At 43.3% G+C, this 72,089-nt stretch overlaps 1 protein-coding gene across 1 annotated transcript; it reads left to right on the top strand.

The window, feature by feature from the left end:
• The first annotated feature begins 20,264 nt into the window (after positions 1–20,264).
• Positions 20,265–47,270, top strand: LOC122547620 (procathepsin L-like). Its single transcript, XM_087976618.1, has 7 exons — positions 20,265–20,460; positions 21,358–21,480; positions 25,395–25,574; positions 33,444–33,662; positions 42,239–42,404; positions 44,628–44,730; positions 47,141–47,270. The coding sequence occupies exons 1-7, from the start codon at positions 20,329–20,331 to the stop codon at positions 47,238–47,240; spliced, it is 1,023 nt and encodes a 340-aa protein (XP_087832744.1). The 5' UTR covers positions 20,265–20,328; the 3' UTR covers positions 47,241–47,270.
• Positions 47,271–72,089: the final 24,819 nt, after the last annotated feature.

The raw sequence follows: 72,089 nt of genomic DNA, 5'->3' as shown, positions 1-72,089 counted from the left end.
ACAGCAAGATCCCAGGGATTGTCTCTCTCACCAACATCAAACATTAAACATGTCAGCCGGAAGTTGATTTTCAGGCCAGACGTTTTTGAAACCTTTCCAAAACGAGGAGTTGGCTGATGAGAAATCTCACTGCGTGCAAAGATGGCATGATGACAATTGATGCACAGCAAGATCCCATATTGAGCAATGTAGCAGTAGCTAAATCATGATTCCTTTCTACTCTGCAATGCTGGTCAAGTGTTAATTATTTGCTGTAATGCCAGAAACTAAAATTACTGCTGTTTCACAATCTCAAATAGCTCTCATGGAGCTGCGGCTTGCTCAGGTCTTAGATCATAGAACACAGAGAAGAAGAGAACTAAGAACAACGCAGCACAGCGACAGGCCCTTCGGCCCTCCAAGCCTGTGACAAGTCATTTTGTACTTATTTTCTACAACTGTCTTCACTTACAGGATTCCTGCTCCTCTCTTCCCTTCCTATTCATGTATTCGTCCAGGTGTTTCTTGAAAGCTGCTGTCGTGTCTGTTTCCACCACTTCCTCTGGCAGCACATTGGAGGCACTCAGCAGCCTTTCTGTGACAAACCTGTCACTCACAGCTCTTTTAAACTTCTCCCTTCATCCGTCAATCGCACCTTGAACCTGTGGCCCCTGTACCCCTTCAACCCTGGGAAAAAAAGCCTCATACTGTCCACTCTGTCCACGTCAGTAACAATCTTATAAACCTCGATCAGCTCCCTCAACCTCCTGCATTCTGTTCAGAACAGCCCCAGTCTATCCAACCTTTCTTCACAGCTAAACTTCCCAATACAAGACAACATCCGGGTAAACATTTTCTGTACCCTCTCCAAAGCATCCCCATCCTTCTGGTGACCAGAACTGCACACTGTATCACAAGTGTGGCCTTGTTAAAGTTCTATGATGCTCCAGCATAACTCATCTATCCATATCCTCAATGCCCCTTCCAGTGAAGGCAAGCATGCCATAGGCCTTTTTCACTCCCTTAAAAGCCTGAGCTGCCACCTTCAATGATCTGTAAACCTGCACACCCACAGCGCTCTGCATGTTAATACTCCTAAGGGTTCTACCATTAACGAATAAATCTACACTTGACCTTTGAAAATGGATCACCTCCCTTTTGTTGGGCGGCACGATGGCACAGTGGTTAGCACTGCTGCCTCACAGCGCCAGAGACCTGGGTTCAATTCTCGCCTCAGGCGACTGACTGTGTGGAGTTTGCACATTCTCCCCGTACTACATTGTTCGTAGTGTTAGTTAAGGGGTAAATTTAGGAGTATTGGTGGGTCGCGCTTCGGCGTGGCGGTGTGGACTTGTTGGGTCAAATGGCCTGTTTCCACACTGCAAGTAATCTCAACTCCAACTGCTGTATCCTCTGACAATCTTCCTCACGATCTGCAATTCCACCAAATATTTGTATAATATGCAAACCTATTAAATAACCAACCATGTTTTCCTCCAAATCGACCATAAACAGCAGAGCTCCCAGCACTGATCCCTGCAGAACACCAATAATCACAAGTCTCCATTCCTTAAACCATTCATTTACTGCCCCCTCTGTCTTCCTACTACTCCAGTTCTGTATACATCTTGCCATCCCATCCCTGATAACAAGCTTTTGTACCAGTCTGTCATGAGGAGGACTGAAGTCAATATCGTCCACTTTTGTCTCACTAACCATCTTTGTCATGTCCTCAATAAACTGAATTCATTAGCCTGGGCCAGGAGAAGGCTTTTGACAGAATATCACACACACCTCCATGTGGGACCTACTCTCCAAAATTGGCTTTGGGGAGGGAGTCTGCAATTGGATCCGACTGCACCACAACAACATCGTTCGCGCAGTCTCAATAAACGGGTGGGATCTGGAAGCTTCCCCGTCAGATCCAGAGTTAGGCAGGGCTTGTTTGTGTGTTGTATAGAGCCCTTTGCTGAGTCCATCAGGATGGATGTGACCCTGACAAGGGAGACTATTCCAGGTAGTATAGGCCTGCAGGTCAACGCCTCCCTGTACACGGATTTTGACGCCGTTTTCTGCTGGGACCCGCTGTCAGTGCACAGACTCATGAGCATCTGGGATCAGTTCCAACTGGCTTTGGGAACCAAGGGAAATTGAGGCAAGAGTGAGGCCATGTTCTATGGGAACTAGGCTGACTGATCCTTCATTCCCTAAACTGTCAGGACAGATTACCTGAAGGTGCTGGCAAAATAGCTCAGAGGGGTTGGGGTGTGCATAAAATCTAGGCAGGAGTGCACGGCCAAAGTGAAGCAGACACTGGTCTTTTAGGAGCACCACTCCCGCCCCATTTATGAGTAAAAACCTGGTTACCAGTTGTGATGCACTCTCTGTTCTTGGACATGGCGCTGATCTGGCCCATCCCCAAAACTGCACTGTTTCAGTCACCCGAGGCAACTTACACTTCATCTGGCAGCCTAAGATAGACTGTGTCAGCAGGGAGTCCAAATACAAAACCGTAGGTAAGGGGCGGATGAACATACCCAACACCGCCCTCACCCTGATGTCCCCCTTTGTTTGCGGCTGCATCAAGCTGCGTGCACACAAATACCAAGTGTCACTCCGTAGTGATGGTTCTACCTGTCCCCGATTCTGGGAAGGATGGGATTGGCCTCATAGCCTTGCAACGCTCCAAATAGAGTCACAGGTTCATGGAGCTGTTCAGTGCAGAAACAGACCCTTCCGTCCAACTCACCATTAAGACCAAGTATCCTCAATTAATACAGTCCCATTTGCTTGCATTTCACCCATATCCCCCCTATCTCTAGGGAAGCTTCTTCGCTATCCACTGCACCTCCAATTTTAGTGAGATCTGCAGCTAAGGTACTGTGCCTCCTATGTTCACATCCAAATAATTTATGTAGCTGAGAAAACACAGTGGACCCAGCACCGATCCTTGTGGGACACCGCTGTTTATAAGCCTCCAGAACGATCCACTAACACCCACTAAAGAGAGAGTCGGGGGGTGAGGGTCAGGGAAAGAGAAACAGAGACAAGAACAGAGAGACAGATACAATGACACACAAAGGTGGCGGTAACAGTGCCTCAAACTCGAGAGCCCCTTGTTTCTAACTGCAGGGTAAGTTTAAATTATCATTCCAACGGTAGTCCTCTTGTTGGGGGTGGGGTGGGGGTGGAGTGGTTCGAATTGGGGAAAGTGTTCAGGAGCGTGTGAGGGCGGCTGCGTGTGAATTGGTGCAGAATCAAGTTTTGGGTTTTCGGAAGTGGTCACAACGTGGCGACGGCACAATGGATGGGGCAGGCGCCAAGCGAATGTAGTATGCGAACATACCCACAATCGCCCCCAACATGATATCCCCCCCACCCCCTTTGTGTGGGGTTGCATCAAGCTGTGCATAGACCCTCGGTACACAACACCAAGTGTCACTCAGTACTGAGATTCTACCAGTTCCCGGTGTTGTGAATGATGGGACTGGCCTCGTTGCCATGCAACGCTCCAAGTAGAATCAAGGAGTCATGGAGCTGATCAGTACCCTTCGGTCCCACTCCTCTATTAAGACCAAATATCCTCAATTAATCCAGTTTCATTTGCTCGCATTTCGCCCATTTCCTTCCAAACGCTTCCGATTGAAATATCCACCCTGGTGCCTTTTAAATGTAAGAGTACACACATCCACCAGTTCCTCTGGCAGCGCATTTCATACACACACCACCATCTGCATGAACAGTTTCCCCCTTAGATCACTCCCTAATCTTTTCCCTCTCCTTAAACCTATGCCCTCCAGTTCTGGAATCCCCCACACTGTGGAAAATTCTATAGCTCTTCACCCTCTCCATGCCCCTCTTAATTTTAAAAATTTCTGCAACGTCACCCCTCAGCCTCCGATGCTCCAGGGGAAATAGCCCCAGTCGATTCAGTCTTTCCCAACAGCTCAAACCCTCCAACACTGGCAACATCCTCATAAATCTTTTCAGAACCCTTTCAAATTTCACAGCATCGTTCCTTCATCAAGAAGACCAGGAGTGAACACAGCATTCTAAACGTGGCCTAACCAATGTCCTGTGCAGCCAAAACATGACCTTCCAACTCCAATACTCAATGTTCTGACCAACACAGGAAAGTATACCAAATGCCTTCTTCACTATCCTTTCTACCTCCAACTCCACTATCAAGGAACTATGAACCTGCACTCCAAAGTCCCTTTGTTCAGCAAGACTCCACAGGACCATTACATAAAGTGTACAAGTCCTGCCCTAATTTGCCTTCCCAAAATGCAGCACTTCACATTTATCGAAATTAAAATCCATCTGCCCCTCCTCAGCCCAGAGGCCCATCTGATCAAAATCCTGTTGTCCTCTGAGGTAAGCATCTTCGCTGTCGACTGCATCTCCAACTTTAACCATCTTCCAGTTAGGAACTATGCCTCTTATCTTCGCATCCAAGTCATTTATGTAACTGATTGAACACTGTGGACCCAGCACCGATCCTTGTGCGACACCACTGGTCATAAGCCTCCAGACAGAAAAATAACCATCCACCAACACCCTCTGTCTCCTCCCTTTGAGCCAATTCTACAGTGAAATGGCTAGTTCTCCCGATATTCCACATGATCTTACTTTGCTAAACAGTTTACCATGAGGAACCTTTTCAAGTGCCTCACTGAATTCCATGTAGATCACGTCCACTGCTCTTCTTTCATAGATTCGTGTAGATGTATAGCATGGAAACAGACCCTTCGGTCCAACGCGTCCAGGCCGACCAGATATCCCAACCCAATCTAGTCCCACCTGGCAACACCCGGCCCATATCCCTCCAAACACTTCCTAGTCATGTACTCATCCAGATGCCTTTTAAATGCTGTAATTGTACAGCATCCACCACTTACTCTGGACTCTCATTCCATACACACACCCATTCCCTCTGCGAGAAAAAGTTGTCCCTTCGGTCACTTTTATATCATTCTCCTCGCATCCTCCTGTCCCCTCTAGTTCTGGTCTCTCCCACCCCAGGGAAAAGACCGTGTCTATTTATCCTATCCATTCTCTTCATGATTATATAAAGTTCGACAACGTCACCCCCCAGCCTCTGACACTCCAGGCAAAACAGCCCCAGCCGATTCACCCTCTCCCTGAAGCTCAAATCCTCCAACCCTGGCAACATCTTTTAAATCTTTTCTGAATGCTTTCAAGTTTCAGAACATCCTTCCAATAGGAGGGAGACCAGAATTGCACATAATATTCCAAAAGCGGCCTAACCAAAGTCCTGAACAGCCGCAATATGTTCTCGCAACTCCTATACTACACGCTTTGGCCAATAAAGGAAAGCATACCAAATGCCTTCCTATCAATCATCTTCAAAAAATTTTCAAAACATCAAGTCAATGTTGACACGAATTCCCATGCACAAAACCATTTTGCCTATCCCGAATCATTCCTTGCTTTTCCAAATACATGGAAGTTCTTTCCATCAGGATTCACTCCAACAACCTTCCCACCCCTGATGTCAGACTCACTGGTCTATAGTTCCCTGGGTTTTCCTTCCCATCTTTCCCATCCATGTTAACCAAACCCCAGTCTTCCGGCACCTCACCTCTTGCTATCGATGATACGAATATCTCAGCAACTGGCCTAGAAATTACTTCCCTAGCTTCCCACGTGTGTCTGTGTCTATGTGTGCGTATATAGGAGTGTGTGTGTGTGTGTGTATAGTGCAATGGTGGACATCTGTAGTGTGCCATGAACACAAGTTCCCGGTTGAGGCCCTCCCTATGGGTACCGAACTAAGCTATCAGCCTCTGTTCGGCTGCTGCCTGTCCCGAAGTCCGGCTTGGAGGATGGTTATCCAAATGTCTGAGGTCGAATGTCCTGGACCGCTGAAGTATTCCCCATTGGGAAGGAACACTCCTGTCTGTGTAATTAAATAAACACTACTCTTTTTTTTAAAGAGGAAAATAGGGTTTTGGGTCCAATTCTACTGTCGGAATCGAGTACTTCATCTGAAGTAATACTTTTATACTGATCTCTCCACTGGAAGCCTAACCTTCCCTGACAAAATCAGCGATAATGTGCACTTTACTCAAAGACACAACCCAGCTGACATCTGTCAAGTGGACAACCTGACAGTTAAGCCTTGCCTCCCCACTGCTCCTGATAATGTCATAGTCTGTAGTTTGGTTCACTTGCATTTAAATCAAAGGTTCTAACGGTTTCATCATTTGTAAAAAAATTGAGTTTCAATCATGAGCAAAAGCTCAACAGGATCTGATCATGGAATCCATGAGAAGGTAAAGATTATTGTTAATTAAATGAAGACGAGCGTAAAGCTGATGTTGGGTGGAAGAGGTATCTTGTAGTACAGTGGTAGTGTCCCTACACATGCTCCAGAGCTGTGCATTAACATCTCAGAACAGGTTGATTTTATCAAAAAAGTTATTTTTAAAAAGAATATATATATAAAGCAGACGTTAAGCCCTGCGCCTGGTGCTTAGGAACACTTTTGTATTCAATAATTCAGGATTAACAAAATAATGCAGTAAGCGAAAACAATATGAAATTAAACTGGCGTGAGACCTAAACAAGTGTTTGAAATAGGTTTCTGGAGATAAAGCAAAAGGTAATCAGAAAAGACAGTTATGCACCGACAACTGGCAGAGGCAGGGAAAACTTGCAATTGGGACGTTGTGAAAAACTGAGAAAAAAGATGATATTTTGGGTCTATCTTCTGAGAGGAACATTCACTCCACTTCTCAATAATACAACAGAAGCAATGTCCTAGTGAAAATGAGCAGATCCATGAATTGGTCATTAGTGAACAGAAGTCGTTCTGAAAATTAATACAATCCCACCATCTGAAGATCAACTTTCGAAATACTCAGAATATTGGTTGCAGTGATCATGATCGTTCGCTGCCACTCTGGTACATATTTGTCTTTTCTAATCAGCTTTCGCTTTATCTGTAGAAAGCTTTTTCAAACACTTTCATCTCTCTCACTGGTTTAATTTCATGTTGTTTTCTCTCTTAATTCATTTTTTTTTAGTCCTACTGTCCTGAATTCAAAAAGTTGTTCTGAATCCCCAGGCCTGGGGTTTAACATCAGCATGTTTTAAAGAAACCTGTTCATTCCCACTGAACTACATGATGCCCCTCCCACCCAACGTCAGCTTTACGCACCACTTCCTTTCATTGACAACAATCTTTTCCTTCCCCTGGATTCAATGATGAAATCGTGTTGAGCTTTTGCTCATGATTGGAACTCAAATTTGTTACAAACGATGAAATATTTAAAATCTTTGATTTAAATGGATGCAAACTAAACTACAGAGTATACAGACTGACGCATTATCAGGAGCAGTGGTGAGGCAATGCTTCACTGTAAGGTTGTCCACTTGCCAGATGTCAGCTTGTTTAAGTAAATTGCACATTGCCGCTGATCTTATGAGGGAAGGGTAAGTTTCAGTGTAGAGTTCAATACAAAAGTATTTCTTCAGATGAAGTACTTGCTTCTGACAGTAAGTATTGCATGCAATACTTTTGTAGAGTGTATTTAATTAAACACACACATTGAATTGTTGGTTGCTGAATAAATGTCTCACCTTGAGGAGAGTTTGAAAACAGCCGCTGGAGTATTGGCATTAAATTGGTTTGAAGCAAAGGAACATGCAAATGACATCAAATTGTTTTTACACTTTACATTCTATCCCTGTTAAACTGGTTGGACGTGCTGTGGTTCGTTTGGCCAAGAGAATGTTTTGCAAGATGTAAATGTCTGAATGAAAAGAAGGAGTGGCCCAACAGGGACAGTGACATAAATTGACGGCTGAAGGGCAGACTCTTTAACTGGTTCAGAGAAGAGGTGATTCAGGTTGGTGATTCTTTTTTTATGCCTCTCTCTGTTTGTCTTCATTTGGTTCAATCTCTCTCTCTCTCTCCCTCTGTAACTCACTGTCTCCCACTTTCTCATCTCAGTGTCTCTCTCCTTCTGTCTCTTTCTCTCTCCCTGATTCTCCCTCTACCGCACTCTCTCTTTTTCTCTTCCACTGTCTGTGTCATTATTCTTTTCTTTCTCACTGTCTTGTTGTCTCCCTCAACAACTCTCTCGCTCAATGACTCTCCCTGTTCCTTTTTCTTGCTCGTTCCCCCCACTCATGTCTATCTCTCTCTCTTTCCCATCCCTTCCTTGTGTCTCTGTGTGTCTCCTCTGTTTCTGAATTCCTCTCTCTCTGACTTTTTCTCTCTCTATCCCTCACAGTGTCTTTGTATCTCGTCTCACTCTCTCAAACTGGCCCTCTCTCACTATCAATCTCTCTCTGTCCATCTTTCTCAATCTTTCCCTGTGTCTATCTTATAGTCTCTCTCTCTCTCTTTCGTTCTTCCTGTCTCTCTCTCTCTCACTCTCTGTCACTGTCTCTCCCTCTCTCTCTTTCTGTCACAGTACCTCTCCCTCTCTCGGTCTAACTGACTCACACTCTCATTCTGTCTGTCCTTCTTTCTCCACACTCCACTGTATCTCTCTCTCCCACTATCTCTCTCTGTCTCCCACTTTCTCTCTTTCTGTACATCTCACTGTATCTGTCAACCCCCTCTGCCTTGCTTTCTCAGTCACAGTATCTCTCTTTCACAGACATGTTGCCTCTCTTTCTCTCACTGACTTGTTCTGTTCCTCTTTCTTGCTCCCCATGTCTTTCTCACTATCTCTGTCTCTCCTCGTGCATCTCTCTGTTTATATTCTGTCTCTGACTTGCTCTTTCTCTCACTCTAACTCTCTCGATCGCTGTCCTTAATGGAATCTCTCTTTCTCCCTCTCACGTGCACACACATTCTCTGTCACTCTGTCTTTCTTTCTCTGTAACTCTCCCTTTCTCTCTCAATGTCTCCTCTTTCCTGTTTCCCATTGTCTGTCTCATTCTCCCTCTATCCCAGTCTCCTTTCTTTATACATCTCCCTACCTCTCTCACTGTCTTTCCCTCTCACTATTTCTGTCTCAGCACCTCTGTCCCTTTGAGCCTTCTTCTCCCACTGTCTCCCACTCTCTCTCTTTCAGTGTATCTCACTGTTTTCCTCACTCCCTCGCATTATCTCTTGTTCACACACACAGTAACTTTCTTTCTCACTGACTGTTTCTTTTCCTCTTTTTGATCTTCCCCCCTCCATGTCACTGTCTCCATCGATCTCTCTCTCTTTGTGTATCTCTCTGTTTCTACTGTCTCTGACTCTCCCTCATTGACTGTCTGTCCGTGTCCTTCACAGTGTCTTTCACTCGCACCATCTCTCTGTCACTTTCGATCTCTCACTGCCGTTCTCTCCCTGTCCTTCTTTCTTGTTCTTCCCCATGTATGTCTCCCTGTCTCCCTGCTGCCTCACTCTCCATCTCTTTGTCGCTCTTTCCCTCTCTGCCTCTCACTCTCTGTCGTTTTCTCTCTGTCACTGTCACCTCTGTCTGTCCTCCTTTCTCACTCTATCCCACTCTGCACGTCTGATTGTCTCTCTCTGTCTCTTACTTAGAGAGAATTGTAAGGGATAGGATTTATGCACATCTAGATAGGAATAATGTGATCAAGGATAGTCAGCATGGTTTTGTGAAGGGCAAGTCGTGCCTCACAAATCTTATTGAATTCTTTGAAAAGGTGACGAAGGAGGTTGATGAGGGGAAAGCGGTAGATGTGGTATATATGGATTTTAGTAAGGCGTTTGATAAGGTTCCCCATAGTAGGCTACTGCAGAAAATACGGAGATATGGCATTGAGGGTGAGTTGGAGGTTTGGATTAGGAATTGGCTGGATGGAAGAAGACAGAGGGTAGTAGTTGATGGCAAAGTTTCTTCATGGAGTGCCGTCACTAGCGGTGTTCCGCAAGGATCTGTTTTGGGACCATTGCTGTTTGTCATTTTTATAAATGACCTGGAAGAGGGGTTAGAAGGTTGGGTGAGCAAGTTTGCGGATGATACGAAAGTCGGAGGAGTTGTTGACAGTGAGGAAGCATGTGGCAGGTTACAGCAGGATATAGAGAAGCTGCAGAGCTGGGCAGAAAGGTGGCAGATGGAATTCAATGTAGCTAAGTGCGAGGTGATTCACTTTGGGAAGAATAACAAAAAGATGGGGTACTGGGCTAATGGTCGGATACTTGGTAGTGTGGATGAGCAGAGGGATCTTGGTGTCCATGTACACAGATCTCTGAAAGTTGCCACCCAGGTAAATAGTGCGGTGAGGAAGGCATATGGCGTACTGGCTTTTATTGGTAGAGGAATTGAGTTCCGGAGTCCTGAGGTCATGATGCAGTTGTATAAGACTCTGGTACGGCCGCATCTGGAATATTGTGTGCAGTTTTGGTTGCCATACTATAGGAAGGATGTGGAGGCATTGGAACGGGTGAAGAGGAGGTTTACCAGGATGTTGCCTGGTATGGAAGGAAAATCGTATGAGGAAAGACTGAGGCACTTGGGGCTGTTTTCACTAGAGAAAAGAAGGTTTAGGGGTGACTTGATTGAGGTGTACAAGATGATTAGGGGGTTAGATAGGGTCGACAGTATGAACCTTTTCCCGCGTATTGAGTCGGGTATTACAAGGGGGCATAGCTTTAAATTAAGGGGGGGTAGATATAGGACTGATGTTAGGGGTAGGTTCTTCACTCAGCGAGTCGTTAGTTCATGGAATGCCCTGCCAGTAACAGTGGTGGACTCTCCCTCTTTATGGGCATTTAAGAGGCCATTGGATAGGTATATGGAGGATAGTGGGTTAGTGTAGTTTAGGTGGGCTTGGATCGGCGCAACATCGAGGGCCCAAGGGCCTGTACTGCGCTGTATTCTTCTATGTTCTATGTTCTATGTACTGTCTGTGTTACTCCTTGCCTCTGTCTCTCCATCTCTCTCTCTCACACACCCACAAACTGTCTTTCTGTCTCATTTTCTCTGCGTCTCCTTCTCTCACTGTTTTTTTGTCAGCTTGTCTCTCTCTGTCTGAAACATGTAGTTGAAGTCAGAACGGTATATTTACAAATACCAGATTTCACAAGGTGACTAGGTTCCCTACAGTGTGGAAACAAGCCCTTCGGCCCAACAAGTCCACACCGACCCTTTGAAGAGTAACACACCCACATACATTTCCCACATTTACTCTGACTAATGTATCTAATTTAGTTTGGCCAATTCACATTACCTGCATATCTTAGAATTGTGAGAGGAAACCGGAGCACCCGGAGGAACGTGCAAACTCCACACAGACAGTCGCCCGAGGCTCGAATGGAACTTGGGTCCCTGGCGCTGAGGCAGCAGTGCTAACCACTGAAACACTGTTCCGTCCCCGGTCCTGCTTAATCCGATGAATTCTAATTCTTCAATAACAATATTTTTTGGATGGATGGTCAATGATATTTTCCAGCTATACTGTGGGTAGATTGGTACACACCTGCGTGATCCATACCAACAACACAGAGATAAATGCCTGCAGGTCAAGGAACAACAGCTCAGTGCTAATGTAATGGAGCCTGAAATTTGTTCATTCTTGTGTATCATTGAGGGGGTGATTATCTGAAAATTGTGTTCCAGGAGGCATAAACCTAAGCTTGATTTGCAGTTTTGGAGTATCTGTGCTCAGCGACAGTACGGTGTCTGCAGGGGAGTGCAGTTTTCGAACCTCTGAGTTCGCAGTGGAAAAACCTCAGCTTTCACACGCTGCTGTATTCACTGGCTAGAACAACCACCATTATCCATCCCTAACTATCTTTGGAATGATAATGGTGAACCGCGAATCACTGGCAGCAACTGTGGGAAGAAACCAGATTTAATGCTTTGAGACTGTTTCCCCTTCATCATAACTGACAGCAGCAGAGAATAAGGAGTATTTAGAGTGGGGGAAGGTTAGAGTTGAGCGGATAGGTGGAGATGGAGCAGAGAGAGAGAGAGAGAGAGAGAGAGAGAGAGAGAGAGAGAGAGAGAGAGAGAGAGAGAGAGCTGTGTGTGATAACATGCGCCTTTAAGAGGGATTGGTTCTGTTCTGTTTCTCTTCAAAGAGATGTGTTCTCAAGAAGAAGCAGAGTACGGAGCTTTTTTTTTGTTATGGTCTGGGCCAGAACCCCTCAAAATGTTTTTTGAAGGTAGCCGAGACTCTAACTTCTTCCCATTTTAAAGGCAGATGTAAAGTGGATATTCCCGGTGTAATGCAATTGGTCAAACCATGCGACTTTAAGTAGAACAGAAGTTAATTAAACACTACAATTGAAACACGAACTAAAGAAAGCGAAATTTAAAATAAACTAACTATGGAACACATTAACAGATCCCATACAGTAACTTCTAATTAGTAACTGTTCCAATACAACCTTTATTGTTTTCCGTGTTTTCTAACTGTGGGGTAAGAATGAAGTGTCTTTTGCTTAAATCCGAGTAGGTTGACCAATCGAACCACATCTGCAATGCAACACCTAACACTCAGGTTAGGGTCTAGGCTATGTCCTTGATACTTTTTAGAGAGTTTGGACGGTTCCATAATATATGAACTGGGCGGGCAGATAAGAAACTGAATATGTGATAATAAATGCTAAGAATAGGAGAGAATGGGCGATGGGAGAACGGGTGACCTTCCCATCAGCGCTGCTCCACCTTCCGATATGATCCTGGCTGACCCTTTATCACGAAGTCCCATACCTGTTTTTTTTTTCTCAGACCCACTGACACTTTTAGATTCTGGAAATCTACATGTTTCTTTCTTTAAAAAAAAAACACAATGAGTTTGCCTCCAGAGCCCTTTGTGGAGAACGTCTCCAGATGGTCACCATTGCCTGAGTGAAGACATTTCTCAGCATCCCAGTCGGAAATGGTGTCCCCTGTGTATCCTGAGACCCTGCCCCCTTTCTCTGGACTCCCAGGCCAGAGGAAACATCATCATTGCATCCTGAGTCCTTTCATTATTCTATATACATCAGCGAGGCATTTCACCTTCATGCATTATCCAGTGAATGCAGGCGGGCATACATCTACCAAGTTAGAAAACCACCCAACCCGACAGAACGATCCTTCCTGCAGCTAATCGCAGCAACACCCGCCCCATCTCAAACACTGACACAACGCCTCCCTGTGAGGCAACTGACCCTCTGAAGTCACAATCCTAAACCCTCAATAACCACCAAATGCTGCAGTTCCCAGGTTTTCTCGTCATTTTCAGACTGACTTTCGACCCTTGACACTCTTTAGTCTTAACCATCCCCATCGATCTCTAATCCATCAGCGATCCAATTCCTCAAACCCAGCTTCCACCTCTAGCCCTCTCTAGCCCCGCATAACATGCCACGAGAACACTTCACGCACACATTGTATATACCCCTGCTCTCTGTATCTCTGAAAATACGAGGAAGCAGAACAAGTGAGACAGAAAGGGGCATGATTAAGACTTCCACCACAGTCTTGTACAGTGATAATAAGCTCTGATTGAAAATATATTCTGCAGAATGATTGATTCAGAGATCTGTGCCTGAAATGAAGATCTTCTTCAGGACATACGAATTAACGTTATTGCCATTTCAGTCAAGTTTTGGTTTAACAGATTGTACTTTGGAATTAAAAGCACAACTTCTAAATTTGAGGACAGCTTCGAAGTATGCAACAGTAAGTAAGGTGAACTTTTTAAACAAAATGTGGAAAATGGATAAACAATTATTAAATTAAGTTCAATACACGTAATTCTGTGATTGCATGTTTTGTTGCATGGCATGGAGATCCAGCCCTTTTCAGTTCTGAAAATGTTAAACCAGACTCAAAACATTAACTCTGTTTCTCACTCCAGAGATTGCGTCAGACTTTTAGAATTTTTTCAGAATTTATTTGGGGCTGTCCTACATCGCTTAGTCCAACTACATTCTACTCTCCATTTAATAACATTCTGCTTTCCTGCTTACCCAACGAAATGGAGAATCAACCACTTTGCCATATTTTATTACACCTGCTAAATATCTGCCTCCCGCGAAATTCTCTCCGTGCCTTTGAAAGCAGTTTGTGTCCTCTTCCCAAATTATATTGCAAACAATATTGTGGGCGGCACGGTGGCACAGTGGTTAGCACTGCTGCCTGACAGCGCTGGAGACCCGGGTTCAATTGTGGGCGGTACGGTGGCACAGTGGTTAGCACTGCTGCCTGACAACGCTGGAGACCAGGGGTCAATTCCCGCCTGAGGCGACTGACTGTGTGGAGTTTGCACGTTCTCCCCGTGTCTGTGTGGGTTTTCCCCGGGTGCTCCGGTTTCCCCCCACAGTCCAAAGATGTGCAGGTCAGGTGAATTGGCCATGCTAAATGTTAGGTCAGGGGTAAGTGTAGGGGTATGGGTGGGTTGCGCTTTGGCGGGTCGGTATGGACTTGTTGGGCTGAAGGGCCTGTTTCCACACTGTAATGTAATCTAATAATCAATATATCCGTAGTTTGACTGAAAAAGGCTCTCTTCATTCATTATGTCACCGCTATAGCTCCCTATAGACTCACTATTTCCTATTATTTCGCTAGCTCTCTCTTTCCGCTGATATACAACTCCATCAGTGTGAGCTCTTGTGCCTTTCATTTCTCACAATTTTGAACATTTTTAGATACCTAAACACAATACTATCCTGCTTCCTACGAGTTCTAATCTGTAGTTATATCCTCAAAATCGTTTGAACAAATGCAATTTCCTTTCAGAAAACTATGTTGATCCACCTTGCTTATCGTGTAATATTTAAAGGTGCTGTTATTCTTTATTTTCCATATCGCATACGGTTACCTTGAAAGTCCGACATTCTCGACCTCTGCCCTTTCCTGAGGTGACCCCTATGGTTAACCATGACATACCGTCTGTGTCCACTGAGAGAGAGGAAACCTATGGTCCTCTGGCATTTTGTGACCTTACTTAATATTTGTGCTGTAATGGATTCCACCAGGGGACGCCACATGTGAGGATCTAACGGAGCTGAGAGTAGCCATTGTTATCCCATTGTTGAAGGAAGGTCACAGTGATATGTATAATAATTGCAGGCCTGTGAGCCTCACACTGGTTGTAGAGAAACGATGGGAAAAGATTCTCAGAGACAATATCTGCAGGCATTTAGAAGCAAATGGACTTCTGAGGGATGGACTCAACATATATATGTGGGGAATGTCACACTTCACGAAATTGATCGTTTTTTTTCGGGGGTGAGAAAGATAATAGACAAAGGAATAAAAGTTGATGCTGTCGACATGGACTTCAGTAAAAGCTTTGATAAGGTCCCTCAAGGCAGATTGGTACAAAAGGTAAAGTCACACTGTCTCAGGGGTGAACTGGCAAGATAGAAACAGACCTTGCTTCGTTGTAGAAGAACGAGGGTTTTTGTGGATTATTCACAATTTATTTCAAAATGGTGGGTTCTGACAAGTGGAATTCCACAGGATTCAGTGGTTTGACATCTGTCGCTTGTGATCTACATAACTGATTTGGAGGAAAACATGGCTGGGCAAATTAGTAAGTTTATGGACGACAAGGATTGGTGGTTTTGTGGACAGTGAGGATGACCTTCGGAGGAGATAGCAGGATATAAATGAGTCACTGCATGGGCAGAAAAATGGCAGGTGGAGTTGAGCTCGAAAGAAAGTCAGTTGATGCATTAAGGAAGGTCAAGTACAGATGAAAATTATATAGTGAATGGAAGAATCATTAGGAGAGTTAGTATGGAGAGAGATCTGGGTTTCTGGATCCGCAGATCATGGAAGGCAGCAGCGTAGGTAGATAGGTAATTAAAGAAATGCGTTTCGCATGCTTGGCTAAGTTGAAATTGCAGAAAATGTAATGGTGGAGAGACTATGCTTCAGCTTTACCGAACTCTCTTTCAGGCCATACTCAGCATATTGTTCACAGTTCTGTTCGCCACACTATCAGAAGGATGTCAATGCCATAGAGACTGTACAGAAAATGCTTACCATCATGTTGCCTGATATGGGGGACACTTTGGCTCTGGCGATAGGCTGTCGAGAATACTGAAATGCAAGTTAAGAGACTAGACAGGACTGAGGTTCACACGTAGGAGATGTTGCAATTCTGGAAAGTCTGAAAATAAAAACGTCCCCTGGACTGGATGGGATTATCTTCGGATTTCCTGGGAAATAAGGAGGAGATTTCAGACACTTTGGCTTTTTTCGTTATGTTGACATTGGCTACGGGAATAGTGCCAGAAGACTGAAGGATAGCAAATGTTCTCGCCTTGTTCAAAAGGTGACTAGAGACAACTCTCATAATTATAGACCGGTGAACCTGACCTTGGTTGTGAGTGAAGTGTTGGGACAGGGTATAAGCGACAGGATTTATGATCATCTGGAGAAGAATCCATTGATTAGGGATACTCAAAACGGTTTTGCGCAGGGGAGGCCCATTCCGCACAATCGTTATTGAGTTCTATAAGATGGTGACCAACGAGTTGGATGAGGTAAAAGAGATTATGCGGTGTACATGGATTTCAATAAGGCTTTTGATAAGGTTCCCCATGGTAGGTTATTCCACAAAGTAAGAAGGCATGGGATTCAGAATGATTTCGTGGTTTAGATCAGAGATTGGCTCGCTAAAAGAAGACAGAGGGAGGCGGTTGACGGGAAATGTGCATACTGGGATTCATGTAGTAATGGTGTAATGCAAGTCTCTGTTTTAGGGCCACTGCTGTTTGTTACTTTTATACATAATATGGTAGAGGGCGGACAAGCATATGATAGCAAATTTGCGGGTGACATTATGGTCGGTGGAGTTGTGGATAGTGCTCATGCATGTTACAAGGTACAGAGGGAGAAAGATAATCTGCAGAGCTGGGCTGTGGTGCCAAGTGTAGGTTAACACGTAAAAGTAACGCGCACTTTGGAGGGGGCAACAGGAATAAAGGTTACTCGGTGAATGGTAAGATTCTTGCTAGTGTAGATGAGCAGAGAGATCTCGGTGTCCATGTACAGAGATCCGTGAAAATAGCTATCCAGGTTAAGAAATTTCTTTATAAGGCATACGGCTGTGTTATCTTTTATTGGCAGATGGATTGAGTTGCGGAGCCACGCGGTAATATAGCAGCTGTACAAAACTGTGGTGTGGCCACATTTCGAATGTTGCGTACAGTTCTGCTCACAGAATTGGAAGAAAAATGTTTAAGCTTTGGAGAGGGTTCAGTCATGATTTACGTGAATGTTGCCTGGTTTTTAGATTAGATTAGATTACATTATGGATGGAAGGTATTATTAGGAAAGTTTGAGGCACTTGAGGCTGTTTTGGTCAGAGAGAAGAAGTTTGAGAGGTGACTTAATTGAGACATAAGAGATAATCAGAGAGGTAGACAGGGTGGAGACTGACAGCCTTTATTCCTCAAATGGCTAACACGACGGGACATCTTTAAATTGTGGGGCTGTAGATATAGGACGAATGATGGAGGTAGTTTTTTTTCCTGAGAGAGTAGAAAGGCTGTGGAACGCACTAATTGCAACAGCAGCTGACACGCCAGGGTTAAGGGCATTTAAATGGTCATTTGGGAAACGTACGGATGAATTTGTTATTGTGTAATTGTAGATGTGCTTTACTTTTGTTCCAGAGGTCGTTGCAACGAGGGCCGATGGGTCCGTGCTGTGCTTTAATTTTCATTATCATGGAGACTGGGTTTGCTTTTTGGGGTGATCTGTCAGATAATAGGACATGAAAGGCATGGATCGAATAGTGAGTAGGAGCCCTTTTTCCCAGGGTGGAGGAGTCAGTTAGTTTGGGAAACATGCGTAGCGGGCGTGCATTTTAAAAGAGGCAAGCATTTCACACAAAGTGATGAGTGCCGAGAGCGCTCTCTGAAAGAGTTGGTGGAAGCAGGCACAATGGCAGTATTCAAGACGTACCTGATCGAAAACAAGAATAGGAATGGAGGTTGAGGGTCATGGTTCCTCGAAGTGAAGACAATTCATTGGTGTCGGGCAATATATGTCAGCACAGGCTTGTAGGGCCGATAGGTCTGTTGCTGTGCGATAACAGTCGTTACTCTTTGTTGTATTTTAGGCAATGACATCATATTTCCTAACTTGCATAAATCTTCCAATTTTCTATTCTTCTCCTTTTTGTGAATTGCCCTATTTGCAGATTTCCATCAGTGAAAACAATTCCTGAACCGGAATGATATTGTCACTATTGTACCCATTATCACTGCAGTCACTACATTTAAAACGTTCAGATCTTATCAGTCAGATCCAAGTGAATGTCAGACTTTAATCTCATTTGCTTTCTGAGTAATTGTTCCTTCAGTGATCAAGGTAATTCCCTCCCTTTACTTCTTGATTCTGAATCTTTTTGTTTTGTTGTTTTTAGCATGAAACTAGATATTTGTTCAAACTCCCTGCTACTTTCGTCTTTTCCATTATTCATGGGCAAATCTCACCATCGAAATAATCAATATTTCAGCTAGCTTCTTCCTTTAAATAAGTATTAAAGTCCTTGCTTTCAGTTTCTTTTTTTATTTGTCACTAACATTCATATTCTTGTTCTCTTCATCAATATTTGTCATTTGTCAGTTCCTATTTTTTAATCTCCTAATCGATGTTTGCACAGACGATGATTAATTTCTTTCGACTAGACGTGAATTTGATATTTAGCCATAAATGTACATTTTTCTCTTACAATCTACACCAATGAATAGTTCCTTGATAGGAATGCCTAAATATTACCTTAACTGTATCCCACTGTTTATCCAGTCTCTTACCTCACCTTTTATTCCATCTCCCACTGAGGTAAACGCTGTCATCATCTTCTTGTGCTTGATCTTCTTTCAGTTTCAGGCACTAGCTTGATATCCAAAATTTTCTATTTTACATTGCATATGAAATTCCGGAAAGCTGTGACCACTTTTGTTGAACGAATCATTTACTGGATTATTATTGATGATCCTGTCTCGTTTCATGCATACCAGGACGAAAATAGCTTGTTCTCCAGTTGATCCGATAACGTATTCTTCGAAAAACTCTTATAATTACACCCCATGCATTCAACCACAAGGTTGTCTGTGTCAATTTGATTCATCCAATCAACGTGAAATTTAAAATTGTAATGACTTATTCGATACCTTTCTTACAAAATCCCACTATTCCTTGGTTTGTGCTCTCCATCTACGCTCTTAAGAAACGCAGGACTAAGACCCTCCAGAGACTTATTTTCCTTTCTCATCACCACACATAGTCATCCAGAAAACCATTTCTAACTATTTCACTGATATCCGATGGTTTTAAACATGAAACAATGCAGCAAAAAAACTAGCCCTTCAGACCACCATAGTTGCGCCTTCCATGATGCTTTTCTAATTTAATCTCATCTGATTTCACATGTTCTGTGACTCTCCATATCCTGCCTGTTCATGTGTCTGTCTAAATTTCTCTTAACTTCGACATTGCATCTACTTCGAGCACCTCAACTGGCAGCATTTTCCAGGCATGTGCCAGCCTCTGTGTAAAAAAAAACACAAATGCTTGCCTCTCGTTCCAACTTTCCCTTTTCACATTGAAGCTTATCAAACGAGCTGGGCAAATTCCCTCTGCCTTGTTCGTTTACTTCTTAAACATGAAGGATTCTTGAATACTCAGTTGAATGATCCCTTCCGTGACCATTTTGGAACCACTCCTCTGAAACAACTTTCATGTCATACCCATTGTTCTGTGACTTTTTACATCAACATTTTAAAAATGCTGCACACATTCAATTTCGGAATTCTATCATTAATTCTATCTTTTTACTGAGGACATACGAGTTTTTTCAATTTGATTTTTTTTCCTGTATCTTTCCATTTTGATTGCATTGGTTCAATTTCTTCCTTCCCTTTCAACTCGCGATTTACATGTCGTCTTCAGATTTTTTTTTTGCATTGTCTAAAGTGACAGAAGATAACGATATAAAATATGTCCACCTGTTCTAAAATATGTCCTGCTTCTGATCCGACAGTCATACCTTCTGAGGACTCATTGCTCAATGTAAGGTTGAATGCAATGTAATCATTACGACATGAGCTGTTGACTGATTAAACCTGTGGACCGTGAGTCAAATAACCTTCATCACAAGAAGGCAATTTATGGAAAAGTATGATTTCATTTTAACGTGTTCTTTCCAATAATTGGTTTTAAATTTAAAACGTCATTAAGTTGATCAATCCAGTGCTGGAAGATTCCAATCCACTGACGATGCCTCATGAAGGTGAATGACATTAAACTTTCAGCATTGGATGAATTGTTGGAATTTTATTGTTTGTATTATTTGTACAATTTATTTTGTTCCTTCTCAGAATAAGGAAACAGCTAACTTGAAAATTACCCACTCCCTGTCTAAGGCCCACTGGTTTTGCCTATTAGGTTGTCCATCATGAACTTCTGGCTCTTTCTGGGCAGTGTGGCGGTATCTATTCTGGCTGCAGCCTCAACAGGCACATTTGATTCGAAATTGGATGAAGACTGGAAAAATTGGAAATCACAACATGGGAACCAGTACACCAAGGTAAAAGGAGAGTCTGTAATGTTAAGCTCACTCAGAATAGGAATGGTCTGCACACATTTGGCAGAGATTGAGAATATGTAGCTGCAGTCAATGATAGGTATCTGTTGAGTGAAGTGACATTGAGAAAATATTGATCTTGAAATTCAATGGGTATTCTCCAAATTTCTAACTTCATTAGAGAACTCACCAAACAAAAAGTGAATCAGTAGCGACTTGGTGTATCTTAATTTACTACGATCCCGCTGCAGTCCTGTTGGATTTACTACAAAGACCACAAACCTGTCTCTGGAAGATTAAGATCCATTCTTGGTGTTGAAGAGATAATTGTAAGTGGGCAACTTGGAGACAGAGGGATGGGGAAGCCGTCTGATCATCCCAAGCGGCCCAATCAATGAAGCATCTCTTTGCCGACACCGATTTTACTATGCTGGCAGCTTAAGGCAGGTCTCTCACACAACAGGTTAAGAAGGTATATACATGCACAGTAATTGCCCATGTATTGGCCTCGGTTTTTTTCGCAAGGACGTGGTTTATTGAATTCCCTGCCTGCCACTGGCTTAACCTTACTTCAGACAGGGACAGGTGGAAGTACAGAGAACATATCCATTGTCAACGTCATTCATGACGGTCGATTAAACCATCCTCTTGTTCAGCTATTTTATTCTTAATTCACTTTCAGCATGAATCTCTCAGACTGGCAGCTCGACAGGTTTTGCTATGAGTGCGTTATATTGAGTGGGGTGAGGGGAACCTGATTAATAATTTTCAGATCTGGGTGGGAGGATGGACCCTGACAGCAAAATGTTATTTCAGGTTTCACAAGCGGATTTTAATGCTTCTGTATAATTTTATAAATGAAAGATGCTGCAGCCTGATTATATTAATCTCTTTATTCAGGATGAGGCGAGTTACAGGAGAATGATATGGGAGGACAATATGAGATACATCGAACAACACAACATCGAACACTCATTGGGAAAACGCACATCTAAAGTGGGAATGAACAAATTTGGAGCTCTGGTGTGTACGGGATGTGTCGTCTGGGATCTATTTGATGCTGGTCATTGTGAAATTGTGAAGCTCTATAATTGTGAAGTTATATTCAGCTACAGGAGCAGCAATTGGACATTTGGTCCAGCAAGCTGACTCACTCATTCAGTACACTCAATGACTGATCTCACTTTACTCCAAATTATTGATTCCTTCCTTCTCATTCCAGGTTTTCATAACCCGCAACTTCTCTGGAAATCAAAAACATCTCTCTCAAATTTGTATATATTCAATGACTCAAGTCTCCATTTCTCTCTGCGGAAGAGAACTCTAATGACTAACAACCCCCTGATTCGATCATTTCTGCTCACTTGCACGATCAGATACTGTACAACTAAATTGCATTAAACAACACTGGCTGGCTTGAGCTCCCTCTATGGACGGCAGTTACACTATGGATACACCGCTGTGTTGTTGAGTCTTCACAGATGCTGTCCATTATGACGTCTGGAAGCAGGAGTTGCATTCTGTACTGTGGAAGCTGCTCCCTTCGGCAACAATATTCTTCTTGAGTCTGCTGGATCTCTGGCTCCGCCCTACCTATCGCTGACTAAACTATCCCACAGCCGTTAAACTAACCTGCATTCCAAGCAAATTGAAGTACATGATCCTGCTCTCTGTATTATTGCTCCTCAGGACAGTTGGTCATTTCCCCTATTCTTGGCATCTCAAAAAAATGTGACTAATGCCATCAGCATTACACCAGCATTCCATGAATTGAAAATAAATTAATGGAATTGAATTGGATTGAATTGAACTGAGCTGAACTGAACTGAACTGAACTGAATTGAATTGAATTGAATCGAATTGAAATTAATGTGACATGTACTGAGGCACAGTGAAAAGATGTGTCTTGCGAACAATACAGGCAGATCACTGAGTTAAGTCGCATAGATAAGTAAATAATAGCGACAATGACGCCGTCAGGCCTTGGTTCTGTACTCACCTTTCCCATCAAGAAAATCATCCTCTCACCATTAGCCATGTTAATCTCCCTCGAATCTTATTTGTTTCAGTATGATCTGCACTCATTCTCCTCAACTTTGTTGTGGAGTGGGCCCAGTCTGTCAAAATGTTTCTCTTGTGATAACCCTCTTCTTCGTAGGAATAATTTTAATTAACCTGCTTCAAATTTCCTTCCAAATATTCCTCCGTAACGAGTGAAATCAATGCTCATCACAGTGCCTTCTGTGTTTGTCCAATCGCAACAAGACTTCCCCACTTTGATACAGTCTTTGCTCTGTATTAAAGACAAATATTTCTTTTGCCTCTTTAATAACTTGCTGGATCTATGTGCACACGAATGTTAATAAGTGAACAAAGAGACAAAACGTTTTTTTTTTACCACAGGAAAGCCGATATATTGTGTGCACTTCAATTTTAAAAGACATGTCATGCAGTGCCACATCAGCTGTTGCTGAACAAAATAACAACTTATGGTTTAGTGCGTAACATATTGGCATTGGTAGAGGATTTGTTCGCTAAAAAAGAAACAGAGAATGGGATGGTGGAAAGTGAAGACAGAAATAATCCTGTTTTTCTTCTGGGATGGAGGGGAACAACTGCACCAAAGATTGTCTAGCGAGTAAAGACTAATCAGGTGGGGACTTCACTGAATGGGGTTTATAAGAATGACAGGTGATCCCTTTGAAATTTATATGTTCTCACTGGGTTTGACAGGATGTGTGCACAGATAATGTTGACGCGAATTAGAGAGGCTCGGAATAGTTATCATCGAATCACAACAACAGCGTTTTGAAATCGAGATGTCGAGGAATTCCTTCTCTCTGACGCCTGAATGTCTTTGCAGGAAGATAGGATACTGAAGAAAGCGTCTGTTATGCTCCCCTATATTTGTCATGTTATTGAATACAGGTGTTGGGATGTCATGTTGCTGTTGTGAGGACATTGGTTAGGCCACTGTTGGTATATTGCGTGCAAGTCTGGTCTCAATCCATTCGGAAAGATGTTGTGAAACTTGAAAGGGTTCAGAAAAGATTTACAAGTATTTTGGCTGGACCGGAGGATTTGAGCGATAGGGAGAGGCTGAACAAGTTGAAGTTGTGTTCTCTGCAGCGGAAGAGGGTAAGGAGTGACCTTATGCAGGTTTGCAAAATTATGAGGTGCATGCATAGGATAATTAGACAAAGTAGTTCTTTTCCCTGGGATCGGGAATCCAGAACTAGAGGGCATAGGTTGAGGGCGAGAGGGAAATGATATAAAAGAGACATAAGGGGCAACTTTTTCACACAGTGGGTGGTACGTGGATGGATCAAGCTTCCAGACCATGTGGTGGAGGCTGGCAGAATTGCAACATTTGAAGGGCATTTGCAATGGGTATATGAATAGGAAGGGTTTGGAGTGATACGGTTTGGGTGCTGGCAGGTGTGACTTGATTGGGTTGGGATATCTGGTCAGCATGGACAGGTTGGACCGAAGGGTCTGTTTCCATACTGTACATCTCTATGACACTTGGCCTCTCTGTATGACTAATCTGAGAGAGATTCTTAAGCGGTAGGGGAATCAAGGGTTACAATGAAATTGTAGGAACGGGAACATGGGCAATTTTGGGTCAATCATAATGGAATGATGGAGCAGGGTGGAGGGACCACTAGTCTACTCATGTTGCTATTTCCTATGTTCTTATGGGTGAGGAAACAATTGCGCAAACTGAGTAAGACAGCCTGTCAACGGCATTGAGAGGAGTCCTTCGGTAAGGATAAACACCCCAGTGTGTGCTGACACCAATGAACATGCAGTACAGGTGGAGAGCCAGGAAAATGGAATGGAATCTTTGCAGATAGCAGGGTGTGAGGAGACGTAGTTCAACGTTACTGTGGGAGACAGTAGATGGTCTAGCCCTTAAATGGAAACATTAAAATCAAGAAAGGAAAGGAAGATTTTTAGAGATTCCAGGTGAAGTTGGGACAAGGGTGGAAATTCGAAGTAAAATTGATTACTATTTCTAATTCTGGGTGAGAGTAGGAAGCAACAATCAATGGATCAGAGACAGAACTTTGACAAGGGTCAGAGTAGGACTGGAACAAGACGTGCTCCATATCGCCTGCAAAAAGGTACGCACAAATCGGACTTTTGCAATTACCTAGGGCCCGGCTTATTACTCAGAGGATGGGACATATTCAATCCCCTTTCAAACCGACATGTACCCCTCCCTACCAATCAAAAAGCGACACCAGATGATTCAATACCCGTCTGCAATCTCAGTTTGATATGCAGACATCCACAGTTCCGGATGGTAAGTTATGTGATGATGGATAGCATCAAATCTGGTCATTTTCTAACCATTCAAACCCAGTATCTTCATGAAAATGAACAATCTGAGTTTCGCATCTAAATCTAATGGTCCAACGGCCATGAGGCCAACTCAAGGCCAACGTGTTATCTGGAAATCAGGTCAGGCAAGTGATGAAATTTGAAATCCTCCTGATTGGGAAGGTTCATCTCAAACACCAATACATCCCACCAATCTGAGGTGACTTAACCAATCCTTCCATGATGAAATTGACCTGTCAGGTTTTAATGATCAGAGACGACTATCGAACTGATTCTTGCAAAATGAAACACATGTATAAAGCTCCTGCCATTTTGGTAATTGAAAGATCGAGCAGAGATATTTGAGCTGCTCGAGGTTTCTCGCACAGCTTTATATTGGATTGGGACGAAATGGATGGCCACTTATTTGCCTGCTGCTCATTTATTCATTCAAAGATTAAACACGAGGAGCGAGTGCCCTCATTGCTTTCCCCGCACTTCATGCTAAAGTCAGCGAATATGTAGAATGTAGCTCTCTTACGTTATTGACACTTCTCCGACATTATCACCACTAAAAGTAAATAATTTCACCAATGTGTTTGAATTTTCAGACCAATGAAGAGTTCAATAAGCTCATGAATGGACTTCTCCGAATCGAAGCTGTTAACATGACTGAAATTGAAACTGATGAAAGAGATGAAAGTAGTGAATCTGAAGAAAGTCACATTCAATTGAGAACTGCAACTGTTGACTGGCGGAGAGAAGGATTAGTTACTCCAGTGAAAAACCAGGTAAAAATCAGAAAAAGCTCTCAAGTTTATTAAGTGCAGACATTAACTTCTCAACAGGATTGGGCGTTATGATCAGCTTGTAGGAATTGTTAGGAAAGGCTACGTTTCAGTAGATCATTTTTAATCTAAATTGCTTCTCCTGCTTTATTACATAGAACATAGAAGAATACAGCGCAGTACAGGCCCTTTGGCCCTCGATGTTGCGCCGATCCAAGCCCACCTAACCTATACTAACCCACTATCCTCCATATACCTATCGAATGCCCGCTTAAATGCACATAAAGAGGGAGAGTCCACCACTGCTACTGGCAGGGCATTCCATGAACTTACGACTCGCTGAGTGAAGAACCTACCCCTAACTTCAGTCCTATATCTACCCCCCCTTAATTTAAAGCTATGCCCCCTTGTAATACCCGACTCCATACGCGGGAAAAGGTTCACACTAACCCCCTAATCATCTTGTACACCTCAATCAAGTCACCCCTAAACCTTCTTTTCTCTAATGAAAACAGCCCCAACTGTCTCAGTCTTTCCTCATACGATCTTCCTTCCATACCAGGCAACATCCTGGTAAACCTCCTCTGCACCCGTTCCAGTGCCTCCACATCCTTCCTATAGTATGGCGACCAAAACTGCACACAATATTCCAGATGCGGCCGCACCAGAGTCTTATACAACTGCATCATGACCTCAGGACTCCGGAACTCAATTCCTCTACCAATAAAAGCCAGTACGCCATATGCCTTCCTCACTGCACTATTTACCTGGGTGGCAACTTTCAGAGATCTGTGTACATGGACACCAAGATCCCTCTGCTCATCCACACTACCAAGTATCCGACCATTAGCCCAGTACCCCATCTTTTTGTTATTCTTCCCAAAGTGAATCACCTCACACTTAGCTACATTGAATTCCATTTGCCACCTTTCTGCCCAGCTCTGCAGCTTCTCTATATCCTGCTGTAACCTGCCACATCCTTCCTCACTGTCAACAACTCCACCGACTTTCGTATCATCCGCAAACTTGCTCACCCAACCTTCTAACCCCTCTTCCAGGTCATTTATAAAAATGACAAACAGCAATGGTCCCAAAACAGATCCTTGCGGAACACCGCTAGTGACGGCACTCCATGAAGAAACTTTGCCATCAACTACTACCCTCTGTCTTCTTCCATCCAGCCAATTCCTAATCCAAACCTCCAACTCACCCTCAATGCCATATCTCCGTATTTTCTGCAGTAGCCTACCATGGGGAACCTTATCAAACGCCTTACTAAAATCCATATATACCACATCTACCGCTTTCCCCTCATCAACCTCCTTCGTCACCTTTTCAAAGAATTCAATAAGGTTTGTGAGGCACGACCTGCCCTTCACAAAACCATGCTGACTATCCTTGATCACATTATTCCTATCCAGATGTGCATAAATCCTATCCCTTACAATTCTCTCTAAGACTTTGCCCACAACAGAAGTGAGACTCACCGGCCTATAGTTACTAGGGTTATCCCTACTCCCCTTTTTGAACAAGGGAACCACATTTGCTATCCTCCAGTCTTCTGGCACTACTCCAGTAGACAAAGAGGACATAAAAATCAAGGCCAATGGCTCTGCAATCTCCTCCCTTGCTTCCCAGAGAATCCTAGGATAAATGGCATCAGGCCCAGGGGACTTATCTATTTTCACCTTTTCCAGGATTTCCAACACCTCTTCTCTACATACCTCAAAGCCATCCATTCTACTTATTTGTGACTCAGTATTCACATCGACGACAATGCCCTGTTCCTGAGTAAATACTGAAGAAAATTATTCATTCAGTGTCTCCCCAATCTCTTCCGCCTCCACACGCAACTTCCCACTACTATCCTTGACTGGACCTATTCCTACCCTAGTCATTCTTTTATTCCTAACATACCTATCGAAAGCCTTAGGGTTTTCCCTAATCCTACCGACTAAGGACCTTTCATGTCCCCTCCTTGCTGCTCTTAGCTCTCTCTTCAGCTCCTTCCTGGCTACCCTATAACTCTCAATCGCCCCAATTGAACCTTCACGTCTCATCTTGAGATAGGCCGCCCTCTTCCATTTAACAAGGGATTCCAATTCCTTATTAAACCACGGCTCCCTCGCACGACCCTTTCCTCCCTGCCTGACAGGTACATAATTATCAAGGACACTCAATAGTTGCTCCTTGAACAAGCTCCACATATCATTTACACTCTTGCCTTGGAGTCTACTTTTCCAAGCCACACATCCTAAGTCATGCCTCACCGCATCATAATTTCCCTGACCCCAGCTATAACTCTTGCCCTGTAGTACACACTTATCCCTCTCCATCACGAGAGTAAAAATCACCGAATTATGGTCACTATCCCCAAAGTGCTCACCTACCTCTAATTCTAACACCTGGCCTGGTTCGTTACCCAGAACCAAATCCAGTATGGCCTCACCTCTTGTTGGCCTGTCTACATATTGTGTCAGGAAACTCTCCTGCACACATTGAACAAACACTGACCCATCTAACGAACTTGAGCTATAGCTTTCCCAATCAATATCAGGAAAATTAAAGTCCCCCATAACAACCACCCTATTACTGTCACTCATCTCCTGAATCACCTTCCCTATCCTTTCTTCAATGATTCTAGGACTATTAGGAGGCCTGTAAAAGACTCCTAACAGGGTGACCTCACCTTTCCTATTCCTAACCTCAGCCCAAACTACCTCAGATGGCAAGTCCTCATCCATCGTCCTTTCCACCACTGTAATACTATCTTTGACAAGCAATGCCACACCTCCCCCTCTTTTACCCCCACCTCTGACCCTACTAAAACATTTAAATCCTGGAACCTGCAAAAGCCAATCCTGTCCCTGTTCTAGCCATGTCTCCGTAATAGCCACAACATCGAAGTCCCAGGTACCAACCCACGCTGCAAGTTCACCTACCTTATTTCGTATACTTCTTGCATTGAAGTATACACACTTCAAGCCACTTTCCTGTTGACAGACACCCTCCTTGGAAATTGATGCCATGTTCCTAACCTCCCTAGACTCCAGGCCCTGCACCCTGAAGCTACAATCTGGGTTCCCATGCCCCTGCAGAGTTAGTTTAAACCCCCCCCAAGAGCACTAGCATTTGTTGCATTTGTTTCCTGGTATTGGCTATGGTCAAGCAAGGGAGCATGGTACATGTATCAATTGTAATATTCGTGCTTTTACTCATAATATCTAGACAATTTTTACTTCAAATTCAAATTCAATGGTTAGATTAAATTGTAAAATTGAAGTCCAGCAGTACAATTCCGATGTAATAAATATAAGTTCAGATGTAAATTGGCACAACCCAACAATGGTAATGTTGCAAGCTGCAGTGCCAAGCTTCCTTGTGATACCATGCCCAGTCTTATTCAAAGAATATTCGATCATATGCTCGACACCCAAACTTTTAAAACCACATTCACAGTTGACTTCTGTTGGGCCTTGTACCTCTCTCAATCATTCTTTCCAACTGGGCAAAGCTGATCGACAGGGGATCAGGCAGCATTCGAGGACATTTTGCTGAAGTTTTTCGGATGCTGCCTGAACTGCTGTGCTCATCCAGCACCATTGATCCAGAATCTGGTTTCCAGCATCTGTAGTCATTGTTTTTACCTTAATCGACAGGAGAGCAGAGCCTGCTGGTAAGCATATGAAGTAATGTGTACAAATGGGAGTTGTAAAAGATCGGATTATACTGTGATTCACTAGGTCTCAGTGGCATTGAAAGTTTGGGAGGGGTACCACCGCGAGGCTCAGTGAGATTTCTCACTATCGTTATCATAACCATCTCATTAGCTAATTCAATGCAGCTATAATCCCGCATAACCGCTCCGAGTCTAATCTTCACACAATTTCTTCCCGAAACAATTCAATATAATCCTGATTAGCGCCCTATATCCTGGGAGCTGAGCCATCATGCAAAGGCTGCTGTGAACCCACATGAACACGAGCAAGGTAACCTTGCCCTGCTCAGATAGGAATGCTTTCGAACATGCCAGAGAATGGGACAGAAAAACAACCAACATTGCCAAAAGAATGCAATGTGTCAGAATCTCTGTGACCACCCACCTTCTCCCTCCGACTCCCTCTATCCCTGCCCCAGAACCCCCTCCTACCCAGATTCATGCTGTCACTGACGTCTTCCTCATCTTCAAAACCAACATCGCATCGGCATTGCCACTTCACTACCTCGGAATACCTTCTGCATGTATCAACACCAACAGCCATGCAAAACTTAAATCTCTCACCAATCCTTCCCTTTCTGTCATTCCAGGAGATGAGAGAACACTGGAGGACAGAAAGCTCTTGGATTGGTGGAGAGGTGTCTGACACCAGATTCCTCAACCTGTGAGGAGTGACTCCTGTTTCTCACAAGAAAACATGATACACTCACATTCCACTAAGCGAGTAAATACCACTCATCACTCCTTTGTTAGCGCTCTGTCAGTCTCATTAATTCTTCAGTGTGTCTTTGCATTGGTCCCACAAACTTCTGTCACTCGTGTTCTGTCGGTTCCGTCAGCATCTACTCTCGCTCCGCAGGGAAAGAAGACACCTCCTCGTTCTCTGAACATGAAAGTGTTGCGGCCTCAGATGAAATATCAGTAAGGCTGCGTCCAGCACACACCACCAGCTCCCTGGGAATGTGAGCTATTGAGGGTGTGGGAGCACAGTTTGGTAAGCCCCTCACTGTGTCATTTCCCACAGCACTCGGAGGGCTGCCAGCGACCCGGTGCGGACAGAAGAGACCATGTTGTCGGCAAACATCTACATGTACCAGGGAACAGCAGATGCAGCAGACAGGGATGTACACTTGAAAGACGACAGGGATGCAGATGTACTGTGGGGACCCAGATATCCCAATCAATGAATCATCTAACCTCCATGGAGAAGCAGACCCAGCACCCTCAGTGTCTGCTCGCCATGGGCACAAAGCTGAACCCCAACTCCCACTGCTCCACAGGCCTGTAGTCGAGGTGCCACTTTCTAATCACAAGTAATAGGGGCAGTGCCCTGCTGGAGGAGGAAGCACACACAGGTCTCTCCGAAGACCCAGACTCAAGATATCATAGAAGTGGCTGAGCCTCCACCTGCAAACTGCCTCCCAGTTCTGGTCAGCATTGTCAGAGCTCCCTCACCCCCGCCAGACAGAAATGCTGCAAGGCTGACTGAACAAACCACTGCAGGGCTAACAGGCAGCAACAAGGAGTCCGATCCTTCCTGCCTAACCCAGTAACCGGTATTCATTAAATCTGAGACAATGAAGGAAAGGGGGGTTAGTGGCAAGCGTGACAAACCTTGTAAGTTATTTGATCCTTTTCGATAAGTGGTATCAGCTTGACCTTCCACTTGGCTGTTTCTCGGTTGGAGAGAAGGCTTAATATAACTGCAGCACCATGATGCCGAACGACATGGTCACATAGGATCAATGTGTGTACTGACAGCCTGGTGTCGCATGTGGAAGGAAGAGGAACAAGGTTTGCAGAGGTAAGGCTGTGCTGCTGACACCGTCACACGTCATCCGACAACTTTATGGAATCCCTTCCCATCCAAGATTCATTTTATTCACCATTGCATATAATGTTATCACCCATCCTCGCTCACAACTGCAATCTCCAAGACCTCTCAGCGCACAGCCCTCAGAGGTGAAGAATTGCAAACTCTTCTTCCTGTGACAAAAGTTCCCAATCCCCGAACTGGTCACTTTGTAGCCAAAGGACTGTTGAAACCATGTCTCTGGATTGCAGACGCAAATACAACTCCCCACCTCACCCCCCCCCCCCCCACCCCGCCCCCGCACCAGACTATGGTCGATCCCTGGACTGTGGACCAGCAAAGTCCAGATGCCAAAGTTCATGGGCAAGCCCATACAACAGGAGCCTGTGCATCTTGCCCTGAGATGCGATTTGGTCTGATCGAACACCATGGTCGTTTGTAACAAATCGGAAACAGCGTTCATCCTGTCCCTCTCTGAGAGCCATGCCATGTTCCCTAGATAGCCAATGCATTTTGTGAATTTGTCAAGAGGGGAAATTGAATAATGAGACATGATTTGCTGGTAAGGAGACTTTGCATCATCACATAATCCTCTTACATGTCAATGCTTCAAGTTGTTAGTCACTGCTGTAGAAATCAGATCAGTCCTCCTGGGAATAACCCTAAGGACGCTGCTTGGCCCAAACACTGTCCCCGCCAGGCACTCAGCTCCAGTGTGGACCAGCTAGCGGGAAATTCTCCGACATCTTCAAACTCTCTCTTCTATAAGCTGAAGTCCCAACCTGCTTCAAGAAGACCACCATCATCTTCGTAAGTGAGGAAACAAAACTCATGCATTGTTCCTTAATGACGACCGACCAGTGGCATGAGCACAATAATCATGAAGTGCTTCGAGAAGCTGGTGAGGGTCCACATAAACTCCATTCCCCCAGCCTGCCTCGGTCAATTAAAATTTGCCTTTTAAAGTAACAGGTCCACAGTGGGTGAAATATCTCTCGCCCTGCACCCCTTGAACATCTGGACAAGTACACTTTTGTCAGACTCCTGCTCATTGACTACCCCTCTGCCTTCAACACTCTTATCCTCTCCACATTGAACTCAAAGCCCTGTGACATTGGTCATGATTCTATCCTCTGCAACTGGATCCGCAGCTGTCTGACCCACAGATACCAGTCATTGAAGATAGGCGACTGCACCTTCTCCCGAATAACCTTCACCACTTGCGTCCCCCAATAATGAGTGCTCAACCAGTTACTGTACTCCCTTTACACCCACGAATTCCGAACGAACACCATCTATACATTCACTGACGACAGCACTGTAACAGGAGGGGAATTTGACAACGATTAATGAAAAGACAGAATGGAGATAGAGGGATCATTGACGTGACGCAATGAGAATAGCGTCTCTCTCTCTCAATTTCGGTAAAATTAAAGAACACATATTTTACTTCAGAAGGAAAGGAGAACAACACTCTTCCATTTCCATCAATGGGAATGAGGTTGAGAGAATGGAAAATGTCAAATTTCCTAGACTGACCATAATGGACAAACTTTCCGGAAAATACCATGTGTTTGTGCCGTTGGAAAATATGCAACAACACCTCTTCTTCCTCAGAGAGCTCAGGAATTTTGGCATGTGCACAACGACCCTCACTAACTTCGACAGCTGCACCTTTGAGCGCATACTGTCTGGGTCCAGAAGGCCAGGTATGGCAACTGCGAAGCTCAGGATCATAACAAACTACTGAAGGTTATGTGCGAGTCCCAGACGATCATAGAATCGAATACTCTATCTATGAACTCCACTTACACACCTCGCTGCCACGAAACGGCAGGCAAAATCATCAAGGACCTACCTCACCCCGGTAATGTACTCCTTACATGCATTCCTTCAGGTAGAAGATACTGAAGCTTGAATATATCCACCAGCAGGTGCAGGAACAGCTTTTCCCCAGCTGTTATTAGACGGTTATGAGACTCTCTAGCTCAAATCATACTGGTCTTGCTTACATTGAATTTGCCTTGTGCCCACTCTCTACAATGTAAGATTTGTCCAAGTCTTTTTTGATCTCTTCATCCTCGCATACTATCATGTGCCTCTGTTGCTCATAAACAAAGTGTTTCACTGTTGTTCGTGACACGTTACAAGACATAAATCAAATCAAATCCGAACCCAGGCACACCGATATTCACAGATTTGTGTATTTCTGAGAAACCTGAACAAACATTTAGACTAAGAACATTAGTCTGAGACGGTGTTCCAAATGAATGTAGATGCAAACTGGCTATCGTTTTTCGATCAATATGATTTAATGTGGTTATATTTCTGTCAACACTAGGGTCAATGTCATTCTGACTGGGCTTTCAGTGCAACTGGTGCCATAGAAGGTCAGTGGGCAAAAAGGCATGGAAACTTGGTTTCTCTCAGTGAACAGAATCTGATTGATTGTAAGGAACCAAGAAACGGATGCTTTCTTGGAACGGCATTGAACGGCTTTCATCAAGTGATTGATTTTCAAGGCATCAACTCTGAGGAAACTTACCCTTACACAGGAAAGGTAAATCCCCTAGACTTCTAGTAAGATTGTGGTGGAGTCGGGGTTCATTCTCATTTCGTTTTATTTCATTTCTCTGTCCTGTCTGCGTTCACTTGCAAGTTTTCTTGGAGTTTATTTTAATTACCTCTTGGTGAAGAGCAGCGAAATCTGTGAGTGTGTCGAGCAGCATGGACTCACATCGGAGATAGCCGAGAGAGTTTGGGTTCCTGATGGCTCCTGCCCTGACGCCAATTCATGGCTGCTCAGGCGGTGATGAGTCTAGGTCCGGGGCAGAGTCCATATCCAGTACAGTTTCGTGCAGGCAGCAGATGAGCTCTATTTTCGTTCATGGCAATGTCTGTATCTATCATAGATTCACAAAATTAGCTGTGCAGGTGAGTCTGGGATTTTGGCAGCATCTGCACCCAGCACAGATTCATGGAGGTAGCGTGCAAGTGGGTTAGTTTTCTGTCAGTGTCTTTATCCAGCAGATGTTCACGGAGGAAGAGCGAAGGTGAGATTTGTTTCCTGTCAGTATCTGTATCCAGCTCAGATTCATGAAGGCAGAAAATGTGAGTTTGGTTTCCTGGTATTCCTGCATCCATCATAATTTAGTGAAGATTAGTTTGGGTTCTGTCAGTGTCGCTATCCAGCGCAGATTCATGGAGGGAGGGGAAAGGTGTTTTCGGGTTCCTGTCATGATCTGTATCCAGCACAGATTCATGGAGATGGGGAGAAGTTGAGTTTGGGTACCTGTCAGTGCAGGTCGCCATCACAGATTAATGGAGGCAGCAATGGAGCTTCGGCACAGTACAAGAACGGGCAGCAACGGCAGTGATTGCATTAGTAACCGATGTCTAAAGCAGCCTCGTGGTAACAACAGAATCGTGTTTGGACCAATGTCATGCCAAGCAGCATCAGTGAGGTCCATTAAGGTCTCCTTTTGACCAAGGCATCAGCGGAGTCAAGATGCTGCCAAACATTGGGCGACTTACATTCCGACGGTGATAGAGAAGGGGACACATGCCTGACCAGCATGTCCATGATGGAGTACTTAGCAAGTATTATGTAGTTGGACGTTTTCTTTATTTCTCCATTTCTTTCTCCTTTATATTGTATGTTGTGATTTTAAATGTGTTTTGAGATGGTGCTGCAGCGTGGCAACACTATACAACACATTTCACTGTATGTGCAAAGAATATGCACGTGACAGTAAATAACTCAAATGATAATCCTTAGGTGCTTTACAAAAGCACGGACTTTTTCCAACATCCATGATAATAGACCGTGGAATTCACCGCTTTTCAAATGGGAGCTGCCATGCTGGATCTGTGTCAATCCTTCCCTGAGAGTCTGCCCTCAGGTTTCTGAAAGTGTCACTGCACAAGTAGCATTAAGGAGGCTGAGAGAATATAATCTTTCAGCACTCCCAGTCATCTCAACCTTATCTTGGAATGCTCTCCTACATCTTGACACAACACCTCGTACCCTCAGCCAATGTGTCTGAGGAGTTAAGAGTACTTCCATTTCTGTGAATTAATGCTCACCATTCCCACAGCACAAAGATGTGGAGGTTAGGGGGATTGTCTATGTTAAGCTAACCATAGTGCGCAGGGAAGTATAGGTTAGGTGTCTAAGCCATGGGAGACGCAGGGTTTCAGGGATAAGGTAGGGCCGAATGGGCATTTTTTGCACTCTGGGGATACTATGATGCTGTGAGTTAGGATGTGGATATGATGTTCAGCTGAATCAATGGAACATTCAGCATGTTCTGCCCTTCAGACGGGTAAGTGCACCATCCACTATAACAGTTCACATCCTAACACCGCGATGGACAGATCTGATGAGTCAGGAATAAAGGTAAGTATTTTTAGTCTGTCTGCTTCTCCCATATGCCCCATCGGGCTGGTCAGTCACTCTAATATAAGTTGCAATTTTACATGAAAAGGAACAACTTACGTTTGGAGTGTGAGCTATAAGAAGTCATAAACATTTGATGAGAAATCTTCGAATTACGTGCTCATGTCGTTGATAGGTCTGTGTGTCAATATGGTCCTTTGTTAAGAGAGGTGTTTACTCTTTAGGAATGGCATTTACCGTGCAACTTGCTGGGTTGACATTTGGCATATTGTGGTGTAATTAAGAAACTCGGCTTGAATCTATACTCAGGAGACTTTTTTGCGTAAGTTGCTTTACAGTTGATGTTGTTACTCCACAAGCCGTTGTTGTCTTTCTACACGTCACAATTGCCCCGAGTATTGGATTTGATTGGGATCAGCCTCTTGCTTGCAAATCCCAGCTCTTTGTCTCAATGTCACACAGTTTCACCTTGTTTTTCAGTTCATTCTTCAAGTTCTTACCCCAGCTCTTCCACACTCTCATGTCTGGACTCATTGTAGATGACATGTGCGTTATTATCCAGGACAGCTGTTGCTTTTATTTTCGGTTTGTGTCAACACTGCTTAATTGTTCCTGTGGTAATCTGAGGCCACAGGCAATGTAGACTTTAAGTTCATTGTCTGCCCACGTACTCTGATCTCCAAAATCCAGCGTTTCATTGGCCAAAGAAACAACTGAATGAAATAAACACTCTCGTCATGTGACAGGCGTACATGATCTGGTGACTGGGCATCACTCTAAACTAAACCTATTATATGGCTAAGTTTTATGGAGGTGATGGCCTCTCACTCACTGGCTGGCGAGTCAACATTAACAGAGTCCCCTCTTTTCATGAAGCCACAGTGTAGGTACTATCACTTGGGCACTGAGCTGGACAAGAGAAGGGTTTGCACAAATGACAGCGCCAAAGAGTGGTCATGACCAGCCAGAGGCCAGTGGCCCTGCTCAACAGGAAGGCAGTAACATTCAGTACAACAACCTGAGGGCTGGTATTGATCTTGGGTAACAGACCAACAGTAAGTGATTGAGTGAGAGGAGGGGAGGTGACGATCACAACACAGCTTTGTGTAGGGGTGTGTTTGGCTGGGGTGGGTTGTGGTGCAGTGAGGTCAGATAACAGCAGGTGTACCCTTCCTCAACTTTTACTTGATATTTTCCCGACCCCTAAATCTACAAGCAATGCTGAACACATTTGCATGTCGTTGTCCTCTCATGTTGAGCACCTCACTCACCCTGAATGAATTATATTGGCATTGGGATCAGGACTGCTCAGTATTATAAATTGCCAATTTGGCAGCCTCAGTTTGGACTCCAGCACGAATACTTGGCTTGTGATTCATTACACCTTTAGTCCCTAGTTTACACTCCATAGTTGGGGAAACAACCTGACCTCAAGAGTTAAAATGAGAATGACACCCCTTTCCATCAAGGCATGACGTAACATGAAGGAGCCCAAGAAAATCTGGAGTGAATGGGAATTGGAAGAAAAAAATTCTTTTGGTTGTAATTATATCGAACACACTGAAAGGTGTTTGCAGTTATTTGATGTCTTTCTGCTCAGGACATTTCGATCGGAGTTCCTCAGTGTAGCCTTCTTGGTACAGCCATCTTCAGCTGCTTCGTCAGTGACCTTCTATCCAAAAGGTAAGCAGGGGGAATATCTACACGATTGTCTGCACCATTTGAATTTAGCTGAAAATGTGTTGCTGGAAAAGCGCATCAGGTCAGGCAGCATCCAAGGAACAGGAGAATCGACGTTTCGGGCATAAGCCCTTCTTATCACATTTTGAAGAAATCTGTCTCCAATGCGGCAAGGTGTGGACAATATCTCCACTTGCGAAGATAAATGACAAGTAACATTCTCACCAGACAAGTGCCAGGCAATGACAAAATCCAACAAGAGAGATAATTTAACCATCACTGAATCGCACACTATCAACATCTCTGAAGCCTTTCCATCAACTAAACAAAAGGCAAGGATATGGTGGAATACTTCCACTTCCCTGGATGACTGCAGCTCCGACAACAAAGAAAGAAACAGTTATTTTATTGGTTGTCTACTATCGACATTGGACAGATTGGACAGTAGATCTCGGAAACGTGCAGATATATCAGAATTGCTGATCAGGGTGATTTGAAATTCCCCAATATTAATAGGAACATCCGTGGTGCAGATTATCTGGATGGATATGATTTTGTTGGGTGTTTCCAGGAAGTATTCCTGATTCAATAAATAGATAGGCCGACTGGGGGAGACAATATTGGATTTGCTGCTAGGCAATTCGCCAGGCCAGGTGTCAGATATCTCGGTGGGAGAGCATTTCGGTGACAGAGAGCATCAATGCCACAAATTTGTGGTCGCCACGGGGAGGAATAGAAACGGACTGTATGAGAGGGAAGCTGAAAATGTGTTGCTGGAAAGGCGCAGCAGGTCAGGCAGCATCAAAGGAGCAGGGGAATCGACGTTTTGGGCATGAGCCATTCTTCAGGAAGAAGGGCTCATGCCTGAAACGTCGATTCTCCTGCTCCTTGGATGCTGCTTGACCTGCTGCGCTTTTCCAGCAACACATATTCAGCTCTGATCTCCATCATCTGCAGTCCTCACTTTTTCCTGTATGAGAGGGAATTTAATCTGGAGACGGGATGTTTTACTGCTCTTCGACAGGACCTGTGGAGTGTAAATTAGGAATAATTGTTCTATGGAAATGCACAACAGAAATGTGGAGCTATTTTTTACTGTGTTGAATAACTTTGTCCCAATGAGACCGTTGCAGAATTTTAAAGGAAAGGAGCCCTGGATGACAAGAGCAGAAAAGCGGGATCTGGCGAAAAGTTTGACGATTACAGCGTCGAAAGGAAATAACTCAAAAATGGACGAAGGAAAACTGGTTGGGGGCATGAGAAAGCCTTGGCGGGAATGATTTGAAAAAATCCGAATGTTTTGCACACGTACATTTGGAATAAGAGAATGATCTGAGAGAGTCTAAGCTGGATCCAAGCCAATGGAGGGAACTTAAGCATCGAGCGTGGCGAGATACAAAAGGATCAAAATGAGTTTTTTTTTGCTATAGTATTCATGAGAGAGAGGGAGCTTGATGATAGAGAGAATACTGGGGAAGAGCTTAATAGGCTTGAACAGATTGATATTAAGAATGTGGATATGGTAGAAATTCTGGAAAGCGTGAGTATGATTCAATCTCGAGGGCGGGATCAGATCTATCCACATATCCTACAAGAAGTGAGAAGTGAGATTGCTGCACCTCTGGCAATGATCTTTGAATCCAACCTCTTCACAGGAGTGGTTCTTTATGTTTGGAGGGAGGCATATATTTTAATTCTCTTCAAGGAATTAAATAGGTGAAAAAAACTGGAAATTATTGTCTCGGTAGATTTACGTCTGTGGTCAGTAAGGTACTGGAAAAAGTTCGCAGATATAGGAGTTTGGACAAAGATTTTTGATTAAGGAAAATAAATATGGCTTTTTGAGGAGCATGTCATGCATCGCAATTCTTATTGCGTTCTTTGAGGATGTGTCGAGACAGGTTGATGAAGGTCGAGCAGTGGATAGGATGTATATGGACTTCAGTAAGGTATTTGATGGGTTCCCCACGGAAGGCTCATTCAGCAAGTTAGGAGGTTATAGGATCTATTGAAATTTGGCTGCCTGTATACGGAATTGGCTGGCTGATAGAAGACAGGAAATGGTCGTGGATGGGATGTCATTCATTGAAGGTCGGAGACCAGTGATCTCCTGCACGGATCTGTTCTTGGGCCTTTTCTCTTTGTTGTTTTTTTTTTATAAATGGCTTGGATAAAGAAGTGGAAGGTAACCAGAGACGTTTACCCAGGAAAAAGGCTGTCACGAGAGGTCATACAGTTATGGTCACTGGAGAAAGTAAAGGGAAGATACCAGAGGTAGGTTGTTTCCGCAGAGTTTTTGATGCGTGGCCTGCACTGCTAGCTTTGGTAGTAAAGTTAGAGACATTCAGAACATTTAAGCGACTGCTGGACAAGCACATGCATGACAGCAATTTGAGTGGTATGTATTCAGGTTGATCTTAGATTAAGATAAATGTTTGACACAACTTTGGTGTCCGAAGGGCCTGCACTGTGCTGCACTGTTCAATGTTCTATGTTTTGACACTGAGTAGGTTTGACACCATCCAGGACATTCATTCCATTTGTCTGGCATCAAATCCACAAATATTAATTCCCTCCAATATCATCACAAAGTGATAGCAGTATATACAATCCACGAGCTACAGCTGTGAATTTGACTGATGGACTGTCGACAGAATTTTCCAAACCGAAGACCACTTCCGCCAAGGAGGGCAGTAGATACAGTTAACACCACTCCCTGCAACATCCCCTCAAATCACTCACCATCTGGGCTCAGAAATTTATTGTCACTCCGTCACCGACTTTGGGTCCAAAGCCTTGAACTCCTTCTCGAACAGAAAATTACCGATCAAACATTCTGCAAATGTTCTGGAAGGCAGCTCATCACACCTTCTCCAATCCAAGTTTGAATAGGGAATGAACGCTGTACAGTCTGCCACAACTACATTTTAAGCTATCTTGGAATTAAATCTGGGTGAATGTGGCAATCCCTCCTGTTACACACAACCACCCATTTCAATATCACTCCCAGTATCAATCTCACCCCAGAGTTGGCATTATGTTCTGCCCTGTGTCCTGAAGCTGAAGTAACTGCAACATTGGTGAGAAGTAATTGAAAATTATTGACCAGAATCTTCACTCCATCAGACAGTAGCAACACTCTGCAAACACTTACCACATTTATAATTTTCCAATTTTCGTTTAAACACGGGCAGAGTGGCCATACTTTAGACAATCAATATACTTCATCATTTCCAACATGCAGGAATTTACAGAGAGGCCAAGAGTGCAGATGCATAATTCCTTGGAGGTGGACCCGAGGATAGATAGGATGGTGAAGGAGGCACTTGGCACAGTTACCTTCATTGTTCAAAACATTGATACAGGTATTGGGACGTCATATTGCAGCTGTACGGGACATTGGCGAGGCCACTTTTGTAAAACTGTACACATGTTTGGTTGCTCTGTTAAAGGGACGATGTTGTTAACTTTCACAGGGTGCAGAAAATATTGACGAGGATGTTGCTGGGATTGGGTTTCAGTTATCGGGAGAGAAGAATAGGCTGGGGCTTTTCTCCAAGCGGAGGAACAGAGGCTGAGGGTTGACATTATCAGGGTTTATAAAATCATGAAGTACATGGATCGGGTGAAGAGCAGAATGTTTTAGCCATGGGATCGGAGTCCAAACCTAGAGAGCAGAGACTTAAGATGAATGTGGAAATATTTGAATAGGTACTGAGTTTAATACTAATTAGATGTAATCCAACGACTCTAATGTTGCAATTATTGACGGTTTGGGAAACGTTTATCTGCATGTGAAGATTTTAATTCACGAATGTACGATCACAATTTTCAGATGAGTCGACGAAAACTGTGAAGAGGCTCTACTCTTTCTAATGCAGTTTCGCTATGAGCGAACCAGAGGGTGAGCTTGATTGGGATATTGAATTGTCAAGGCAAAGAACAATGTTCTTCATGTATTCGCATTTCAATTCATTTGCAATACCATTGCTTGGTCTCAGTGTAGAATGTTTCGAATACATTGAGCAATAAATATTAACTTTGACACAAGAAAACCCTAAAAATGATCTGATTGTAATTGTTTCGGGCCAAGGATTATGTATGTATGGAGGAGAAAGTGAGGACTGCAGATGCTGGAGATCAGAGCTGAAAATGTGTTGCTGGAAAAGCGCAGCAGGTCAGGCAGCATCCTCTGGGACACCCGGACCAACCAACCCAACCACCCTGTGGCTCAACACTTTAACTCCCCCTCCCACTCCACCAAGGATATGCAGGTCTTTGGACTCCTCCATCGCCAGACCACAACAACACGACGGTTGGAGGAAGAGCGCCTCATCTTCCGCCTAGGAACCCTCCAACCACAAGGGATGAATTCGGATTTCACCAGTTTCCTCATTTTCCCTTCCCCCACCTTGTCTCAGTCAAATTCATCGAATTCAGCACCGCCTTCCGAACCTTCAATCTTCTTCCTGACCTCTCCGCCCCCACCCCAGTCTGACCTATCACCCTCACCTTGACCTCTTTCCACCTATCACATTTCCGACGCCCCTCCCCAAGTCCCTCCTCCCTACCTTTTATCTTAGCCTGCTGGACAAACTTTCCTCATTCCTGAAGAAGGGTTTATGCCCGAAACGTCGATTCTCCTGTTCCCTGGATGCTGCCTGACCTGCTGCGCTTTCCAGCAACACATTTTCAGCTCATGTATGTATGGAATGACCTGCCTGAATAAATGGTGGAGGCTGATACAATTACAAAATTTAAAAGGTACCCAGATGGGTATATAGATTCGAAGTGTTCAGGGCCAAATGGTCGTGAATGAGACTACAATACGTCAGGATATGTGACCGGCGTGGACGAGTTGGAACAAACGGTTTGTTTTCGTGCTAAGTCACTATAAATGAACTTTTTTCTATAAAACAGTGAACAAATATCACACAGGTTTGGGAAAATAAATTGGCTGCCAACGTCGGAATGCAGAAAAGTGTCAAGAAAAGAAAAAAATAGCTTTATCATGATCCTAATGAGTGTTCCTTTTTAACATTTTATTTAAAATTTAGGTGGGACGCTATTGCAGATTTGAACCAAATAAAATTGCTGCTAAAATCACTGACAGCAAATGGGTTTGGGGAGGCGAGACAGCATTGGAACAAGCAGTGAGAGAGATAGGACCGATGGCTGTTGTGATTAATGCAAGTCTGAAATCTTTTCAACATTATAAAGGAGGTAAGTCGCAGAGCACTGGATGATGTCGTTGAATCAGATTATCGACTGTTCAAGAAAAGGTATTAGAAATCATACATCTACTGACACATTTACTGTCACTATTTTGGTATTAATATTACTGCAAAGTTTACCATGGACCATGACTCTTACCCTTGTTCCTGCCCAGTCTCTCCCCCGTGTCACATGCCGTCCAGTACTGTCAGATATTATCGAGTTAAAGCTAGAGCATACTACAAACTGAGCTCAGGAATGGAAATGAGAAATGGACCTGCTCCCATTCGGAGTGATGCAAACAGCTCAAAACGTTGTGCTGGAGCTAAGAGAACTGATAGTGAGGTGTAACTGTCCTGATGTGCTGCTGAGTGTCTGCACAAGTCAGCGTTTTTTATTGTAAAATGGAGACGCTACACTCACTGTATCTGGATTAAGAGGAAGGGCGAGACCTTTGACATGAAATCTCTTGGCCTCCTGCTGAGAGTCCTTCACTCTCTGCTCCACCTTTTCTGTCAGCAGCTGTTTCTGTTCCTTTCTTGATCTCCTCTCGTGTGGCAACTCGAGATGACTTGCAAAGACGGTGGTCTGAACAGGGAGATCGACGCCTGCACAGCTTCCTTGTGATGATGACACAGGTCGTCTCCATGTGCAGGCCCATTCCGTATTGACTTCATCAACATTTCAAATCACAAAACACTTCTACTGTATAACCCACAATTGGAGACAAACTAGAAAATACTGAATGCAGAGGGGAGCTCCTTCATCGCCCCAGGTGTAGGATTTTGTAAGTTAACAGAATGTGTTAACACACATGGCACCAAACTAATGTTTCACACGGTCAGATACCATGGTCAGTGTGTTCTGCCAATGTCTGATAAATTATCTCTACACCGAAAATAGTCTCGGCAAGATACTATATCAATCATTGATACAAAAACAACAGCAAAAATAATAAAAACTGGAAGAATGTAATCAAGGTCGGACCTTCAATTGGAAAACAGATAGTCTGTGATTGGGTGGAACAAGGAAATTAAATAAGAAAAGGGATGGTGGTCCAGTGCCAGCAGGAATGGAAAGGAGACAATTAAAGAAAGTATATATATAGCAGCAGGTTTCAGGGCCTGAGGGAGTGTTATTTTAAAAAAAAAAGAGACCTCGGGGCCCGCGTGCACAGTTCCATGATTTTGGAGTCACACGTATACAGGGTAGTGGAAGCAGCACTCGTCAGCTTTGGGATGTCATGTTCCAGCTGCGCAGGACATTGGTAAGGCCAGTTTTAGAATTTTATGCTAAAGTCTGGACTTACTGTTATAAGAAAGATTTTGTTAAATTTGAGAGGATCCAGAAAATATTTACTAGGACTTAGCAAGGGTTGAAGTATTTGAGGGGTAGAGTGAGGCTGAATAGTGTCCAGCTTAGAGGTTTGCTCGAGAAACACAGCAGGTCTGGCAGCATTTTAGGACGAGGAAAATCGAGTTTTGTGCAAAAGCCCTTCCTGTGCTCGAAAAGTCGATTTTCCTGCTCTTCAGATGCTGCCTGACCTGCTGTTAATTTCCAGCATAAGTCTAATGTGGACTCTGATCTCCAGCATCTGCAGTCCTCACTTCTGCCCGAGGCTGAGAAGGCTGCAGCCTTGATCGCTGGTACGACAGAGACTGAAGGGTGAGCTTGTGGAGGTTCATAAACAATAATGGGTATTGGACAAAAAAGAGGAGGGGAGTCCAAAACTATAGACCATACGTTTAAGGTGAGAGGGGAAGGATTTAAAAGTTACCTGAGGAGCAATGTTTTCACACAGAATGGTAAGTGTCTGGAATGACATACCAGAGGAAGTGGTGGAGAGTGATGAAATTACAGCATTAGAAAAGACATCTGGATGGGTACATGAACAGGCATGGTTTACAGGGATATTGGCCAAGTGCTGGAAAATAGGAGTAGATTGGTTGAGGATATGTGCTCAGCATGGACGAGTTCGATCGAAGGATCGAAGCATTTCTACGCTATAAAACTCTATGATTCCGAAGGATGTGCCTAGAGGAAGTGAGAATGGCGGAGGCGATGTCATTGGGAAACATTGATTAAAGTCAACAGAAGTAATGGTGCGGAGTGAGGACGATCAATTTGAAGACAATTTGTAAAAAGAGACATATCAATGCTCATTAATCAAAGCTAAATTTACACTAATTAAATATTTCACGGATAAACCGTTTAATATGTGTCTCCTTACAGGAGTTTACTATGATGAAAATTGCAATGGATATGTAACCAATGAAGTGCTGGTGGTTGGTTTTGGAATTGAGGATGGAATGAGCTATTGGCTGGTTAAAAACAGGTCCGTACTCTATGAAATAACAAACATCTGATCACAGACGGAGAATGGATAGTGAGATGGCGTGAATTTTCTGTCTCTGTGATGTAACCTGTGTATCTGTTCAACGAGGACGTAACACTGTGTTTATCTGGAAGTGAATGCTTAATGGTTGTGCTGTCTGGGATCATATCTGAAAAAAACGTCAGAGGCAGGTATCCCATCACCAAGTAACGCTGCACTTACAAGTGTACGGTTCTTGCCTGAAGTATTGCTTCGTACAGAGGCAGGCATCAGAGTGCCATTATCCCTGAATCATAACCTTTTTTTTAACTTTCCAATATAAATTACAAACATACGGTTAAAATTAACAGCTATACACAACAAAAAGCAATTTACTGGGGCAATGGGCGGGAAAGCCAGACCTCAAACCCAACTGTACAACCTGTTCACAGGGAAACAAGGACAAAGCTCGAATCACTCAACCGTCTCACCAGACACCAGGGCACTGATGGGACCAGATTAACAGCCCCAATTCTGGAACGTTGAACATAGAACTTCACAGCCCATTACATGCCTTTCGACACTCCATGTTGCGCCGGCCTGTGGAACCAATCTGAAGCCCATGTAACAAACACTATTCCATTCTCGTCCATATGCCTGACCAATGACCATTTAAATACTCTGAAATGTGGCAATGTCTCTACTGTTGCAGGCAGAGTTCCAAGCCCATACAACAATCTGAGGAAAGAAACTAACTCTGATACCTGTCCAATATCTATCACTGTTGATTTTAAAGCCCTCCTACAAGCCATCGATATTCAAGGAAAAAAGCTTCTCACTGTCCAATTTATCAAATATTTTAATTAACTTATGTGTCTCAATTAATTCAACTCTCAAACGTTTTTCTAACGAAAACAGCCTTAACTCCCTCAGCTTTTCCTTTTCATATCTCCCTCCAAAACTGGCAATTTCCCAGTAAATCTCATCTGAACCCGTTCCAAAGCATGCACATTCTTCCTGTAATATGGTGACTAGAACTGTCCACATTACCCAGAATGTGGTTGCAACAGAGTTTTGTACGGCTTGAAGAATGATCTCCTGGTTCCGAAACTGAATTCCCCTAACAATCAAAGCTAACACACCATATGCCATCTCAATAACCCTATCAACCTGGGAGGCAACATTCAAACATCGATGTGCCTCGACACCGAGATCTCTGTGCTCATCGTCACAAGCACGAATCTGACCATTCGGCCATTACATTGGATTCCTTCCAAACTGAATCACCTCACACATTTCCGTGTTAAACTGCATTCGCCAGCTTTCGTCATAGCTCTGCAGCTTATTTACTTATCTCTGCAATCCATACATCCTTAGTAACTGTCCACAACTCTAACGAACTTAATGTCATCCGCATATTAATCCACCATCCTTCTGTGCTCTCATTCAGTTCATTTATATAAAGATCGACTAACAAGAGTGGATCCAAAACTGATGCGTGCGGTACTTCATTAGTAACTGAACTCTAGAATGAATATTTTCCATCAACTGCCACCGTCTGTCTCCTTTCAGCGATTTATTCAATGAGGCGTCGCTGGCTGCCGTTATTACAATCACAGCAGTCAGGTTTGGAAGAAGCAGTCCCATTCTCAGGGCCAGATTGGATACAAAATGTTTGATTAAATAAGTCCTGTGGTTCGGGTGAATATACACACACAGACACACACAGACACACACACACACACATATACACACATTTCTACATGATTTCCCAGAGGAAACAGTATGTGGGTAGCTTATAAAAACATACACATTGTTGTTTGATAAGGTAGATAGTATTACAGTGTAATGGGTGCTGGAACACTTTGGTAAAGCTGGAAATGTGACTTGGGCAGGGTAACCGTATATGGAAAAAATTTTAAGGCCGACGTATCCTTGCAGTTCAGGAGACACTGAGTAACCTGTGCCCAAATCAACTCATGCTCTGCACAGACTCTATCCTGTGGCAGGAAATCTCAGAACGGTGAAGGTAAAAAAAAAACTCTGAGAAAATCCCCTCCTGCATAAGGCAAGAAGAAAATTTCCAGGAGGGCATATATCCTGCTCTCACTCGTCCCTATTCACTTTTCCCTTCATATCTACTCCAGCTGCAGACCTATCCCTGATAAGGATCTCACCTCATGCCATTTTAAATGTTGTAGTGAGTCCATACGTACTGTAAAGATCAGCAATTGATGTAAAAGAAAACAATTGACTCTTTCCAGCCTGATGCAACTTATTCTTTACAACTCATTATCTAGCTCAGTAATTCCAGAATTCAGTCCCTAAAATAATTTCAATTATATACCAGAGTTAAAACAGCTGCTTCTCCAAACATGTCTCTTTTATCAGCGTTTTGATTCCAACACCAATCAATTGTCTTATTTTCCAGCTGGGGAACAGACTGGGGTGAAGAAGGGTACATCAAAATTGCCAAGGATAGAGGGAATCACTGTGAAATTGCCAGTTTTGTGCGGTACCCTGTCGTGTAATAAGCCAACTGATAAGACAGAGCTTCATCAATTCCAGCTGAATGAAAAACCGGACTATTTCTGTTAATGCTGACTCATTCAAGGTCATTGCTTTAATTGTCTGCTGCAAATTTAAAAAGTGAAAAAATAACAATCTCTGCACATTTCTATCGCTTCATATCAAACCAATGGCATTGTCTGATTGATACATATCACCACTGTAAATGATAGAATGAATACATTCTCCAGCTTGTAGAAGACAATAATCTGCATGTACTGCTGAATAAAGGCTGCCAGCAATCATTTTCAGAGCTTGTTCTTTCCAAAGGAACGTATTTGTCTTCGTGCCGAATGAATTGTCTTGTCTGCTATGAAATCTATTGTCAAACCACATTGTAGACAAATGCACAGAAAATTTGAAGAGTCTGTGTTTTTTGACACCAGCACAGCTACTGAATAAATGCAATGGGGTTGTTGAGGACAATAAGGCTTAATTGAACAGAGTCCAACCAGAAACCGTCCTGGAAACAGGTTAAGCTGGCCAGACTGTAGACTGGGAGTCTCCCGATGAGATTCAGTTCAGACAAATGCGAATATGTAATTTCATCTATTGATTGGCACTGAACAAAAAAACTGGTAAACGGAGTATTTTAAGTATGGCAAAGCAATACTGGTGGAGAACCGTCAATCACAAAAAGAAGTCACACACAGATCTGTAAAATAGACAAATACTTGTTTATTTCTGACGATATCATGGGCAAGAGAAATTGTTAGGAATGGTACAACATGGACACACTGCACAGATAATTCCAGGTTTCTGTCTCCCGTGTTGTAGATACAAATAGTGTGCATAGTGTTACATCCGTGTTCCAGTCGTGCATTGTTAATTCCAAGACAATATGAATTAAATTATATTGAATGTAAAAAAGAATGTAATTGTAACAGGGATGTCCGTTCCTCATCTAGTGCAGGTGCCCATCTCCAGTATCACCGTTTCAATGCTTATGCAGGTTGGTATTCAATCTTCAGTCGAATCAGGTGTCACTCAGTCTAGGTAGGCTTTGTGTGGTTCAGTACTTGAGGAGACTGGGGATGTCCTTGCATCACTTCGATAGAGATGGTGCTATTGTGAGCTAGGAATACTGTTGTCAGATCATCTAAGGAGTTTATTCATTGAGTCTGGAAGCTGTTTAGAAAATGGCTTGTTTTGCTGTTTTGTTACTGAGCTGATTGTGGTCAAGTTGAGGCATTTTGCGTATGTTGTGTTTAGTTAATAACCGACATGGCTTCTGCAAACAAGTAGTGGGCAGGCAGAGAAGTTTTTTTTCTCTCCGACAATTCCTCCTTTTTTTGTTTTTGTCTGAGAACTGGGTTTGAGGTGAAGCGGGTGTGTCCCAAGAACTAGGGTGTTATCTGACGCGGTCGGGCCAGCATCAGTTGGGTAGTATTTGGAGTCCGAGTCCAAAGCTGCCTATTCCGTGACGGTTGCAAAGTTATTGTTCTAGTGGGCCTTCATTGATGCATAGTAAGGGGACGGGGGTAGCACCTTGAAGCACAAACGCTGGCGAGTTAAACACATTTTAAGAGCCATGCAAGAAGTGCGATATCGACGATGATAGTAATGACGAAAATGAATCCCTGTAGCAAGGCTGTGCCTCAGGAAAACTGCCACAGTTCTTGCCCAGTTCCATAGGTCCCATTTTGGTTTTTGGTTGAGCAGTACTGCGGTAGCGCATTGGATATGCCAGGCTGGGTTACTGATGTCCTCACTGGGGTTAGGTGTGTAAGTGAAGCAATCGGAAACGATGAGGGTGCAAGTGCCCACTTTCTCGAACAGCAGATAATCCTGGATCATCCAGTATTGCAGGGTCACATTGGGGATGCCAACAGTTTTGGCATTCACCTGGTCGTTGGTTACCTCCTCCAATGTGGAGGCCAGCTGATGAGTTTTTATTTAGAACGAGTGGTTGCATATTTGGGTGAAAGGATAGAGAGAACCAGGTCGAGATTGGTGAGGCTTCGCTTCCTGTGATATGGTGGCGTCGTAAAGGGACAGACTGGAAACGGTGCAAATGGCACTGCACCACATATACAACATAACAGCTCCTGGGTCAGGAAATGATGGGTAGGCTTTGTGGCCAAAAATAGCGTAGGTACCATTATGGGTTCTCAAGTGGTCGGTCTGGAAGTCTCTCTAGGTTTTGGTGCAGATGGTGTTTTGGCTAGTTCTGTTGAGGACGTGAAGGATCAATAAACTGTCTTCTGCTGTGGACCAACTTGCTGCGGGGGTGAGTAGCAACGAGTTCGTGCACTGGCGCCAGCGGGCATTCCATCTGCTTGGATGGCTGTTTTGGAGGCTGATAGATTACAGGGGTGTGCGCTGTCAGAAGGGGTGAAATTCTGTAAAGTGCGCGGGAGAACTTCCGAGAACTGAGCATTTCTAGTCCTACAAAGAACGGGGCAGTACTGTATCTGATCCGACAAACTGAGACAGGCCATGTGCGGAGCATCAGAGTGGAGAAGCAGTTAGGCAATAGCGATAACAACTTAATCATTTTCGATATTCAGTTCAAAGTATATAAACATCACTCAATGATTAATATTGCATCTGGAAAATGAACGATGTTATGGGTCTAAAATCTAAATTGGAGCACGTTGATAAGAAACAATGCATGAAAAATGGGATAATATAGTTGAAATATAGTTGAATAGTGTGCATGCTTCCTCCATGCCCAACAGAAATAAATTTGAGGCATCCAAAATGGTAGGAATCTGAATGACTAAGGATACTGATGAGAAAATAAGGAAGGAAATGAATGACATGTGATGCATGCCACGATAATAATAGCTGTCAGAATCAGGAAGAGAATCTCAAACGCAACAGAGAGGATAATACTCGAATATGGATTCGCAAATGATAAGGTGGTTTGTGGAATAGTGAGTAATGAGGATGACACTGATCATCTTCGAATGAATATTCGTATGTTGGCAGAATCGGCAGACACCTGGCAGATAAATTGCAATAAATAGGTACAGGTGACGATGCTTTTTGATAGAAAGAACAGAGAGGCAATACAGACTGAATGATACAACTTCGCTGGACGTATAGTAGCAGAGAGACTTCAGGGTTAATGTGTTTGCATTTCAGACGGTTGCCAGGGAAGTTGAAATATCATAGAATATCATGAAATCGCTACAATTTGGAAACAGGGTTTTCAGCCCCACTAGTCCGCACTGACATTCGGAACACAAATCCCCCCATACCCATTCCCATTACTCCATTATCCTATATTTACTCCTGAGTAATGCACCTAATCTAAACATCCCTGAATACTTTAGCATGGCTAATTCACCTAATCTTTAGATTGTGAGAGGAAACCGGGGCACATGGAGGAAACCCACGTTGACAGGAGGGGAATGTGCCAACTCCACACAGACAGTCGCCAAAGGCTGGAATCGAACCTGGGTACCTGGTGCTGTGAGGCACTGTGAAACAGTTACTGAGAAAGGAATAGGATACTACGGTTTTTACATAGAGGCGTGGAAGATAAAAGCAATGAAGCAGTGACAGACCTAGAAAAACTATCGGGAAGATGCATTTGAAGGCAGTGGGCAGCTTCAGTATGGAACATCTTAATGCCCAGGAGAGAGTGAAAGGGAGTTTTAGAAGAATTATGGAGGAATTCTGGATCCAATGAAAGGATAGAGTGAATAGTCATTTTCTCCTTGAGGCAGAGAACATTAAAAGTGACCTATTTGGAATGCTTAAACCTAAGATCAATTTTGACAGTGTAAAGAGTGATATCGTTTTCCAATTATAATTAGTAACTTGCTGATAACAATATGAAGTCTGTCAGCAAGAGCCAGTTGATGAGAAACATAGAACATAGAACATAGAAGAAATCAGCGCAGTACAGGCCCTTTGGCCCTCGATGTTGCGCCGATCCAAGCCCACCTAACCTACACGAGCTCACTATCCTCCATATACCTGTCCAATGCCCGTTTAAATGCCCATAAAGAGGGAGAGTCCACTACTGCTACTGGCAGGGCATTCCATGAACTCACGACTCGCCGAGTAAAGAACCTACCCCTAACATCTATCCTATGCCTACCACCCCTTAATTTAAAGCTATGCCCCCTCGTAATAGCAAAACGTTTTTACACAATGAGTTATCAGAATTTGGAATGCACTACCTGGGAAAGTGGTGGAGATAAATTGCACCAGAGAGCATCAGGTGAACTTGAATGACGGTAGATGTTACAAAATATATAGGGTTATGTGGTGGTCAGAAATGCACTGTCCGGCAGGGTAGTTGAGAATGCAAATCACAAAATCTTTTAAAAAGTATTTCAGATGAAGACTTGAAATGTCACAAAGTTCACAATTATCGGTTTAGTGCATGAAAGTGGGGCAAGTGTCGACTTACACATTTTGTTTTGAGAATGAAGTTTTGTGTAGCCCAAGGGCTACATTTGTAGTCAGTATTTCTTGTCAGTTCAGTAGATTTGGGTCGAAGGACCTCGTCTGACCTACTTACTTCTGTAATACCATGACAGTGATTGTGAGGGTGATTGAGGCAGAAACCCTTTAAACATTTAAGAAGCATTCAGATGTGACTTGAGATACCAAGGTAAACAATATCCACTTGGAAAAATGGTAAGTTAATACCAGATAGTAGAGATGGCTTTGTTAAGAGCAGGTCGTGTCTGACAACTTAATTGACTTTTCAGTTGAAGTAATGGCGGCAATGGACAGGGATAAAATTGGTGGAATATGGGATGAGAATACTTCAGTATTTGCTCTTGCCTGGTGCAACCTCATTGTTTCAAGAGGCTTGTCCTATGCCATTACCTTATATGGCTCGATGGAAAATAGACAGAAAAAAATCATTCAGTATATTGAATGGTGTGGTATAAAGGAGAATTCGTTTCACCGACCGCAGTCCACATGCCTTACCAATATGATTCTTTTGCTTATCAGTGCGTCTTTCTCTTTAATGTCACCTCTTCAGGATAATCTAACTTCCTTGCAGGAGGCACAGGCTGGCCGGCATACAACGTGCAATGTCTCTGATTCCGCAGGTTACTGGAGGACTGAAGAGTTCTGCCAACATCGTGCACACCCACAAGATGTCAACAAACCAGGAAACAATCAGAGAACCGCTCTAAAAAACCTATTTCTGTCAAAGCTAATTTTCATAATCGTCCATAGTGCTGGTACAGCTGCAAACAAGCGTCAACTTGGAGACCCTGAAGACCTCAGGATTCAAAATCGAGTTCAATAATATCAAAGTGCTAATGCTCCATTCCTTGGTAGAACACTACGCACCCGATCATGAAATGGGTTACATTCATTGGGACCAACTCATTGTTACCAACTCATAGAGCTTATTGTAACCAGTACAGCTTGTCTTCTTGCCTGGCTTACCATCAAAATTGTCTTGGCGGACCCTGTCGTTTGCTTTTGCTCTCTCTCTCTCTCGGCTCCCTCACTACTTATCTGATCGCTCCTTTTCCCACCCACCAGACCCGCATCCAACGACGCATCAGCAGCAAAAATTCCTCATTTTCAAAGCTGCTTCTAGTTCTGAAGAAGCATCACTGCACTCAAAAAGTTAACTCTGTTGTCTCTCCAGAGATGTTGACATACCTAAAGTGTTTCTTCAGCATTTTGCTCTAACTCCATATGCCAAAGGCAAGTGTCTTTGGCTGAGACTCCTTTAAACTTTGAACAACATTTGAATCCTTCTCTCAGATTTAATATGAACAACTTATCCAACATTCGATAGTCCATAGTGCTGGTACATCTGCAAAGCCTTCCTCTTGGAGACTCACGTCTTCAGGATTCAAAATCAAGTTCAGTAATCTCAATGTAGATATGAAATTCAATGTAGATAAATGACTCACTGTGGGAATTCACTTTGGGAAGAATAACAGTAAGGCACAATACTGGGTCAATGGAAATATTTGTGTTAGTGTGGATGTGCAAAAATATCTTGATGTCCAAATACATAGATCTCTGAAAATTGCCACCCAGGTTGATAGCGCTGTTAAGAGGCATACGGTGTGTTAGTTTGTTAGAGGGATTGAGTTCCAGAGCCATGATGTAATGCAGCAACTGTACAAAATGCTATTGCGGCCTCACTTGGAATATTGTGTACAGTTCTGGTCATCCCATTCCAGAAAGGACGTGGAGGCATTGACAAAGGTGCAGAGGAGATTTGCCAGGATGTTGCTTGGGCTGGAGGGAAGGCTGAGGAACTTGGTTCTGTTCTCTTTGGAGAGAAGAGGGCTAAGAGTGGATTTAAAAGAGACATACAAGATGCTCAGAGGATGAGATAGGATGGACAGTGACAGTCTTTTTCTTAGGATGATGGTGTCAGCTTGTTCGAGGGGGCATAGCTGCAAATTGAAGGGGGATATATTGAAGACAGACGCAGAGGCAGGTATTGACTCAGAATGTGATAAGGGCATGGAATTCCCGGCCTGCCAATGCAGCAAACTCAGTGACATTAGGTGCATTTAAACAGTCCTTGAATACGCATGTGGACGATGATGGGATAGTGTAGGGGGATTGGCTTAGATTTGCTCACAGGTTGACGCAACATCGAGGGCCAAAATCCCTGTTCTACACTGTATTTCTCTATGTTCTATATTCTATTCCCTTCCATTTGTGGAATTGAGTTGCGAACACCTACCACTTTTTGTTTGTAAATGCATTTTCTAATGTCTCCCCATAATTGTCTGGTGTGAAATCTCAGACCATGCTCCCTCGTTCGAGAATCACCAATATGTGGACATGTTCTATCTCTAAATTCCCAGTCTTTTCCGTATTATATCTTGAAACTTTACAGCACATCTATCACAACATAACTTTTCAAATTCGCAAGGAAAGGATAAAATTTCGATATATTTCCTGAAATAGCTTGATCCATGAAGTTGGAGAAACATCGTCATAAGTCTATGTTATACTCCTTCCAAGATGTCTGAACGACACAGCATTGAGGAAGTATTCAGATATGCACTTACAATGCCAAGACTGTGGGCCAATGGATGAGCACACGGGATTTGAATAGTTAGATGGCTAGTTTTGACTGATACGTGTATGTTGTACTCCCTGCAAGTTCGATATGTCCTTTCCAAGGTGTGCTGATCACATCTAATCACAGTACTCCAAGCGTCAACTACCAGGGTTTTGTTTATGCAGCACATAAGGAGACATTTCTGCTGACGAGACGAGTAGAGACAACCAGGTTCGACCTCGTTGGGATTATTGAAAAATAGTGACAGGATGATCAGGACTGGCAGTTAAATATCCAAGGATATTCAACATTCTGAAAGGATAGACAAGAAGAAACAAGGGAGAGTTGCTTTATTGATGAAGGATATGATCAAGGTTGTATTGAGATTTGATATTGTCATGAGGGACAAAAATGTTTGATCTGTCTGCATGGAAATAAAAAAGCAAGGTACTCCTACACCTTGATAGGAATAATTTACAGAATCCTGAAGAGTACGTATGAAGTAAGGCATGACATAAACCAGGAAAAAAAAGGAGGGCTTGTGAGAAAGGCGCAATGGCCGTTATGAGCGACTTAAACATAGGTATTGATCGGATTAATTAACGTGGTGAGGGGAGCCTCGAAGGCCTGTTCAGAGTGCAAGGTGGTATTTCTTAAAGCAACATGTCACGGAGCCAACTAGAGAATTGGCACTTTTTGATTTGATATTATGAAACGATGAAACATTGGTAAATGAACTTGTCGTTCACAATCCACTTGGAGGGAGTGACCACGTCATACTCGAGTGAAGACAGAGTCCTATATGAGAGTTTTAGCCGATTTGATTGGGGTATTTAAAATATTAAAGGGCATTTATAAGCTGGATATGTTGATCAGATTTTCCCCCTTGTGATAGAATTTTAGTGTTGGGAAAAAGCAGTTATGCAGGGCTAAGGCAGGAGTTGGTCGGAGTAGCTTGGGGAAAAAATGAAGCTCTGGAAGAGCTGAAGAACAGTGGCAAATGCTGAGGGAGGTGCTAAATATATCTCAATTGAAATATATGAATTGTAAAATAGTTCAAAATCATCCAGGAAGTCAATGAGAGCATAAACACTAAACATTTCATGCTGTGAAGGTTAGTGAAGCTCTGGAGCAGTGGGAGTATTGTAAACGTCAGCAAGGATTCACTCAGAGCAGAATCAATCGAGCTAAGAGAAGCTAAGTTAACAGAAAACAGAAGCACTGATACCAAAAGCCTCTATAAGCGTATAAACAGGAAGTGAATAGTGGAAGCAAATATTGGACCTTCAGATATCATTAATAATGATCAACTCAGAAATGAGTTTCCTCGCTTGAGGAAGGATGTGGTGGTATTGGATGCCGTTCAGAGGAGGTTCATCCGGTTATTTCCCAGGGATGGAAGGGCTGTGAAACGGTCAGGGTTTGTTCGTATTGCAAAAAGCCAACTGCCAATCATTCACTATATGTACCCAGCTTCGTTTCCAATTTATGAGCTGAACATGAAACTAAAGTATTTAGTTTCAGAGAATAACTCATAACCAGCAGGGGGTTACTCTCCTGCTAAGCAGTTACACATGCATCAGGTTTGCCCTGGTTCTCTCCTTTCCCTCTATGCCTTGAGGTATTCACTGACAAGTAATTATATTTTGCACTGTTTTCTGCACCGGAACACTCTTCTGAGAGTGAAGGATATAATTTATGTGCTTCACCTGTTAACCTACTTTGCATCAGGTTATATTTGCATTCCTTGGGTTTCAAATGACGTAGACATACCATTTTTTTCCTCAAATTTCAATGATTTCCAACAAGGCCCTCACTATTCTGGGAATCAACATACAAATTAAATATTTTGTCAATTTGTGCGAAAGTCCCTTCAACTAATAAGCCCAGAAGTGAAGGATTGTGGGTAGAGATTTGAACACTCTGCTGACAGGACACATGGCCCGAACAGCCACGATAGTCCACAATCCTCAGTAAAGTACTGTATCGTTACCCCTCAGAGAGAGAAACGTTGAAAATGAAAGTCCCGTTATTCCAGAAAATTGTCATTGAATTGCACATTGACTGCACGAATTGTCTCAATTCACTGATCAATTGGACTTCGTTCGACACAGAGAGCAGACCAGATGCCTGTAACCGCAAAGAATTATTTAAAGACCTGTAGCTGCACCTAAGTCTTCATGAACCGTTAAAATATAAGTATTAAAATGAAAACACGAACTCCTGGATAAAGACCAGCGTATGTATGCGAGGCAGGAATTGCTCATGTGCGTCAGTGACTGTGGGAGAGAGTGAGCGGGTCTTTCTGCATGTCTGATAGTGCACGCAAGAGACGACATTTGTGTGTGAGAGTGAGACAGAACGAGAGAGATTGCATGTGTGACTTTGAGTTAGTGTATTTGATACAATGAGAATGTTTGCAAAAGTTTGTGTGAGAGTATGTGTGAAAACATGTGTGCATGTGCATACATGTGTGTGAGAGACAGTGGTTCTGAGAAAGAGGGCTTGCATTCTTGTGTGTCTGAAATGAGATTATCTTCTTCAAATGCAAAATAAATAACTACTCAATATTACGTATAAAGTCTTGGCAGTCAATTAAACAAGTATTGCCAACTTTCTCTGAGGATTTCGTATAGTCCTTCTATTTTGCTAATTAGAACCTGGACCAGTACAAACATGGATTAGCACATGAATCAATCCAACTTGTCTTCTGCAGTTACTGTACGGATAAATATAAGGCTATCTGGTCCAGCATAAGTTTACAGTTCACCATGTATACCAAAACATGATGATGAACCAGCAACACAACTGCAAGCAAAGATAGACCAAATCAGAACACAGGAAACAATTCAAGAGAATAACGGAAGTTTTAGATATTGGCGTGGTGGGGAAATTGTAGAGAGTAGTGTTTCAACGTGAGACAGCCCTTATGCTACCAGATTGTCAACGTCGTTGCTTTGAATGGTGCTGCATACGAAGTCTGTGATCCGAACAGGTGGGTGACCTCGTTAAGAAGGCATATGGTATACTTGCCTTTGTTAATAAGAGCGCGAAAGTGATGCTGCAGCTGTATTCAACGGTAGCTATGTCACAGTTGATGTAATGTATGCAGGAGTGAAATCCACGTTATTATGAAGTGGAGGTTGTCCCCCTAACTACGAACTAAATGTTTAGTAATGTTTGGAACAATTTTCCTGTAGAATCCGCTCAGTTGTAAAACTCGTAGTACTTCTTTCTTTGAGGATGGTTTTGGGAATTCCTCGATGGCCTTCACCTTCATGTTCCTCAGTGTTATCACCCACTTCCGTTGCTGTGCCCGAAGAATGCCATTTCCACCTTCACAATTCCTCGTTTTGCAAGTTTATGATCAACGTCCCCTGCCATAGTCTTTCAAAGAACTCTACCAAATTTTCCATGTGATATTTCCACGAATTGCTAAATATCACTAAGTCAGCACAATTGGTCAACTCTACAACAGGTCTGTTCACAAGACTTTGAAAAGTAGCTGTTGCAGTTTTAATTTCAAAGGGCATTACTTTAAATTAAAATAGCCCGTTTGGGATCACAAAAGCAGAAACATCTTTCTTTCCCTCTGACTTTGACCGTAATCACAAAAGAAGTCTAACTTTGTGATGTCATGTCCAGATTTCTCCACACAAATCTTCAGTATGGGAATTGATTGCGAGTCAGATTTAGTCATAGCGTTGATCTACAGACAGCCAATCCAGAATAGTTCAGTAACTTCAAATTTCGTCAACAGGCTGGGCAAACTACATTTGCTTTAATTCATCTCAATGAACTTCCACTTCCTTCTGAAGCTGCGTTTATTTCAAAAGATTGAACCTGTACGGATGTTGTTTTATCCATTTGTCAGCCTCATCGACTATGGCCAAAGTCCTCCCTCTTCCATTTCTGCATAGGTGCCCATAGCACGGTAACAAAAATCATTCAATATAGTTCTCTTCTCCTGGGACAGATAGAGCTCTACCCTATCCAATTCCCTAAGGACTTCTTCATCCTTCAACCTTTTTCTGTGGCACATCAAAATCCAAATCATCACTACTTGATTACTCACATTGAGTGCAGGAAACAATACCTGCTTCCTTGATTCCTTTTCCCTAACATAGTTCAATTCCACCATGCTCAAACAATATCCTTGAAAGTCTTTTTTCCTATTTGGTATCTTTACCAGATAATTCATCTGAGTTAAATTCTTCTCAATCTGATAGGGATAATTAAATCTTGCTCTGAAAGAATCTCCTACCACTGTTAACAGCACAAATTATTTATCTTCATCGTCAAACTTACGGATTTTAGATTTGTTACCTGCTTCGTGCTTCATTCGGTGCTGTGCCACCGTCCAAAGTTGTCTCGCTAATTCATCGACTCTTTTGAATCTTTCTCTCACCTCAGAAATTTAATCCAACCTCAAGCTATCTGACTTCGGACCTGCCAACTTTTCCATAATTAATTTTAAATGCCCTCTTGCTTCTGTCTGAATGCCAATTCGAGTGGTGTAAACGGAGTCCCTTCATGTGAAGCATCCCTCATGGTAAATAATATAAATAGGATCATTTGGATAATCCTGGCAAAAAGTGCTCAAGTGAGCCTTGGCGCCTGCTGCCATCTTTATAATACTCCCTGAGATTCAGGATGGTGCACACTTGACGTAAAGTGACTGATGCCTGAACTGTCCATAACCTCCTTGAATAATTCGGCAGTAAAATTGAACCTTTAGTCTGACTGAATCTTCCTATGTCAAGCAAGCAGCTCCGCCACAACCTTTATGCCCTGACATTCCATCGTGGAATTGTCTCTGGAAGCCTGGTAGACACACCCATTACAATTAGAAAAAAATTGGTTCCCACTTTTTTGTTTTTAGTTCGTGGACCTACACAATATATTATAACCTTTCTAAAGGTAATTGAAATGTGGGAATTGACATCAAAGGCTATGATTTTATTTCTGCCTTTGGCTTTCTTGGTACATAATGAAGGTACAGAAAAATTCAACGGCGTCTTTGCACAATCCAAAACAATAAAATGCTTCTATTTCTTGGCCTGAATCTTCCTTAATCCTAGATGACTAACGACATTTAATTCGCAATACTTCCTCTCTTCATTCTGTCGGCAACACAATCTGGACATACTCAGTGGTACTGTCAGGTACCTTCATCTTGAAGAGAAAAGACAATTTGGCATTTGTGGCATATAACGGACTATACCAATCTAAAGACATACCATCTTGCATGAAAATTGATTCAGCCACAATTTAAAGACTTGCCAAGGAATTTGTTTCTGGATTACTCGGTTGTCTGGTGTACATGGACGACCTGATGATCATTAATCACACAAGCAAAGGACATTTTCAACATCTATCAGAATTGCTTGATTGACCTGTCGAGGCAGGTGTGTAAATTTGCAAGTCACTTTCCTGGGCCATATCAATTTGTTGAACATTCCTTCTCTTTCTTCGGATTATATTCCCTTACTCCTTACCCACTCCCTCAGACTATCTTCTGCATCTAGGAGTCAACAGTTCTGAGGAATCGTCAGTCGACACGAAATGTTAAACGTGATTTCTCTCCACAAATGCTGCCAGATCTGCTGAGCCTTTCCAGCAATATCTGTGCTTCTTGTTTCTGATTCACAGCATCCGCAGTTTTTTAAATCGATGTTTATTCCATAATACCATTGTCATCAATATTACTGATGCCTGCTTCATATCCCAGATTTATAAAGTACATTAAGACTCCTCTTTGATATGAATATATTTACAATCAGCCTGCCTTCACAATTTGTGTGGACGGGTGGAATTATTTCGCAATTTCACAAACCTATATTTAAACACTCTCTCCAGGCCTGTCAAGTTCTGTTCATTCCAGCAATTTGTCCTCTGAGGCAGCAATTTTCCCAACTGTGCAAGACAATTGCAACCACACAAGACAAACACTCTCCATATGCACACACAGAAACAGACACTCAACTGAAAATCTGAATCTACTTCTATGACATCAATTGATTCAGTATCTCTCCCTCATGCAGCATGGAGCCTCAGTGGTGATCACTGCTGCCTCACAGCTCAACGGACCAGATTCGATTCCAGCCTCGGCCGACTGTCTGTGTGGTGTTTGCACATTCTCCCTGTGTTTGTATAGGATTCCTCTATGTGCTCCAATTTCCTACCACAACACAAAGATGTGCAGATCAGATTAATTTCTAACAGTTTTCAGGGATGTGTAGGTGAGGTGCATTAGGGGAAATGTAGATAAATGGGGTCGGGAAATGGGTTTGAGTGGAATACCCTCCAGATGGTCGTTTTGGGCCAAATGACCTGTTTCCACAGTGCAGGGATTCTTCGGAGGTTCGAGGCAATAAAACATTTCAAATGAACTTCAGGTCCAAGAATCACATGTTGCAAACAATACAGCCTATTCGACTTTTGAAATACGTACAATTAACACAAATGACCCCAACACATCATATTGTAAGTTGAATGCCCAGTCCCTCAATCTAATATATATTGAGTAATATCATCCAAAAAACAGACATTCTCCAACAAGTGCATGACGTTCAACTCCAGAGTATCCCCCATCTGTAATGATTCACCGAACAGTAGAGGTTCTTCAATGATACAAACTATTCAACAAAGAAACTGAAATTGAACCACCTTCACATCCACCTGACATGATTCTGTGATGCATAAATTCCAACAATGGGTTAATGTTCAAGAGACATATGGCCGTCAACGAACCCAGTCCTCCGAACAGCTTGTGCAAATCCAGACGTTATAAATAGTGCAGGCATGTCATCTCATGCGGAGATCAATCTGCCAATTGCTTTAGACCTGACAGCAGAAACTTGAATCAATACCATTGTCTAAAGTATTGTTCAGGGTGACTTGCATACTGCCCAAGTCTGCACCAGTGCATTGTTGGGGAAAGATGACAATTACTTGACAAAGAACGTGACAAGATCAGTTGGTCCAATTGTTTCCCATTAGTAACATGATAGGAGGTCTCAGCAAAACTGATGTGACGTACCATCCTCTCAACTATGCCCAATTTCTGCAGAACTTGCTGAAAGGAACAAATTCTGTTCCATTTGACTCAGATGGATGAGCGAGATCAGGAAATGCACATACTATGGCTAACTACCCATGACCTGGAGTAAGTTATTGAATAATCACAACATCGAAGAATCCAAATGAATCTGAAATCAATTGCAGCCAGCGGGAAGTCTCAGGACTGTCAAAGCAGGAATCATACAAGATTGTTCTGCTTGATAGGGATTACAATTATCACACCTTGCCAATTCAGGTGTTCCTCAGCCCAATGTGCTCAGTCCAACCATAACAAGTGATGCATTACATCTTAATAAATGTGGAATTCCCACATTTGTCCATCTCGACCAATGATGTTCAAAGGTTGTACGATATTAGTGACATCTCAGAACCCTAATCAACCATGTCCGCGTGCTTAATGAGCTGCACAACTTCCAGATTAGAAGTGATAATTTTCAAATAAAGTTCACACGACAAAAGTGTCAGAAAATAATTAATTCCGACGAAGCCAATAATGCTCGAAATACTATTGAAAATAAGTTGCGGCTACGATGGTTAATCATCCCACTATGTTGATTCTGACAGTTAAGTGTGACCGAGAAATACATTGATTTTTATGTTTATATGCGTAGGTGATATGTATACATTACCACACAAGAGAAATGAATAATTTAATTCTCCATGAGTAATTCAAAACCTATTTTACTTCACAATTATCTGCACACATGACTGGCTTCCGAATCTGCTTCAAAGACCATTTCAAAATCAACCGGATTGTTTATATCTCTTTAATAACATGTTGACTCCGCCCGGTAAAACAGGCAAATTTCCTTCGAAGAAGCATGTTCGTAAACTCGATGTTATTTTCAGTGGTTTAAATAGTTACATGATATCCATCAAAGTAGTTTAATTTTAATGAAATCGAAACTTAATTGTAGATTTTATCGAATTCAATTTGACGCTTTCCAAACTTACTTCAGATTTCTTTTTCATTGTGGATGAAGTATTAGGTGGGATAAATACCATTTGTACCCGAAAGTGACAACACAAGTGCATAAGGTGGTAAAGAAGGAAAATGCTATGTTTTTTGACATCGGTATGATCCTTCACTGGGATAGTTGGCCAGTAATATCGTAAGTATGTTATGTGTGCGTTACATTGGAGTATTGCGTGCAGTTCTGTTTGCAAATATAGGAAAGGATATAAAGTCATTGGAAAGCGTGCAAAAGTGATTTACCTGGATATTTCATGGATCGGAATCCATTAGTTATCAGTAGAAGAGGGATGTACTTGGATTAATGACCTCAAGAGGGTTCAGAGGCCAACAGAAAACCTGATAGAATTGCAAACTGGTGGATGAATTAATAGGTTCGATAGTCAGAGCCTTTATCCCGGGGTCGAAATGTCACATAATGGGCTGCATCGCTTGATGTTAGTTGGGAAGGCGGGGGAGGGGGGAGTAAAGAGTTTAAGGGGGATTTGCAACACAAAAATCTTTTTAAACAGCACGTGAACAGGACCTGAAGTCTGCTGCCAGGGTAAATGGATACGATAGAGGCACCTTAGAAGCATTCAGATAGATGCATGAAAAGCCAACGAATTGACAAATGGACCATGTGCAGACAAATGGTGTATGTTTATTTCGACGACATGGACAGCACGCACACAGTGGACTGAAGGGCCTTCATGTATTTTTGTACATTAGTGTGGAAATAGGCCATTGATCCCAACAACCCACACCAATCCTCCAAAGAGAAACCCACCCAGACCCATTTCCATTCATTTAATCCTGACTGATGCACCTGATACTACGAGTAATTTAGCATCGACAATTCACCTGGTCTGCCCATCTTTTGGATTTTGGGAGGACACCCTTGCAGGCTCAGGAAGAATGTGTAAACTCTACACAAATAGTCTCCCGAGACGGGAATTGAACCCAGCTGCCTGGCACTGTGACCTAGCAATGCTAACCCCTGACCCATCATGCCAGCCCAAGTTCTAAGCTTTATATTCTCCTGTGGAATAGGCCATGAATCTGTTGTTTTGTTTCAGAACTTACAATTTTTTTTTTGCGGGGGTGGGGGGGGGGGGGTGGGGAAGAAATGAAGAAACCTTTGATGAAACCGAGCTCTATGTTGACCAAAGAGGAATTATTGCCAAGTGACTACATGGTATTTGTAAAAAACCAAAGGTTTTGAAAAATGTGTTTTTGAAACTGGATTTTTGGATTGTCAAGTCTCATAAGGCACACTGTATGCATAATTCAATTCTGATGTGCATTAATGATACAGATGTAATGATGTACACAATGTCATTTTCTCGATAAGAAGAATCTTATGAGACAAGTTCCCCTGTGACACAGATGATCACTGGACGTATCAAATTTCACTTCACCCTTTTGTAGTTCCAGGAAAGAATCCTGCAAATTTGATCTATTCCAGAAAATATCACTTTGTCCAGATAGTTTTGTTGTGTTTTCATCCCTCACCACACATAATCACCAGCACCATTATTCCTACCAGAGCCTTGTGCCCTTTTCTTGCCTTTGTTCTACGAGTTTCTTCGTGCCTCCATTTCCACATTAAAAAAGTGACATCTCAATCATTTTCCAGTTCTAATGGGGATTCATCAAGCTGAAATGCAAATTGATATATTTTATTCACAACATCACTGAAACGTAGTGTGCTGTTCCAAGATGCTGGACAGTGTGCTGGACACCTTTGCAAGATGTTGTAATGTAAACTGTGTGACATGTATTACATGTTGAATAAATTATGTGCTATATTAAATATGAAGTATGATACATAACTTCCGTGTGAGTTTTGGTTTCTGTGATTTCAGCGAGTAATATTGTGGTTTTCCATATTCCTGAAAAAATAATTGACTTGTAACGATTTTTATGCTTTTGCAATCATTAATCACGTAAGGGGTGCTGTACCTTTAAGACAGTTGAAAGCTAGCAAGGACTTAGAGAGGCACAAAGTCCAGAACAAGATTACAATGTAACGCCTGGTCAGAACAGCTAGCACTGGCTGAGCTGCTGTGAGACAAAAGCAAATGCAAATTCAACCAGTCAGTTTACATTAAGCCCCAAGACACCACATTCTAATCAAATTTGAATTTGGTATTTTGACAATATTAAAACCATGAAGTGATCCGATGTTTTGGGATATAAGACCAGAAAAAAAAAACCTTGATCAGTTGAGAGAGAATTGCCAAAATACGAACAAATGTAGGCCGCTCATCAGAACTCTCTGAGAGTTACCTGTCAGGAGAAGGAGTTTGCACAGTAAAAAAAGATCGACACCGACCCGGAAAGCAAACCTACAGAGGAAGATGGAAAGAGAAGATTCAACAGCTGGCTGTTTTTTGAAATTTGATTTTTTCAGCAAATCCGAATCAGGTGTTTTATCATCCAGTATTGTAGAGGGGAAGGTAATCGATAGGGTTAGATAAATGAGTTCTAATCAGTTGTTAGATAATATTCCCTGATAGACTTTAAACAAAGATGCTAATTTTTGCTTTAAATAGTGACTTTTGGGATAGTGCTTTGCATCTCAAATTTTCATATTACTGCATGGGGTAAATCATATCTGTCTTGCTCGTTTACGTTAGCGGGCCGGAGGGGTGGGGGGAGGGTTACCTCGTGTCATAAGGCACATAATCATCGAATCACCCACTAAATAATAAGGCCTTTGGACCATCGAGGCTACTCTGCCAAAACTACGGTCTATCAACTCTTCCCACTTTTGAGCATGTGATCCATAGACTTGAATGTTATGGTTTTTCTGATGCTCATTCAAGAATCCTTTTTCGAAGGATTCTACAGTTGGTTTCTTCTCTACTAGGATGAATATTCCCCCGACCATTCTCATTAACCCCCCTCTTATCTCTCAAGTACTTTGCATTTCTTAGTACCACTCATGGATTTTATTTATATTTGTCTTAAATTGTTTTGCAAACCTCGATAAGAATAAACCATACTTTTGTTTTTAGTCTGCATGAAATGTATCTTGATGATTTTGCTTTCTGGGATATTGTGATAATTGTTGGTCAGGTAGTAACAAAGCCATACTAGTTGTACCTTAAGCAGAATGAGAACTGAATCCCTCCGGTAATGATTGCTCATTCTGTTGGGGCAGGATTAAACTAAGATTGTAGGGGGGATGTATCCCGAGGGATGAGTGATCGGGGGAGATACAGAGTAAGATCGAGAAAAGACAGTCCGGAAATACATTAGGAGGTTCTAATATGTAGAAAGCCAGTAACGGTGAAGCGGAATTGAAATTGTTAAGATTGACTGATCCATATTTTCAAGCAAGGGGTCTGCAGAACAAGGACGAAGGATTTGATATCACAAGTTAAGAGACAGGGATTGAAGTCATCAATGTCACTGAAGGCAAGCAGAAGGATAGGTAGGTCAATTTTCCAGAATGTACAGGCTTCAAGCGATACAGAGAAGCAGTAAAAATCGGAGAGCAAGTCATAATATTGATCAGTGATAAATTTCCACGAGTACAAAATGATAAAACATGAGGAATTTCCTCAAGTGAAGTTATTCAATTAAAAGTAAATAAAAACAAACTAAAAAGGAGCAATTACATCACTATGGAATGTACTATATTTCCTCTATTCCTCCGGGAAAAATAATTGAGTATATATAAACATAGAAACATAGAAAAATACAGCGCAGTACAGGCCCTTTGGACCTCGATGTTGCACCGATCCAAGCCCACCTAACCTACACTAACCCACTATCCTCCATATGCCTATCCAATGCCCGTTTAAATGCCCATAAAGAGGGAGAGTCCACCACTGCTACTGGCAGGGCATTCCATGAACTCACGACTCGCTGAGTAAAGAATCAACCCCTAACATCTGTCCTATACCTACCACCCCTTAATTTAGAGCTTTGCCCCCTCGTAATAGCTGACTCCATACGTGGAAAAAGGTTCTCATGGTCAACCCGATCTCAACCCCGAATCATCTTGTACACTTCTATCAAGTCACCCCTAAACCTTCTTTTCTCCAATGAAAACAGCCCAAAGTGCCTCAGCCTTTCCTCATACGATCTTCCTACCATACCAGGCAACATCCTGGTAAACTTCCTCTGCACCCGTTCCAGTTCCTCCACATCCTTCCTATAGTATGGCGACCAAAACTGCACACAATACTCCAGATGCGGCCGCACCAGAGACTTATACAACTGCAACATAACCTCAGAACTCCGGAACTCAATTCCTCTACCAATAAAAGCCAGAACGCCATATGCTTCTTCACCACACTATTTACCTGGGTGGCAACTTTCAGAGATCTGTGCACATGGACACCAAGATCCCTCTGCTCATCCACACTACCAAGTATCCGACCATTAGCCCAGTACCCCATCTTTTTGTTACTCTTACCAAAATGAATCACCTCACACTTACCTACATTGAACTCCATTTGCCACCTTTCTGCCCAGCTCTGCAGCTTATCCATATCCCGCTGTATCCTTCCTCACTGTCAACAACTCCACCGACTTTCGTATCATCTGCAAACTTGCTCACCCAACCTTCTCGTCCCTCCTCCAGGTCATTTATATAAATGGCAAACAGCAATGGTCCTTGCGGAACACCGCTAGTAACTGCACTCCAAGATGAACCTTTACCATCAACTACTACCCTCTGTCTTCTTCCAGCCAGTCAATTCCTAATACAAACCTCCAACTCACCCTCAATGCCATACCTCCATATTTTTTGCAGCAGCCAACCATGGCGAACCTAATCAAACGCCTTACTAAAATCCATATACACCACATCTACTGCTTTACCCTCGTCCACCTCCTTAGTCACCTTCTCAAAGAATTCATTAAGGTTTGTGAGGCACGACTTGCCCTTCACAAAACTATCCTTGATCACATTATTCCTATCCAGATGTTCATAAATCCTATCCCTTACTATTCTCTCTAAGACCATAACAGAAGTGAGACTCACCAGCCTATAGTTACGAGGGTTATCCCTACTCCCCTTCTTGAACAAGGGAACCACATTTGCTGAGAAAGTGAGGTCTGCAGATGCTGGAGATCAGAGCTGGAAATGTGTTGCTGGAAAAGCGCAGCAGGTCAGGCAGCATCCAGGGAACAGGAAAATCGACGTTTCGGGCATAAGCCCTTCTTCAGGAATGGGGATAGTTTGTCCAGCAGGCTAAGATAAAAGGTAGGGAGGAGGGACTTGGGGGAGGGGCGTCGGAAATGTGATAGATGGAAAGAGGTCAAGGTGAGGGTGATAGGTCAGACTGGGGTGGGGGCGGAGAGGTCGGGAAGAAGATCTCAGGTTAGGAAGGCGGTGCTGAATTTGATGGATTTGACTGAGACAGGGTGGGGGGAGGGGAAATGAGGAAACTGGTGAAATCCAAGTTCATCCCTTGTGGTTGGAGGGTTCCTAGCCGGAAGATGAGGCGTTCTTCCTCCAACCGTCGTTTTGTTGTGGTCTGACGATGGAGGAGTCCAAAGACCTGCATATTCTTGGTGGAGTGGGAGGGGGACTTGAAATGTTGAGCTACAGGGTGGTTGGGTTGGTTGGTCCGGGTGTCCCAGAGGTGTTCTCTGAAACGCTCCGCAAGTAGCCGGCCTGTCTCCCCAATATAGAGGAAGCCACATCGGGTGCAAAGGATGCAATAGATGATATGAGTGGAGGTGCAGGTGAATCTGTGGCGGATATGGAAGTTTCCTTTGGGGCCTTGGAGGGAGGTGAGGGGGGAGGGATGGGCGCAAATCTTGCACCTCCTGCGGTTGCAGGGGAAGGTGCCGGGAGTGGAGGTTGGGTTGGTGTGGGGTGTGGATCTGACGAGGGAGTCACGGAGGGAGTGGTCTTTACGGAATGCTGATAGGGGAGGAGAGGGAAATATATCCTTGGTGGTGGGGTCCGTTTGGAGGTAGCGGAAATGTCCGCCGTCATTTCCGCAACCTCCAAACGGACCCCACCACCAAGGATATATTTCCCTCCCCTCCCCTATCAGCATTCCGTATCTTTGTTCACCCTTTCCAGAATTTCCAACACCTCTTCCCTACATACCTCAAAGCCGTCCATTCTACTTAATTGTGACTCAGTATTCACATCGGCAACAATGTCCGGTTCCTGAGTTAATCCTGACGAAAAGTATTCATTCAGTGTCTCCCCAATCTCTTCAGCCTCCACATGCAACTTCCCACTACTATCCTTGACTGGACCTATTCCTACCCTAGTCATTCTTTTATTCCTGACATACCGATAGAAAGCCTTTGGGTTTTCCCTCATCCTACCAACTAAGGACTTTCATGCCCCCTCCTTGCTGCTCTTCGCTCTCTCTCTTCAGATCCTTCCTGGCTACCTTATAACTCTCAATCGCCCCAATTGAACCTTCACACCTCATCTTTACTTAGACCGTCCTCTTCTCTTTAACAAGGGATTCCAATTCCTTATTAAAACACGGCTCCCTCACACGACCCTTTCCTCCCTGTCTGACTGGTACAAACTTATCAAGAACACTCAATAGTTGCTCCTTGAATAAGCTCCACATATCAATTTTGCCCTTCCATTGAAGCCTACTTTTCCAAGCCACGCATGCTAAGTCGTGCCTCACCGCATCATAATTTCCCTGCCCCCAGCTATAACTCTTGCCCTGCAGTGCACACTTATCCCTCTCCATCACTAGAGTAAAAGTCACCGAAGTATGGTCACTTTCCCCAAAGTGCTCACCTACCTCCAATTCTGACACCTGGCCTGGTTCGTTACCCAGAACCAAATCCAGTATGGCCTATCTCTTGTTGGCCTGTCTACATATTGTGCCAGGAAACCCACGTGCACACATTGGACAAACACCGACCCATCTAACGAACTTGAGCTCTTGCTTTCCCAGTCAAGATCTGGAAGGTTAAAGTCCCCATAACAACCACCCTATTACTTTCACTCTTCTCCTGAATTATCCTCGCAATCCTTTCTTCTACGTCTCTAGGACTATTAGGAGGCCTGTAAAAAACTCCGAACAGGGTGACCTCACCTTTTCTATTCCTAACCTCAGCCCAAACTACCTCAGATGGCGAGTCTTCATCCATCGTACTTTCCACCGCTATAATACTATCTTTGACAAGCAATGCCACACCTCCCCCTCTTTTACCCCCACCTCTGACCCTACTAAAACATTTAAACCCTGGAACCTGCAACAGCCAATCCTGTCCCAGTTCTACCCATGTCTCCGTCATAGCCACCACATCGAAATCCCAGGTACCAACCCACGCTGCAAGTTAACCTACCTTGTTTCGTAAACTTCTAGCATTGAAGTATACACATTTCAAGCCACTTTCCTGTTTACAGGCACCCTCCTTTGAGATTGATGCCATGTTCCTAACCTCCCTACACTCCAGGTCCTGCACCCTAAAGTTACAGTCTAGGTTCCCATGCCCCTGCAGAGTTAGTTTAAACTCCGCCCCGCCAAGAGCACGAGCAATCCTCCTTCAAGGATACTCGTGTCCCTCAGGTTCAGGTGTAGACCATCCTGTTTATACACGTCCCTCCTTCCCCAGAAAGAACCCCAGTTATCCAGATCCCGGAATCCCTCCATCCTGCACCATCACGGTAGCCATGCATTTAACTGTTCTCTCTCCCTATTCCTCGACTCTCTATCGCGTGGCACGTGTGACAAACCAGAGACAACAACTCTGGTTGTTCTAACTTTGTGCTTCCAACCTAGCTCCCTGAAAGCCTGTCTAACATCCTCAGCCCTCTTCCTACCTATGTTGTTGATGCCAATGTGGACCACGACTTCGGGTTGCTCCCCCTCCCCCTTAAGGACCCGGAAAACACGATCAGAGACGTCACGTAACCTTGCACCTGGGAGGCAACATACCTAACGTGAGTCTCTCTCGCCCCCACAAAACCGCTTATCTGTGCCCCGAACTATCGAGTCCCCAATAACTATTGCTCTGCTCTTCTCCACCCTTCCCTTCTGAGCAACGGGGACAGGCTCCGTGTCAGAGGCCTGAACCCCATTGCTTACCCCTGGTAAGTCGACCCCCCACAAGTCTCCAAAACGGTATACGTGTTCTTGAGGGGAACGGCCGCAAGGTCTCCCTGCACTGGCTGCTTCCTCCCAGTCCCCCTCACTGTCACCCATCTGTCTTCAATCTTTGGAGTTACAACTTCCCTGAAGCTCCGGTCTATGTTCCCCTCTGCCTCCTGAATGATCCTAAGTTCATCCAACTGCAGCTCCAGTTCCCTAACACGGTCTTGGAGGAGCTGGAGATGGGTGCACTTCCTGCAAGTGTAATCAGCAGGGACGACCATGGCATCCCTCACCTTAAACATGTTGCAAGAGGAACATTGCACCGCCTTCACAGCCATCCCTCTAAAAGTAACCTTTTAAAAAGAAAACAGGTCTAAAGAATAGAACAAGCAAAATGCAGCACTTACCTACTTACCACAACGGGCCTTATTATTCGGTTAGAGGAGGAGGGCGGGTGGGAGGCACTACATCAGTAGTGCCTCGGGTTCCTCTCCTGCGAGCTTTTATACTCACTGCTTTCCTTCCCGGCTGCCCCTCTGGTCCTCCTCACTTCCCGCGCTGCTCCCTCTCCTTCTGTGAAAGGGAAAACACTGCTGTCCGCAACCAGTAAGTATTTTTTTTTAAATACTGAGTTACCTTAGCAGCAGTGTTCCGGCTTCATCTTGCCTCCGCTGCTGCTCGCACTCAAAATGGTACCATGATCAAACAGATGGTATTAGTTTAGAATAGCATCATGGCTGGCACACATTTAAATGTTGTTTATTTCCCCACCTCAACCACTTCGGGTTGCAGCTCATTCGTACGCGTACCATTCCCTGCGTAAAGCAAGTTGCCCGTTAGGTTCCCTCTAATTATTTCCGGTCTAACGTCAACCTGATGCCCGCTCGCCCTCGATTCAACAAGACTGGGAAAAACACTGAGTACATTCACCCAATCCATGCCTCTCATGGTCTCATGAATCTCTACAAAATACACCCCTGCCTCCTCCACTCTGAAGCAAAATGTCCTAACTTGTCTAACCTCCCCCTATTGTTCACACCATTGAGTCCAGTCAACATTTTTGTAAATTTCTTCTGCACTATTTCTTGTTATTTGCATTCTTTCCATATCAAAGTGACCAAAACTGAACACAACTCTCCAAGTTCAACTTCACCAAAGTCCAATATAACAGCAACATAACTTCTCAACTTCATCATTTCTGTATTCAATGCTCTGATTGATAAAGGCTCATGTGCTAAAATCCTTCTTTACTGCCCTGTCTTCCTATGACACGACTTCAGTGAACCATGCACCTGAACGCCAAGGTCTCTCTGTTCCCCTGCAGTCATTTTGCCTAACCAATCACTATGAAACTCCTACCTTGATCACTGTTCAAAATGCAAGTACTCACATTTATGTACATCAATTTGTCCGTTCTTGGTCCACTTCCCTAGCTGTTCAAGTTCCTGCTACAATGTCTATTAATCGTTGTAATACTCAACGATATCAACGATATGTTAATGTCAGCTGCAAACTTTCTAAACGCACCTTGCAAGTTCTCGTCCCAAATCATTGATATTCATAACAAAAAATAATGGTCCCAGCACCGACTACTGAGGCACTCCAGCAGCTACAGTGTTGCAGTAAAATACACATCCTGCCACGACTAACGTCTTCTTCATACCATCAAGTCAATTGTATATCCAATATGCCGGCAATACTTTTTTTTAAAATGACTTTTTGGAAAACCTGTTGGATTTTATGTCTTGGTGTTTTGAAATAGATA

The sequence above is a fragment of the Chiloscyllium plagiosum genome, unplaced genomic scaffold, assembly GCF_037043375.1.
Source record: "Chiloscyllium plagiosum isolate Xiang-an unplaced genomic scaffold, Cpla_swu_hap1 HiC_scaffold_29, whole genome shotgun sequence".
Classification (NCBI taxonomy): Eukaryota; Metazoa; Chordata; class Chondrichthyes; order Orectolobiformes; family Hemiscylliidae; genus Chiloscyllium; species Chiloscyllium plagiosum.
Note: the sequence above shows the minus strand (reverse complement) of the source record. Positions and strands in the feature narration are given on the sequence as shown.

Bases quoted from the DNA above. Each gene is read 5' to 3' on its own strand.
- LOC122547620 (XM_087976618.1), top strand. From the start codon at position 20,329: ATGAACTTCTGGCTCTTTCTGGGCAGTGTGGCGGTATCTATTCTGGCT. The intron at 33,663-42,238 runs GTAAATCCCCTA...TTTAAAATTTAG, and splicing joins CTTACCCTTACACAGGAAAG to GTGGGACGCTATTGCAGATT. The intron at 42,405-44,627 runs GTAAGTCGCAGA...GTCTCCTTACAG, and splicing joins TTTTCAACATTATAAAGGAG to GAGTTTACTATGATGAAAAT.